At 31.5% G+C, this 72089-nt stretch overlaps 5 protein-coding genes across 9 annotated transcripts; 4 read left to right on the top strand and 1 right to left on the bottom strand.

Annotated features, from left to right (window-relative positions):
- Positions 1-271: 271 nt before the first annotated feature.
- On the top strand, positions 272-964 carry LOC121121112 (ADP-ribosylation factor-like protein 1). The gene has a single exon (XM_040715996.2). It carries the CDS (start codon positions 458-460, stop codon positions 914-916), a length of 459 nt encoding a protein of 152 aa, XP_040571930.2. The 5' UTR covers positions 272-457; the 3' UTR covers positions 917-964.
- Positions 965-1380: 416 nt separating this feature from the next.
- Positions 1381-3749, top strand: LOC121121110 (uncharacterized). Its single transcript, XM_040715991.2, has 2 exons — positions 1381-1797; positions 1861-3749. Exons 1-2 carry the CDS (start codon positions 1752-1754, stop codon positions 3339-3341), a joined length of 1527 nt encoding a protein of 508 aa, XP_040571925.1. The 5' UTR covers positions 1381-1751; the 3' UTR covers positions 3342-3749.
- Positions 3750-21427: 17678 nt separating this feature from the next.
- Rala (Ras-like protein A) lies at positions 21428-24211 on the top strand. The gene is made up of 2 exons (XM_040714236.2): positions 21428-21764; positions 23129-24211. The coding sequence occupies exon 2, from the start codon at positions 23174-23176 to the stop codon at positions 23780-23782; it is 609 nt and encodes a 202-aa protein (XP_040570170.1). The 5' UTR covers positions 21428-21764; positions 23129-23173; the 3' UTR covers positions 23783-24211.
- An 824-nt stretch (positions 24212-25035) lies between these two features.
- zetaCOP (COPI coat complex subunit zeta) lies at positions 25036-28189 on the bottom strand. Of its 2 annotated transcripts, XM_040714237.2 has the most exons (4): positions 26535-28164; positions 26251-26475; positions 25575-25616; positions 25036-25229 (listed from the first exon to the last, which is right to left on the bottom strand). In XM_040714237.2, the coding sequence occupies exons 1-4, from the start codon at positions 26787-26789 to the stop codon at positions 25182-25184; spliced, it is 570 nt and encodes a 189-aa protein (XP_040570171.1). In that variant the 5' UTR covers positions 26790-28164; the 3' UTR covers positions 25036-25181. The 2 variants fall into 2 exon arrangements, with proteins under 2 accessions (XP_040570171.1, XP_040570173.1); XM_040714239.2 differs by lacking the exon at positions 25575-25616 and having other exon boundaries at positions 26535-28189.
- Positions 28190-29206: 1017 nt separating this feature from the next.
- Positions 29207-63451, top strand: aru (arouser). 4 transcript variants are annotated; one of them, XM_071889653.1, is made up of 4 exons: positions 29207-30458; positions 37496-37569; positions 42023-42203; positions 61634-63451. In XM_071889653.1, exons 3-4 carry the CDS (start codon positions 42125-42127, stop codon positions 63259-63261), a joined length of 1707 nt encoding a protein of 568 aa, XP_071745754.1. In that variant the 5' UTR covers positions 29207-30458; positions 37496-37569; positions 42023-42124; the 3' UTR covers positions 63262-63451. The 4 variants fall into 4 exon arrangements, with proteins under 4 accessions (XP_071745754.1, XP_040570216.1, XP_071745755.1 ...); XM_040714282.2 differs by lacking the exon at positions 37496-37569 and having other exon boundaries at positions 29211-30458; XM_071889654.1 differs by lacking the exons at positions 29207-30458; positions 37496-37569 and adding an exon at positions 40700-40940.
- The last annotated feature ends 8638 nt before the right edge of the window (positions 63452-72089 follow it).

The following is a 72089-nucleotide window of genomic DNA, read 5'->3' as shown; positions in this document are numbered from 1 at the left end:
CTGATAATGCATGGAGATACTAAATATATATCGGTATCACCACTCGGATATGGCACATTGTGGCCATCATTTGCAAGAGATGCTGAATAGTAAGTACATAATTCAATGTACAAAGCGGGGCCTCAAAATATCACATTAAGGACCTATTTATTTTGAGAGTTTTTTGTCATGAGTGGGATTGCCCTATAAAGGCATAGGCATTGAAGCCGATTGTTTTAGAGATACGTCATGGCAAAGTCTGTCTACCGATGACGTCATGAGAGACAGGTGTGTGTATGTGTCCGATCACGTCACCATCAAAGTAAAGTGGTGATGATTCGATGCTGAAGGATGATCCATAGAGTCTGACTACTAGTGATAGGTATTATAACATTCATAATAATTGTGGAAAGGATTCTCGGTCTTCTTGAGTCTCACAAGTTCCTCCTGAGCAACTCCACCTCTCTCATCATTGGACATGGGAGGAGCCTTGAGTTATTTCAAGAGTTTTTTTGGTAGTAAAGAGATTCGAATACTTATTCTTGGACTCGACGGAGCTGGAAAAACGACACTTCTCTATCGACTCCAGGTCGGAGAAGTTGTGAGCACAATCCCAACTATTGGGTTCAATGTGGAACAAGTTGTCTATGATAACGTCAAGTTCCAGGTATGGGATTTGGGAGGACAAACGAGTATTCGGCCCTATTGGAGGTGTTATTACTCAAACACGGATGCAATCATTTATGTAGTTGACTCTGCAGACCGGGAACGGATAGGGATTTCCAAAGGGGAACTTATTTCCATGTTGGAGGAGGACGAGCTTCGAAACGCCATCCTTTTAGTCATGGCCAATAAACAGGATATGGAAGGAGCCATGTCATTAGCAGAGGTGACACAACTCTTGTCTTGTTTCTTTTATTCAGGAACAGCAAAATAGGGGGCTTTTGTCCAAGGCATTATTCCAATAAAATAGTAGATTCATCTTTATCTCTTTTACATATTTATTTTTCCCCCAGTCACTTTGCCATCTACTCAATTAGATACTCATATGCTATGTTAATCATTCAATTATTATATCCTTAGGTACACACTGCTTTAGGTCTCTCCTCTCTAAAGGACAGGACATTTCAGCTATTTAAGACGAGTGTTCTTAAAGGAGAAGGACTCGACGAATCCATGAAATGGCTCACCAATATTCTTCAAGAACGCAAATAGTCATTTATTATTTCCTTTTTCTTTTCTTTTCTTGCAACACTTTATTTATTGAATATCTAATATATTTTTATCTGTTTTTAATTTTTGATTAAATTGTGGAATATATGATTATCATAACTGATGTGATAAGATGATAATTTAAATTAGTTTTTAATATATATAAGACTACATCTAATGATTTTTATCATTGCTGGGTTGATAGGAGTTAGAGTTATTCCCACTACTTTACCATTAAGTTGTATATATATATATATATATATATGAGCTTTATTTATTTAGGCCAGCTTAGGTAGGTGTGCATGTAAGGTTGTATTCAATAATATGCTACATAGTGACAAGCATAATCTTAGTCGTAATAGGAAGAGGAAAAGGGAAAAGAGCAGACCCACATACATATTCGATATTATTTTCTTCGCAATTGAAAAATAAACATTATTTTGCTCAATACTATCTCATAAGTCATAGCTAATAAGTGGTAGTGCAGTACTAGTTATTGCTCGTACTGAATAATTCATAATTGTCATAAGTATATACAATTAATTAATTATTAATGTATCATGGAGTCCTCAGTCATTGATGAAGATTATTTACAATCATCTGGATGTATGTTTTTTTTATTATTATTATACTCATCAAATAATATCTAATCAATCCATCCTGTCTTAGTTCCAGATATTCAAAACCTCATTGATCAGCTCAAAAACGGTCTACAAGATAAGAGTTCCAAACTTTTTCATAGTCTTAAAGGAAAAGCTTTCCATCTAGTCAGTGGCAACAATAAAATTTTTCAATACAAAGTCGATCTTGATGGACACATCACTTTAGTTAGAAGATTTAAGAGTCTTAATCGTCATGGAAATGTTGAAAATCTGTTTAAAGATGTGCCAGCAAAGGCACAGCGGCAGTTTCGTGCCGCTGTTACTGGTGATCCAAACAAACGAATCCGTGATCATCTTAAAGAAACTCCTCAAGTTAAAATGTTGGATAAAGTCTCCTTTACTCTTGGTGTTCTCATAATTTGTTTAACACAATGGGTCATTCATCGAATGCCTTCAGTCTTTCCATATTATTTCAGTGGACTTCTTAGCTTCCTTTTTGTATCACGCTACATGTCCTATAAAAAGGAAAAATATCACATGTTTCTATTGGATTTTTGTTATTTTCTGAATATTTCTACGATGATTCAAGCTCTCTTTTTTCCTTTATCTGAGACTTGGTTTAAAATTAATTATGTTCTCTCTCACGGACCAATTCTTATGGCAATTGTGGTTTGGCAAAACTCCCTTGTGTTTCATAGCATTGATAAAGTTACATCATTTTTTCTCCATGCCTTTGCTCCAGTTTATTGCCACTTGACAAGATGGAGTTTAATTAATCCGGATTTTTTACCCTCGAGCCTCAACTTCTGCACAGCTTTTGTTTACCCTCTTCTAACGTATCTCCTTTGGCAGGCACTTTACGTTTTCTTAATTGAAGTATCTCCTTTATCAAGGACTCTCGCCAACGATAGTGAGCTTTTGACAAGCTATCGCTACCTCTCTCGTGACAAAAAGAACTCTTTAAATCAACTTGTTGCATATCTGTGCGCTAAATGGAAGATTGAGCTTCCTACCACGGAGTCTGGAGACATAGATCCAGATGCGTATAGAATGAAAGCTGTTTTCTTTGCTGCACAGTTTGTCTATACTTTTATCACTCTTTTGTATGTTTGGATTGTATATACTTCTTATGTATTGAATTGCACTTATATTTTAATCATTTTCATTTGGGGAACCTGGAATGGAGCCTCTTACTATATCGAGGTCTTTAGTAAGAGATATAATTTAAAATTTGAAGTCAAAGAATATGAAGAGAGTGTCGTTTATGAGTGTGATGATGGGGACAGTGATGAGGAATTTGTTGAAGCTACTGAAATCCTCAATAACGAAATTAGCTCATTATCCGAGTACAAGGATGATGTAAGAATTGTAGATGTTAATTATGATCCTAACCTCTCCTTCAAATTATCAAATAATAAAGACAAATTCCTCTCATTTAATGAATTGCGTTTTGAATATCCACAATTGGCTATAACTTTTCTTATGAGTTTCCCAAAAGAAGGTGACCGCACCATTTTTAAAGAAGATGAGAATAAAAAAGATATTTAAGCTTCTTTCTTGACTTGTTTTTGTTCGAGTGTTTTTATTATTGCTTTAATGTTAATTAACTCAATTCCATCTCGACATAAGTTTGTATTGTTAAATCCTATTTTATTCTCTTTTGCAGCCGACCTATTCTTAGGTTTTCTTGTATTATCTTATTTAACATACACCCTAAGAATAATGTTAAGATATTTCAATAATTTTGGTTATTTTCAAAAACTACTAACTATTTGATAAAAATATAATTTGTCAAATAAAGAGCAAATAGCATAAATATCTATATTTCAAATATATGCTTATTGATTTTCATAAAAATTGTGTAGATGGATGCCTTGACTTCAATCCAAAAATATATATTTATAGTTAGATAAAAAGTGCTATGAAAATAAATAATACATTGTATGACATAACATATATCTGTGAATCATTTTATTTATCTTTCAGATTTAAAATAATCATTTTGAATAATTAATATTTATATAGCTACTTTAATTTAATTAAAAAAAGCAAATCATGCCCAGGTAAATAGGACAGGAGTTCATGGAATATCTTATGTGTCAAAGGCAAAAAAATAGATTATTTTTTGATCTAAGTAATATATTAGGGGCGTCCACAGGGATAGGCTAACGAGGCTGTAGCTCCCCCATCCCAAAAAAAAAATGGAATTTTTGCTTTTTACTAGAAAATTTAATATTTGAACTTTTTTTTTACAAAAAATTCAATTTATTTTTGCCAAAACATTTAATTTTAGAATTTTTTTTCCAAAAATTTAATTTTCTGTAGATAGCTATAGATTTTTGAAATTTTTCTCAAAAAAAAAAAAATATTTGAAAATTTCTTTCAAAAAATGTAATTTATTGCAAACAGCTGTCCTCTTTTGAATTTTTTTCCAAAAAATTCCAAAACCAAGCCCCCTCTTTCCCCCCCCCCCAATTATAATTTTGCAGTCGCCCCTCTATATACATGCTTTCATTTAAAATATACATTATACATACAGTCAAATGATATGATTCATCATGCATTGTGAAGAAAGTCTATAAAATAATTGAGTCATAACTTATTGATACATTGTTAAGTAGACATCATTCGTTTAATATTGTATAACTGATGAAATATATTGAATGGCTAACAATTGTGACAATGACGATGGAATGTTATAATTATTTGAATACTCTAGTGTCGTTAGGTCTATCACTATTCATTAATCGATATATTACATAAGTGAAGGGATACTGTACACGTTTAGTACTACTAAAATCAGATATGGAGTTTAAAAGATTAAGTAAGAAAGTAAAATTTTGCTGCCATTTGTTATTAATAACCCAGATAAATACAGTTGTATAAAATATATTGTATGTATTAACAGAAAACTGATTCAATTACGAAATCTTTTAATCTTAAGCGGATTGATAACTGATATTCTTATTAGTTATTACTATTTTACCAGCAATTTTTTCTTTTTACAGCTATATTAGTCATTAGAGATGTTAAAGTTGTCAAAATCCTCGTGATCATAAATTAAAAAAAGTATATGTTGGTAACATGGAAGATATTAGTGCTTTTATTAATTACTCGAGGTAGTACTCGGATTGGAAATATGCAAAGCATTAGTCCGCTCAAGAAATCCCACTCAGTTATTAATTTGGTAGTGAACTCTCACTCCTGCTTGTTTTTTAAAGCAATGAGATGCGACCATTTTTTTGCTCGAATAGAAGTATTTGAATTTGACAAATCTTTATGATTGCAATTAATTTCCTGAAATTTATATATATTATTTATTCCAAAAAAAGAACAGAAATATGATACAAGAATAAATACAATTTAAAGATCTAAAATCATATAGTAAAATTTAAAAAAATCCATTAAATGATTAATCCAATGTTTTAACTATTAAATATTTTATTCTTTGACAAAAAGGGCACAAAAAGTTTGGGGAACCACGTTCTTAGGGAGAATGTAATTACAAGGTTTGGTGCACTATCATCCAGTTAAACTGGGTAATTAGTTTGAGTTTAAACAGAGGGGTTTCAAGTTTTTGAACTTATGTTTGTGTTATATTTTGAGATTTCATGCCAATTTACAACATAAAAATACAAGAAAATCGTATTTCAGCTGGGAAAATTATTTTTAAAAAATAAACGAAATTATCTAACAAGGTAATCTCCACAAACGAAGGAGATAACGGTGTTTCTAAGGGAACTGATGTATGAGTCTCCTTAGAATGGTCAGCTACATGAGAGGCAAACATGTCAACTGAAGACAGGAGAGCCACAGATACAGCATAGAAAAAAGATTCTAGCTTTTCTTGAAACATAACTTCAAATATATTTATTTCTATCTTTAAAATTATTCTTTAACTCTCAAATTATATGATATGATGCAGAATATGAAAAATTTATGCATATTTATATAATTGAGTGAAAATTGAAGCAATTTTATCGCTCTTCTAAAATGGAGAGCGCGATTTTGCTCGCAATTAGCGTGCTCCACAATTTTGAGCGGCACTCAATTAAACGCCGCTCACTAATGCTTTGGTAATATGATATGCTCATAAGTTGAGTGCCAAAGTAATGGAGGCAGAAAAAAATCCCAGATCTTTTTCATATAGATTTTTTACATGATTAAAATCCGCTGATATTGGGTAGCTTTCTTCCTTTTTATTCATTATTTAATCGGTTGTCGCGGTGTTAACTTCTCTCTCCGATGCATGCATTATTGCCTATCTTTGGTTTAAATTGTTTTAAAAATGTATAATAAAATAAATATATATGAATCTAAATATAATAACAATACTTCCCCTGTACTAATGTTGTTTTAAATATAGAAGGTTCTCCTTTGGTTTTCAACTGTCGATTTTTCTTCTTCTTTTCCTCTTATCAGTGTTCTTGATGTTGATTGGGTGAATTTGAATGAGTTATTATTAAATTGTGCACAATTATAGAATAACAATTCCATATTTGCAAGTTATCCTCAGTACTAACTGAGTTAAGGGATTTTTCTGTTTCTTTTCGTAGGAGAGATGCGAGATACAAGACGTTTAACTAACAACGTATCCAATCTTATTATAACAATAATTCTAATTATAAAAAATAATTAAACTCTAATAGTAATACCGTTGGGTTATTCTTTGTTTCAGAATCAGTAATCAGTTAAAATTTAACAGTAATTGTGCTCCTATTCTATTAAGGTGCAAACTTTAGGTAAAATGCTCATAAAATTCGTGACTGTATAGTTCAAGTTTCGAATCTGAAAGTAGGGTACCGAGTATTCACGTCTAAAGATGCAACCCGGATCCAAGAAAATGTAGATCCGGTGTATATTTAGTCTAGATTTATAAAACGTCCTATTACCTTATTACATGTCCTAGAATTAATTGGAAGACTCTTTTCTGGGCCAGGGATTAAGAAATTTTGATACTGTAAATGGAACGAAAATAAATAATCTAGAAGGGATAAAAGTAGTCAAACCCGTGATTAGGGGATTATCAAAAACTGTAATGGGTCAGTGATGGGCAAGTTTACTTATCTTTTTAATTAGTTAAGTTAAAGTTAATTATTGTTTTATTTTTTTATAACTAGTTGAATTAAAGTTAATTTCGATTTCTATGAAATATAACTAGTTAAGTAAAAGTTAATTTTGAGTTTATTTTTTAATAGCTATGTTTAATTTAATTAACTTTAGAGTAATTAAATTAAGTTAACTCACCCAACTTTGGTTAAGTTGAAATTAATTTTGATATTAAAAAATAAATATTTAAGTTAGTTCATTGAGAGATTTGTCAAGGCTTTATAATATAGATCATTCTGTCGGTCTCACTGGCGGAAACTTTCTCCACTTCTAATCAAACAGTCAAGAAAAATGAATAAAAATTCAAGTTACTACTAAAATGGAAGTCTAATACAGCTAAAATTTTAGATATTTGAGTTTCTATCTAATTTTAAACAATAACTAAAATTATAAAAATATCAGAGATAATATAAAAATGGCATTTTTTACAATACTGAAAAAATATCATTTTTATCAATTTGATGTGGAACGACCCAGTTGAAAAGTTTAATAAAACAGATAGTGTCAAAACAGTATTTAACTAAATTATCGGAGAACTAACGATTACTTAAGGACAGTTTTTAATATTTCAACTCAGAATAACAAAATAAATTTAACTTTAACTAATGAACTCAATCAGGTTAAGTTAAAAGTAAGATAGTGCAGTTTAAAAAAATTAACAAGTTAAGTTGCATTAATTTGCCCAACTCTGGTAATTGTAAGGACTTACTGAAAAACAGAATTGTATTAATCTAAATACAACAGTTAAAGCTTTAATGAAACATAAGAAGCATAAGAATTTCAACGTTGTCATGTTTAATGCCATAGTGTCCACTTGTGCCCCATATGGTCACCCCGAAAATTTTAAAATCACTTGTTTTAATCGAAGGTGCAGAGTCCCCAAAATTTTTATCAAGCTTATTTTTAGTCTCCTGAAGCGTTTTGCTTTTCATAAAGTAATGTTGAATCAAAAGACGAAATTATATTTCATTGATTTTTTATAAATCACTCCACTTTCTCAATTCAAACGAATGGAAAACAGAAAGAAATAGACTGATCTGGCTGAAAGTTGGTGTGTGTTCTTACAAGAGATGCTATTAAGTAAAGGACTCTAGGGAAAGAGCAGATAAGAGAAAATAAACAATTTAATCAAAAGACAAGAAAGACTAAGTTTCTAACACCGACCTATAATATGGTGTTATTGTTGTGACGTAGCCGCCCTGATTCTTCTCTTATCACTAGGTGGGAGACGGCCTGTACAAACTGGGTACGTGTCTGGAGGAGCATGTAGCTGCTTCTAATTTTAAGTTAATCAGAATTGAGAACTACTAAATCCTGCCTTCCTTGCCTTGAGTGTCCACTCTTTGCCTGGAGTCCTTTACTACTAACTAAACATTACCCCGATACGCGTCAGGACTTTGCACGGACTTTTCAAACGACCCTCCTATATATTAATTAGATTAAATAAAATTAGTAATGTATGTTATATTAAAATACCATATATGAATATGAAAATGTAATATGATTTATGTTCATAATTATCTTGATTTTGAGAGTATAATTTCGATTCAAAGTCGTGTTTCGATTCAAAGTCTTATTTCGACGGTAAAGAACTATATAGATGAAAATGAAAGTTAAAATCAAATGAAGGATTGAATTGATGGTTTATTTTGTCATCTTGATTACGATTCCTACAAATTAGGTCCAATCATACAAAAAACAGTAAAATGAAGTATCATTTTAAGAACTACAAAGAAAGATCCCTCTTTGAATGGAGGGTTACTGTGTCGGGCCCTATATATGCTTCTCATCAGGGTTGTAAGCTTTCCATTTTTCGTTCAGTCATTATTTCTGTTCCGTTCCGCGTTCCAATCATAAGATAGTACCATATACACTGTACAACAGCAAATTGCGACTTGCACTTTGATAGTATCAGGGAGGCCTCATTTGAGAAGTGGGTTTCAAAAAATTTTAATACAATAATATTAGCGTTTACATGAGTTACAATTAACTAAAATCGGTTCATCGGCAACAAGACAAGAAAAATTGGGCCATGGTCTAGCCGAGAAACTCCAAGAGAGACCGATACATTGCTTACGCGGTCGATGAGGTTCCGCCGGTCAACCAGAATAAGTTCCCAGACTTCGAGATGATGCTGGGAATCATAGCATCAGACAAGAAGAGAATGCCGCCGTAATTATTCACAAAAGGCCTGAAAATCGGGACAAGGAGTTCCATGGACACTATTTGTTCCAGCAGGACTTCGTCCACGTCAAGGCCCAAGACACCATGCAGCAAAAGCTCGAGGAGAATTTTTCCAAGCATGATTTGTGGCTTCCCTCCTCACCCGCAGTGTTAACTTCGTCAAGCATGACGAGACGAAATCATGTCGTTGACGAAACTTTTTTTCATAACGAAGAGCAGAGGAAGACAAAAATCTAACAAAAATTATGACGAAAACGAAAATCTGACAAAAATCATGAGGAAGACGAGACAAAGATGAAACTGACAAATACAAAACTCTTCCAAAACAAAATTCTGTCGAAGACGAAACTCCGATAAAGACGAAAATATAACTCCGACAAAGACGAAATAAAAGATAACTACGACGAAACAATGACGATGTCTGACGAAGATTATATAATGGCACTGACGAAACTCTGACAAAAACTAATGACTTACGATTTCGAATCCCAAAAAAATCAATGCAATTACTGATGATGATGGTTCGTCCAACATGGCCCATGGTCTTAAAACAAACTCAAAACACAAAACTTTACTTAAAGTGCATTAAATTAAATTAATGAATAAGTGTCAGTGTAATGTGTATGTATGTGTTCCCTACAATGTGCAAAATGCACGTCAAAGTGGGCAATGGGGAAAATTCCCATTATAGTGGGCATTGTACAAAATTCCCAATCAATTTATAAAATTTCCAATGGTCATTTTAACTTCATTTACATTGTCAGGTAAAATGATAGTGGGGTATTTGATTATTAAACAATTAAATGCTAAACAATTTGAGCGTTAAGAATTTGATTATGATACAATTTGATTTCTATCATTTTGATACTCTGGTATATTTTCATTGAAATAGATATAATGTTCACATAATCAAACTATGGTATTATAAGAAATTGTGACGAGTGACTCAACTCTATTTTGCAAAATATACCTCAGCCAACAGGTTGTGCAGGTAGACAGCTAGTCCCTAAGAGGGATCAAAACCTATCTCCATCACTATCCTTAGTATCAAGAACCCCTTCTAATATATTATAATACACCCCATTTGTAGAATTGAAACCACTTGTCCAGAAAGGGGATCATTACACACCATTTCCCTGAGCATCAAGGACCCCTTTTGATATCCTATAATACACCCCACCCATGGGTTGTGCAAAATAATTGCAGGTTCAAAAAGTGGATCATTAACCACCGCCACAACTTTCCTGAGCATTAATAATCTCTTTCAATGTCCTATAATACACCTCGGCCCATGGGTTTTGCAAATAAATACTTTCGTTATACCCTCAAAAATCATAATAAAGCAGGCAACTGATAAATACTGATGTGATTGATTATCAGTGAGAATCACATCAGTATTGGAAACAATGATACCATATGTCTTTCTCCCCCCACCCCCTTCTCCTCGCACACTTTTTTCTCTACAATATTATCAACTATACTCATAAGTGAGATTATTATTTTTATTAATTAAAGGATGCACGTTCCATGGAACGCCGTTCAATTTTGCGTTCCCTTCACTAGCCTACATCTGAAGATGTGAACTATTTTATCATACGGATCCGTTGATAAAATATCATTTAGATGGGGTACTCCTCATTTTGGTTTATGGTATGGAACACTAACGTATGATTCGAACACTACCATAGATATAATTCATCAAAATATATCAAGGAAACATTTCTTTAGCAATACAGAGGGGCCGAACTGGCTATAAAGTCTGGCTATTTGTTATTCTATTTTGACTGTTCATGAATTTCCAAAATACCCTGGTCCTGTATTTATGAAGGGTAAATTAAGTTTTCCACATAAAAGGGGATTTTAAGGATAATTCTACAATTATATGTGGAATTTCTTATGTTTCCTGAAATATTGGAATAAAGAATTCAGAGATCCTTATTGCAGTATATTTATGACTACTAAAAATTTACTGCACAGTTTCAAATCTCGTCTGCCCTTATTTTTTTAATGTTCTATTTAAGGACTGTAGAAAAACATTTAAACCTTGTATACACACTTGCATGGATTGTCCCAATGTTTGAATTTTGAAACAATCTATTGCCATACACATAAGGGGACTGGATAACCTGGAACCAAATTTTACAAAAGCACTGGTTTGGTTTGAAATTTTAAAAAAGGGGATTCCCTCCAACTCTGAAGAAAAGGTGGATAAAATCTATGAGGATACTTAAATTGTTTGAATTTACCTAAAACCTGGAAGAAGAGGATCACGAGTTCCATATCTAAAATCAGGGATAGGAAGTGATTTACTACCCAATTTCAAATATCCTCGGGTTGTCTATTTTTTAATACTCCCTGTAAGGACTCTGGCAAAATGTTCATCACAGGTATGCATGGGTTTCCGAGGTTCCCGGCACTCCAGATTTTGTGAGATTTTATCACACTGAACGTTGCTGGTATTACAGATAAAATTATTACTCCTTTAATTTTATTTGGTCTCTCCTTAAAAATTCAAAGTTTACCAAGAAAAGCAAAAGCTATGGAGTTAGCCTTATCAAGCTTTTAAAGTAGGATTGCAAAGAAGTTGGCAGTAATGGAGCCTATCGGATTCAAAGAAATCAGAGCTATCCTGATATTCTACCATCTCTGCTAGTATTCCAAGGGCGCATCAGTCTTCATAGAGCTATGCTGGGGACATAATATTAACCTACTACCACTAACTGTCAGATAAAAACATAGAATTCTTGCGCTGTTTAATACACAATTATAAAAAATTTAAACGCTATTCCGGATCTTTTGATTGTTTGATCCTTCTATTCAAATATTATGTAACTATCGCTCATTCTTTTTTATGACATTTTTAGCTATTTTGTGACCTTGTTTTTGTTTATTTATTTACTGTCGAATTTTATAGAACGAACTAAAGGACTCTAGGGACTCGAAAGTAGATCAATCCTTTCTCTATTTTTATTTGTCTTTTATAAAAATTTAACCCGTAAAAACGCCCTTGGGTACATATTAGTAATTAATATTTTTTTTTAGGATAATTCGAAAATATTGATAAAGATATCTACTTAATTTTCTCCTGTTTGTATTTTTTTTTTTGTAAATAGCATATTTCTATTTATTTATCAAACCACAGAAGTCCTTTTTTTTAACCGCTATCTATTCTCAGCCAAAACAGGCGAACAATATCATTATCATCAAATAAGTAAATAAGTGCATGTAAATAATAAAATATACATAAACACACTGAAATTACATTAAAATAAAAGGGATTTCACAGATTCATTCATTTTCACTGAAAAGCTTCTAAAGGTGCATAAAATTAAGAAAATTTAAGTTACGAAAATGTTAATTTCGTATATAGGGTTCGGAAGCAAAACATGGACTGAATGACTGATTTAAGAAAAATGTCAATAGTTTTGAAATTTTTTAAACAAAACATTGAGACACGACCTTTGTAAACATATTCACTCAATATGGCCCCCCTAAGCAGCAATCACAGCCTCCATACGGCGGTGGAAAGCCTTGCAGGAGTTGATGATGAAATTCTCGGACAAGTTGTTCCACTCCTTCACAACGACACCCTTCAAGAAGTCCACGTTCAAGTGAGATGTTCGGTTAGTCTCCCTCTCCAAAGTGCCCCACACAGCAAAGTCCAACGGATTCAAATCCGGCGAAGATGATGGATTTATGTCCTTGGGCCAAAATCAGCCATGTTGTCGGGGCAGAACTTCTGGCATTTGGCTGATGTGTGTGAGGGTGCACAATCTTGGGTCCACACATAGTTGTCCTCTGGGTAGGTTTCCTTGAGCCATGGCGGTATGGTACCTTGTAGTAGGCCTCCTGGCCAATTTTCTACCCAGCCTTAAAAAAGAAACGAGGCATTTTCTTGTCGTCGGGCGTCACGATCCCCAGCACCATTGTTTGGGCCGGATGTTTTGTACAGAAAACCCCCTGACCTCCTCTGGTGATCTCCCAAACCAACGGTCGTTCCAACGGTTGTAGACCTGGTCCACGGTGAAAATCTTCTTGCCAGAGAAAATCTGTACTGGTGATCAATTTGCCTTGATCGATGCACGAACTTTCTTGCACCTCTGCAGTCTCCTTTCCTTCAGAGTGTCCGTCAACAGGTGGTGTGGGGTACTTGTGTAAGAGGATAACCCCAAGTGCTCCTTCACTGACCTCCTGATTGTCCCTCCGTCCACGTCAAACTCGTTAGAGAGGTGATTCATAGATTTTGTGGGATATATATATATATACTATATCCTTATCTTTTAAAACTCTTGAAAAAATGGAAAACTCGTCAAGACTTATTATGAAATTAACAAGGAAAGAGGAGACAATTTAAACACAACACCATATGAAGAATTAAAAATTGAGATAACTCAATTTATATATCCACATTAATAAAGTAAAGTTTGTCAATCTGTCTGTATGAAAATAGTCACCCGGTACGCAGTAGAACAGTTATGTATGTATCTAAGGACAATTTGAGAACTTGAACTAAACCATTTGTAACACATTTTTGTAAAGGGGCAAGGTGTAAAAATGTAGGCACGAATTTCTTTGAATTTTCACTAAAGTAATGTATGGATAATCCTAAATACTTAACAACAGATATATCTGTTGATCCGTCGAGCAAAATACTGTACTTCCTATTATAATAAAAAAAATTATTACAACTGTATCCGTAGCCAGGGATAGAGATTACTTCAAATAATATAAAATAAAGGCAAAACAATGAAACATTACTCCTTAAAACCAGTGTTTATAGAATATTCCTAAGATAAGTTGACAAAATTATCGATTTTTTTCACAATAATTGCATATATGATATACAATTGTAAAATGAATTTATTCATTATTGACTCTGGCTATTTTGATGTTCGAGAAAACAGAGTCTCTTGCAAATTTTTCGGTCCCCTCTAGCTACTTTTAAAATTCATGTCATTCTTCTTATTTTATTTTTTATCCGTATATGATCGAATGTAAATGAAAAGTAATCAATGAAAATATCCTTTGTACTGAGTAAGTGCGTAATTAATATTCAAATCGATCACACCCTCGTATCATCTCTATCAAAGTAGTTCCATGAAATAATTTATTATTCTTATTTATACCGTGTTAATTTTCATAATAATGGTTATTTATATGGTATGAATAAAAAATTTTTTTATTACTTTCACAATACGAAAAATGCTTTATATACAAATTGTACTTTTAATAAGACACTTGTGAAAACTCGAAAAAAGGTTTTAATTTGTTTTTGGCTTAAAGATTTGGTTTTTGTAGGTTATTTTATCTAAAATATCATAACCAATAGTTTATTTTGTAAATTATATCTTTATTTAGAACCTAAGTGATATATAAATTCAAATTCGGCACTAATTTTGATAATATAAAATTAATAGATCAACCAAAAAAAATCTGAAAACCCATTCATAACACCATTGTTGTTCCCTCTTATATTTCATAAGTCTAACTATTCTACTCTAAAAAAAAATAACCTCAAGTTGGTCAAAAAAGGGAAGAAAAAAAGACAGCCTGTTCAAACTACCGGCCAGCCTGGACGAATTAAGAACAACTAAATCCTACCTTCCTTGTCTTGAGTGTCCACTCTTTGTCTTGAGTCCTTTAGTTCTACTTATCGAGATACTCTCGATAATTTCTAAACTGAGAAACGCTTTATGATTTAATACTACATACAAATCAACTCTGAGGTCTTCAAAATCAGATTTAATGTAATAGCTATTTCGAAGGACAATATAAGTCGACGCAGAAAAATATATCAAATTAACAGATCTTGGAAACTAAGTATAACAAAGCCCGCTGCTCTACTTTTTAATATATCTTACCATCTTGGACCACACATAGTTGTCCTCTGGATAGGTGCCCTTGAGCCATGGAAGTATGGTGAACCTCAGCACCTTGTAGTAGGCCTCCTACCCAATTTTTTACCCAGCCTTAAAAAAAGAAGGTAATCATCTTCTTGCGGTGGGACGCGTTCTCGTCAGAGAAAGTTTTGGCTGTGGATCCATTTGCCTTGATCCACGGACGAACTTCCTAGCACATCTGTAGTCTCCTTTCCTTCAGAGTGTCCTTCAACAGGTGGCATGGGGTCCTTGTGTAAGAGGGCAACCCCAAGTCCTCCTTCACAGCCCTCCTGATTGTCCCATCGTCCACGTCAAACTTGTTAGAGAGGCGATTCATGGATTTTGTGGGGTCCTCCTTGATCTTCTTCTTCAGGCCCCCCAAAAAGTCAGTATTCCAATTTAAGTTGTGTCCCCCACTTCCTTCTTTCCTTGAGAGGTCTTTTCCATCCTTTTTCATCTAGGCCACCTTCAAAAAGGGACTCCTGGAGCACTTCACAATGTCCATAATATCTGCCACCTCAATTTTTGCATCCAGAAGGTCTGAGATCCTCTGTCTTTTTGCTTCTTGCTCACTTATGATGAAAGATTTGAGAAATATTTATTATTGTTTAGTTATGCAGAAAGAACAGTAGATTCGGAATATGCAGGAAAAAATCAAAAAACTTATCTCTTTTAATTACAAAATAAGCATTTATTAACAAACTACGTTTTGCTTCTGCACCCTGTATATAGCTAGCATACCCAGTATATATCTCAAGAATAAGAGAATAATTATAAGAGTTTTCAAAAAAATAAAATATAATGGAATGACGTATGAGTACTTTTGACATACTAGTGCTCACATTTAATTCAAATCTTAACATAAATATGAAATGCACATGAGTTATGATATACATAAGAGAGACAAGTAACAAAGACATACAGAAACAGTGCTCTTTGTATATAGGCACACTGCTATATTTCATTAATACCAAGGTTAATAGAAATACAAGATTATACCATCATATAAACGGGCTTGCCAGAATTTTTAATCTGATGAACCGTACCAAATTCTGTGCAAGACAGACAGATTTTGACATCCAATAGTATTCTAACAGTAAGAGTAGTGATGAGACGATTAAAAAAAATCCGATGCGATTCTAGCAAATAATCCCGATTCTTTTATACTTTTTAATAAAAGTTAAAAATACCATTTTGCTATAAATTTCTAAGAATTACAATTGATAAAATAAGTCGCCTTCATTTATTTAATGTAAATAATATTTATAGTGATATACCAAGACTTGAATTTTGTTGCAGGAGTATTTTTGAGTTTCTGAAAAAAAACAAAAAAAAACACACTCTATAAATTAGGACTTATTACTCCCTTGAATACTCCTTACTCACCCTAACACTTCTGTTTGTTAAAAAATTCGTGAGAAAAAAAAATCATATTTTTTAAAGAATTATTGAAACTTGTGATTGAAAAATCGTTTTTGTAATTTATTTTCCAAGATTAACTTAACTTATTTAAATCCTAATCATACGCGTAATTGAGTAGTTTTATATAGTCTACACATCAATATTTTACTATAGTCTGGATATAACTTATAACCAATATGTTGTTAGTGTTATGGATACTTATTAATATGAAAATATGTAGAAACATAAAAGTTTTAACTCTACTAATATTTTTTTCATATTCATCCTTAAAGAGGGAAAATTATCAAATACATATTAAAATTTAAAACTGTAAATTCACTTCAAGTTGTAACTACTATGTAAACAAAGAAGATAATGATTATTACTAAGATAATAAAAACTCTTGTACTGAAATGCTGCAATTGCTAGATGAATATGAATTATGTTTATGATAACGTCTCAAAGGATATACCAAATGAATTAGTAGCTAGCATAGTGAAAATCAAATTTGAACGTTCATATTTTTGTTTAATAGCGGCTTCTCTCTCATACACTTGAGAATATTCATTTATTGATTATCATTCATCTAACTTATACAGACAATTCTGTAGTATGTCTATTGGTTTGAGGAGGACTTATGAGTGTTTGCTTAAGTAACTGCCTAATTCCAAGCAATGTCAATTACTCCCACTTTTCCTAAACAGATTAAGAAAGATCACTTTTCAAATGAACAGGAAATAAGATTATACATTGCACAAAAATCAACAAGTTTCAACATAGTGTTGTTGCCTGTGGAAAAACATCAATTCTAAATTTCACAGAGAAACAAAGTCAGTCTTGGAAGATGTACATGTTATAATCGGCTCGAAATACGACTACATTATTATTTCTTATATCAAAAATATCTATACGATTAAATCAGGGTGCACTATTTACAGTGCACCCTATATACACGTTCAATGCTATATGCACACGCCTCCGACATTTCATTAATACAACTATATTCGTATTTCTAAGATCAAAATATGTTTGTGATATAAATCATGGAGACAGAAAGATTAACTTTGCTTTATAAATATAGAAGAAGAAAAAGATATTATGACCCTAAAATATATTAAAAATATATTATTACTTCGTTATACAATCTCGTATTTGTGGATATTGTGGATAAAAATTAACTATTACAATCGAAAGAATGAAATATTTTTCTCCATTGATTCTCATTTTCTCGTCCCTAATCGATAATAAAAAATGTACAAATTTAAACATCTCATAGAGATTTTCAGAACTTATTACTTCAATTCAGGCTTATGAACAGAATTTAAAATTTACAGTGATTTTTTTTTTTTTTTAGTTAAACGCTAAAAATGGGATTTTAGCGTTCCGCTCACTTAATTATCCGAGTATTTACTTTTATTGAAATCTAATGCACGATCTATGTTTCCAAAAAAATTAAAAATAGTGTCTCTCAAAGATACCTTCAGAACTTCTTTTGAAATTTTCTATAAAATTAACCACTGCCAAGAATTCCAGAATTCCATGTCTGTAATCTATACTTCTTTAACATGTTTTTTTTATAAAAATCGGCAAACACACGGAGTCTTGTCGACGTATGGGCAAAATCATATTTTTCTAATCCAAAAAAATTATCAAAATCTAAAAAAAATATATTTGACAGCGGGTTGGGTTGTATTCTAACTTTTTATTATAGGAGGTTGTCAAAAATGGGGCCACGTAATTTTTTCTTAAACCATTTTGCCCCTGGACATTGTGTCTTAAATAATTTCGTATTAAGACATGTTACCTTAGTATATAAATAAATTAGATTTATACGTCATTTTTGTTATTTTTAGTTAAAATTGATGTTTCTTTAGAATTTTTTTATCAAAAGTTGTAATGGTTTGAATAAATACAAGGTTATAATCATACATGTAAATTCGGTGTGTGTTTTATCTGACCTGTTAATTTTTAATTGGTTGTTTAAAGAATGAATTTTATTTTCCTGAACAGTTGTCATTATTATTTAATTCCTGAGTAGTGAACATCCTTTTCTAAATATATTCAAAACCTGATTGAACGTACGTGTGAGCTCATAAAAGACGGAGCGTAACCCTGAGGATTTGTTGCAGAGTTATAATTGTAAGTTCTTGTTGGACTTAGAGTAGAATTGGGAATTAAATCGGAGTAATTCTAGCAAATGTCCTTTTTTATATCTTTTTCTCCTTCCTCTCTTTTGTCACAGCAGATTGTAGCTGATCTAATGAAACGTCATGAGCATTATTCTTTCTCCCTCCAAATCAATCTTCAAATTGTTAGGGTTAACATGTTGATTTTCGGTTTCTTTTTTTAACATGTCCATTCCAACCCGGATTAACACCTTTGGTTATAATACTATAACGCTTTTCCGACTTCCACTACGCTTTTTAATAGTGACGTCAAAGAATAAAATATACTGTTAATCATATAATTCATATTATTATTATATGCTGTTAATAAATCGCTGTTTTACTCTATTACGTCAAACTCTGTCTGGCATGCCTAGCAGTTCGGTTTATATATTACGGCCAAATATTATTCAGCCAAAAGGGCTTTGAGGCAAAACGACCTTAGGCAAAATTACCAAGTACCTTCAAAAATACTAACAACAAATATATATCTCTTAATGAATGGCTTAACATATATCTGATATAATTTAACAGGTATTAGGGGCGTCCATAGGATCATATATATATATACATATATTTCCTTTCCGGGGGGGCAATTCAATTGTTTTGTTTTTATTGAAGTGTTATATTTTAGCATACTTTTAAACTTCTATATTATTTATCTGTTTATTTTTTTAATCAATTAATTTTAATAATCAAGTAAAATTTAAAAAATATCTATTGGTCCTATTTCTTCTCTGGTTTGAAACTTCATTCCTATAGGAAAAATCTGCTGACATCAAATAGTATTCAATGCAAGTGTTAAGATGTCTATTTTTTACTTACAAAGCTATTTGAAGGAGTTTAATCAAGGTCTATTGGAAATTTGTCACTTTGTTCATCTTCTATAGAACATTTTAACTGACGTCATAAATTTCATTATTATGAAGTTGAAATTTTTACTACATAAGATGCACAAATTTCCATAAACCTTGATAACTCCATATGAAGTTTTTGAAGCCACCAAATTTTAATCATATACCAGGTATGTGCCTATGAAATGAGACTTTTAAAAAAAATAAACGTTTATTGCGAAAAAAGGGTTACAAATTTAATTTTCAAAGTATGCACCTTCGCTAGCCACACATTTTCCCCATCTTTCAGGCGGTGGTGTGTTTCATCAAGGAAAATTGTTGTCTGGCTTCATATTTTGGGCGTTTTTGGCGTATAGCATGGTTCAAATCAGTTTTCCAACAGTCAACACGCAATTGTTTTTCGAGCTGTTCTTGCGTGTGGCCATCATCTTCATCGAGCACTACTTACAATTCGGTGTCTCCAAACTTTTTCGGCGTCCGGCCGCGCTCTTCATTTAGATTTAGATTTTTGGACCGGTTTATAATGTCTAACTGGTAACGCCTAGAGATCAATAGCCGAAAGTATCATTTCATAAGCACATACCTAGTATATAAACAGGGGCGTCTGCAGGATGATATTTTTATTAGGGGGGGATTTTTTTTTAAAAATCCAAACATTAAAATTTTTGAAAAATTATAATATTAAATTTCAAATAAAATTTTTTTGGCATTCAATGTCAAAAATTGAATTTGTAAATATTATTTTTTTTATAAGAAAATTTCAAAAATCCATCGCTATTCTCAAAATATTAATTTTTTTTTGATAATTCATTCCGTTGCTATTTCCAAATAGGGTATTCCGGTTGTATAATTTTAAAGTTTTTTTTTTTTTTTGTGGTCTTCAGTCCGAAGACCGATGCAGCACCGAGTCACGTAACTAAGCTTCTATTATATGTTTTTTTGTTTTGTTTTTTGACCGACTGAGTGAGTCGATCATGGATAGACTGATAATGGACCGACCCAATACTTATCACGACGTCCTATTAAATAATGAACAAAAAGATGATAGAGTACACGCAATAGCCGATTTTTCTTTTTCTAATTTTTAAACTTAGTTTTTGCTTACAAAAATTTCAACTCTTATAATACTGAAAGTATTATACGTTCTAGCTATATTTCATTAGTTTTTTCATTCTATTCTTTAAAAAAAGGGATTATATTTCACCCATCTTGGAACGTGGAAAAAGGCGTATGTCTTCTATGAGTTCAGAATATTGTGGCATTTTGTTGTGGTAAATTTTGGTGTGTGTTTCAACCAGCTCAGATTATAATTCAGCCAAAAGATGAAGGTGTTGAAGATGTTCCATGTATCTTCTAATAAATATATGTATATAGATTGTACATAATTGAGTTTGCAAATAATTAGATAAATACAACATCTCCATCGATTTATTGTTCATTCATATATTACAAACTGTAAGGGGTCCACATGTTTATATTGGGGGGGGGGGCTTAGTTTTGGGAAGTTTTTTCAAAACAAATTGAAAAATTCAGAGCTGTTTACAAAAAATTAATTTTCTTGGAAAAAATTTCTAATAATTTCATAAAATCCATAGTTATTCTCAAGAAATTAAATTTTTGGAAAACAATTTCAAAAATCCAGAGGTGTTCGGAAAAAAAGTGATATTTTTTGCAAAAATATTCTAAAATTAAATTTCGTAAAAAAAATTCAAATAATCAATTTTGTAAAAAAAAAATTCAAATAATAAATTTCGAAAAAAAAACAAATAATCAATTTTCTAGTAAGAATCAATAATTCCTTAATTTAAGGGAGGGGACTACAGCCCCTCCAGCCCTCCCCCTGCGGATGCCCTTGAACTGTTTAATCAATCATTAATCTTTTATCCCTATTAGTATTAATCATCAAAGTAAAATGCAACATGCTGTTGGCTGCTGAAGAAGATTCCAGCTATATTAGAAAAAATATTTTTCACGAAGGTGATTGAATTGAATGAAAAAGATTTCCACATGGTGACGTCATATATTGGCCCTTTCATTTTTTTAATCAGGAAAATAAAAGAAGAAGGAAAGAGAGAGAGAGAGAGAGAGTAAAAGAAGAAAAATAGGATAGAGAGCTAGAAGAAGAAACAAATAGCCTTTTTGTCACATACTTTAGTTTATACTCACTACTACTTGCTAGTTACTTACTGCCTGTAGCAGGCTGAATTCTTTTTTATATTTCTCATTGAATTCCGAGAATCTGGACTTCACACTCAGCTAGACACATTATTGTTCTACTACTAATATCCAGCACTCAATTATGCATTTGAATTGAATCCACTTTTTGAGAAGAGAACAAATCATCATTCCACGTCGAATACATTCTTTGACTAACATTAGGTAAATCACTTCTATAAAAACTTTGTTATTGAAGGCGTTTCCTGTCCTAGGAATAATAATGGGTCGATAAAGTCACTCACTTGTTAGTTATTGCATATGTATCATGAGGGATAGCCCATTGGGGCAGTTATTGGAGGGGGGATTCAGGATTCTTCTCATCCATTTCCCTTTTCAAACCCCTTGGAGAATAAATCTTTAATTCTCTCTCGTTGGATTCAATTCATCAAGTCCTTTCCAAGGAGTTATTTTCTTACTGTGTCCGTTAGCATTGTTTATATTGGTCAAGTTTTATGAGAATGAAATCACCTTTCTTATTAATATTAAGGAAAATAGTCAACCATTGGATGTCAAAATGGGACAAACGAAACAAAGGACTTAAACCTTTATACTCCATTCAAAATATATCCCTCTTATGGCTAGTTTTATTATATATCTCACCCTAAAATGTATTAAAATATTTTATTTCTTATTTTACATATTGTAGATACAAATTAACTTTAACTAAGGAAAGGATAATATTTTTTCTTTAACTATCTTACTTTACACGTACCTCATCGTTTAAAAAAAAACATTGTACTAATTTAGACGGTTTATAGGGATTTCCCGTAGATATTACTTTGATTATATTCAAATATCACTATTTATCATTGGTATCAAGTGGTATTCAATGCAAGCAGTATGTATTTTTATTCTTAAAACCATTTGATGTTCAAGTTTCATCAATAATTTTTGGGGGTTTGATCACACGTTTCCTTCAATTGCGATGTCAATGAAACGTTCTATTATATAAGTCCTGCTGTATTAGGTTGATTTCCTTGCCACTTCATTCTTTCATGAGATGGTTCCTTCGTGCGTTACTATTGTTGCTTAATTATTATGTATATTATTAATAATAAGTTGATTCGTGTGAAATTTTATACAATATTATTTGAATAATATTTTACAGACGAGAAGACATGGAAAGTGTTTCTAATTATTTGTTATCATGCCTTTATTATATATGTTAAAAAGTTTTATTTTGTAATAATATTTTATCTAGTCAAGGGCTCCTTTTCACTCCTTCTAGACGCCCTCCATGAGTTACTACTGTAATTGTGGAAAATCTCATAGGCTTATAATTATAGCTCTTTTCCTTATCATATCAGTAATATTATTTTTCTCCTTTCAATAAAGATTTAATGTGTAATAATTATTTTTAAATAATTTAATTTTTGACTCAATAATATGTGTATCATATTTGCTGAACGTTCTAAAAGAGAAACATTCTTTATATTAGGAAGATTTATATAAGATTTGTTTATCAACTGAGTCATAATGGCACACGATTATTAATCCCATTAATATTTCCTTCCTTTATATTTCAGCTGATTAATAGAAGGACGTGAATCAATCTATTGCTACTACTAACCATGGCATCCAAAAAAGGTTCGTCCTCGTCGTCTCTTCATAAAGTCATCATGGTGGGCTCAGGAGGTGTCGGCAAATCCGCACTCACACTTCAATTCATGTATGATGAGTTTGTGGAAGACTACGAACCCACAAAGGCGGATTCCTATAGGAAAAAAGTCGTTCTTGATGGAGAAGATGTACAAATCGACATTTTAGATACTGCTGGTCAAGAAGATTATGCTGCTATACGTGACAATTATTTCCGATCGGGTGAAGGGTTTCTCTGCGTTTTCTCTATTACAGAAGATGATTCCTTCCAAGCTACTCAAGAATTCCGTGAACAAATACTTCGAGTCAAAGGGGATGATCCTGTGCCACCCTTTATTCTTGTAGGAAATAAGTGCGATTTAACGGATAAGAGGCAGGTTTCAGTTGCAACGGCTAAAGAACGCGCCAATAGTTGGAATGTTCCTTATGTGGAGACGTCTGCTAAGGATCGTGTTAATGTAGATAAGGTTTTCTTCGATTTGATGAGGAAAATTCAAGCTAGAAAAATGGATGAAGACGGTAATCCTGTAGGGTCAAAGCCCAAAAAGCCAGGGCGAAAGTTCCCTTGTAAACTATTTTAATTTTTTTTTTTACAAGTACACGTTTTTTTTTTTTTAAATGAAATAAAAAAGTATCAAAAATCATTCATTTTCTGTCATACTATGTATTTATATGTGATTTTATAACCATATTATTATATTTGTTTTGCTTTATCTTTACTCTTTTTTTTTTTTTCGTGATACCCATTAAAAACCATATTTAATTTCATAATTAGTAATTATATCTTTTTACCTTTTTGGTGTCTCCAAACTCACTCATTTATGTAAAAGAAAAAAAAATAAAGAGTTAATTGTATGTTGATTGCTTGCAGTTTTTTAGAGGACATTCCTTGAGATTACAAATTACAGAAGCGCAGAATTTATTTATAAATTAGTATTTAGACCTATTCGTCGCTTTAATTTTTTTTTAAATTTTATGATAAATAAAATGTCGTAGACTACTGAATATAATGTCTTGTTTTTAGTAGTACATATTTAATTTGATAAAGATTTTAATGGATTACATTGAACATGCATAATACTAAATGAAGTCACTTGGCAAATATTTTTAGTTACTCAGTTAAATGCAAGAGATAATTATTAATTATCTGTATATTTTCAGAATATTTGTTCGGTTATAGCAGTTTATTATTATTAAAGATGACCTAATGCTATTCATTCTTCAATATCATAATCAAGCATTACCTCGAACAGTACGATTTATTGACTTTGTAGATGTATAAGAGTTTTATTACTATGAACTAGAAGAATAGTCATGACATGGAGAATCGTCCTTTAGCGAAACATAAATTAAGCAAAGTATATTTTTATCCTTCTAAATATGACCAGTTCATAGTAAATTTAGGAGAAGAGTGGTTTTTATATCAGGGTCGTAATGGCTAGGATCCCCAATAATTTTTTTCAGTGGTAGAATTTATCAATCTAGTAATAGTGAGTCATTTCTATGAAACCAACCAACACCGTGGTTAGGGCACTGTAAGAAAATGAATTTAAATACCATTCTCAGGGAGCTATGAGTTAAACATGTCTAGCCGCCTTAACTGACGAACGTCATCATATTACTAAGTAAATGAAAACATGCTCCATTGAGTATTCATTATAATTATACTACGCTACTCTGTAGAAAATATACTTGTTACCAGTTCTTAGGGGAATTTATATAGTTTTATTACGTAAATATAGTAAATGAACTATTAAGTTACTAATGTTGGAATGAAGTACAACAGAAGCATCTTAGCCTAATTAATTTTATAATGAAGAAAGTAGAAATGATATAGATTTGTATATACATATATATATAAAGATTTTATTATTTTTAGAATTTTTTTACAAATAAAATTAAGATTAAATGAAATGCAATATTATCAAATAGAATAACGATATACAAAAATTAACTTGTCTTTAAAACTGGAAAGAATGATTACTTCAACAATGACCATTTAAACTGATCCTTAGCAGACTGAAATACCTGAAATTATAATGAGATAAAACAATATTTAAAATAAATTATTTGTGAAAAATATGGCTACATAAATCCTTTCTTCCACCTTAACACAAATATTTATTAATCATTGACCCCCACTCCCCCCTTTAAAAAAATGTCTAACACCAAATCATCCAGCTTCTTTCAGCTCACCTTGAAGTGCAAATAAGAATAATCAACTCCCTTCTCTAATTAATAATATTATTAACACAAAAAACACGCAAAAAACATTCCTATTTCTTTTGTTTTTTTACAAGTGAGTGATTATAAACATTTATAGAGATATATACATAGAAAATCAGAGACAATGAAAAGTATTCTTCAACTTACAGCTGTTGTTGCAGCCACTTTGGCTCCAATTTTTGCTTGAACCTATGATCCGTGGACGTATAACAGAAAATAGTATAAGTCCCTATTGTCTTTTTATATGAAATTCAATTGCATGCAAAACTAGTAATATTGTGGTACTACGACATAAAACTAACTTGTGGAAAAAGTAACATAGACAGACAAATCCAAAATAATTGAAAGCAACGATGAAAAATATTCTTTACACCGTGGTAAAGCTTTTTCATAATAACTGAATTCATTTTTCATAACAACTAATTAAGCAAGATGGATTAATTCATTTTCGCAAAATTTTAGCTCCAAAGTCAATATGTATAGTTAATATATATTGCTTGCTTTAGCTATGAAAACCAATAGTCAAATTTGCATTTTTGATTGCGTATTTGTAACAGTATGAATTTCAATTTTTATACTTCCTATGTCAGTTTTATCTTGACGTACCAGATATACGTATATTATTTGGACATGATTTTAAGCCTCTAACAAGTGGAATCGGACTTTTTCTTTGTAATTATTATGAACAGCTACAACTTTGAGTTAGAAGAGGCATTTTATCATAATGTCTGTTTTTTTTTTTAATTATTAGAGAGAAAAGATGTAACATACTGAATCTTATAATTGATATTTGATGTATGTTTGCTCCTAAAACGATTATTACCTGTGCCACAGTTTGTTCTCCAATGGGAATGTCGTCAGATCTGAGAGATACTCTGCTTACAACAGCATTTGGATCCGACTCAAGAATAATACCTCCATCCACAATTTCATCTAACGCCAGCATAATGACATCCAGATTCTCATAAACACTTTTCTTCTCAACGTTTTTTCGGAGTATTTGACTCACCGAGTCGTAGAGGCAATTCAAGACGGACATTAATAGTAACTAAAGATTAAAAGAATGGATTAGTATTAAGCAATTAATATAAATTGCTTTTAATTTACTTCGTTTTCGTGACAAGAGCCCATGACATAGAAAAGGAGATCAACACTGGATTTATAGAGAATGGTCATTCCATCCAACATGAGGATTTCAGAGTTGGACTTGGCTGTTTTGGAAAAAAGGCTCTTTTCGAATGTTTTTTGTTCCTTGATGGTGGATCCGTCGTAGTATTTGGCAAGGACGCGGTGGCCGTCGTTATCTAGGATAGCTACGCCCTTCACGGAGTAGAGTGTTGGAGGTAAAAGCTGTCCGTCCATGATGATGATTAGGAAAATTTAATTATGGTGATGTCTATAAACTATAATAATTAATATAATAAATCGTCCTTCGTACTATGAACACTACGTGGAGTTCCCTATTTAGGCTGTTGTGTACAATGTTAATAGGTTGTGTATATCATAAAAAAAAAAAGGAGAAGGAAAAAGAGGTTGGGTGAGGATTTGCAGGAACATTCTTTAATATTGCGGAGACCTTAGTGATGATGATAATATCATATAAATAATATGACGTAATATGTATTATTTAAATGTCTGTTTGTTTAAAAAAACAAAACATTTCTGTAGCTAGCTCTGCCGAATGATCCATTTTGGGGGAGTGGGAATTCCGTAGAGTTTGAGAGAAATTCACTTGATGAAACTACTGTTACCAAAAATATGTTAACTTTCTAGTAAGAATAACAAATTCCTTATTTTATTTTTTTTGGGGGGGGCTACATCCAATCCAGCCCTCCCCCTGCAAACTCCCAGATTAATATTATATTAACTGACATTATATAGTAATTTACTTCTATATTATCTATATATCCATTTTTACATATTAGTTCATCAATGTACTAATAAGACCATCTGAAAAGTAGCTATATTCAAAGGAATATGTATTATGTATATGGTCTACCTAAATAGTAAAATATTTTTATTTCTTGATTATAAAAAGTAATCCCGTTGGATGTTTATTCTCCCCCTCTGGTCTAGGTTAATTTACTACAACTGACAAGATCTTCTTGGCACCTACAGGTCAAATATTTTATGATTTTAACATACTGGATAATAATATGTATATATGTCATGAAGTGTCATCCAGGTTCTAGCATATAATTTCAATATAAGTATCACGGAAAAAATCAGAAATAGTAATTATTGAGCCTACAATCCTAATGACTAGCTATGTTTATTCCTATTGATATAAGAATTATTCTATAAATAAAGACAATCTAAAATGCTTCTACGGATCTGGTAGTGACATCTAACGTGAAACTTTTTACTCAGTTTAGTACAAGTTAGAATTTTGTACAAGTTGTAACTTGTATGATCAAACTGTGCAAGTTTCTACCTTAAACTGAGATGCAGACGTTTGAATGAATAATTTAGAATACTTTTCTAATACTAGAATACATTTCATGTACGGATAATATATTAATGATGTAATTACTGACTTTTTTGGATGAAAATCACTAATTGGTATAAATTCTGTGTCTCATTATTTTATAAAGTTCAAATATCCACACTAATAATGTTACTCTTAACTAGTTTTGTGTCAGGCCTTATTTATTTGGTCTAATCCAGTATTAGGACCACCACAATTAGTCCATGGGACCGCTTAATAACCGTAGGTCCTTCGGACTCTCAGTATACTAGAGTCTATAAAAAAAAGAAGATATAAGGTTCAGTGACGTCATCAAGGACTGGACTTTATAAGATTTAGCTATGACTGAACTGGACCGGACCGATACTGGAGTTTTCAGTCCTAAATAAGGATCGACGCAATATTACTTTTAACTACATAATAAAGGAGTAATATTAATAGATCAAAATGAAATGGTAGCATCGATGGTGATTAAAATGACTGATGATAAAATTTAAAAAAACGTAGAGAGAAGTAAAAATTGTACCTTGTACAATCGTCTTGTACAAGTTGCAACTTGTACACAACACGTATTTCTTCTTCTATATAAAAGTATAGCTATACAAGAAATTATCTTTTGATGATGATAAAGTTTTGAATATACTCTGGTAATAGAGATTATTACAAATTTGCTTGTCATATATTATGGTAACTCCTAAGCTGTGGCGTGGCCTACATTTAAGTTACATTTTTTATGAAGAAAATTTATTGTATAACGAATAAAAAATGGCTTTTAAAATTCATTTCGACAGCAGTAATAAGCAGGTTCTCAGAACATTGTCAGAGGTCGTCGGGACAGCAAGAAGAAGAAAAGTGAAATTTGTGTATTATGTTAAAAAAGACGAATCATTTTAAAAGGTTTGTATCTTAGACGGATATCTAAACAGGGGGAGAGGCCTCAAGCTGAAGTGCGATGATGAGTAGCCAAGGTCCGGGAGAGAGGGGCCGGATATATGAATAATGTATATTTAATGATGCCGTACATATTAAAGGTATAACGTGATTTTTTAGCATAATCAAGCTAAGTATATTATTTAATTTCATGTCAAATAAATATTTATTATTTTGCTCATAATAATTAATACGTTTTATAGAAAATGAGAAATCTTATTCCTAGTGGAGTAAATATGAACTAAAGAAGGATTGTCGATCGATATTTTCTTCTCTTTTTAATATATTTATTATATTATGTAGCCAATGATCCTTCTCTGTCTAGTTGTATTATACAGTCAAAGAAGGGATTGCAATTATATAGTAATTATACTCATTATATTTGCAATAGGATAATATCGACATCCCATTTCTAAATATATAATATAATATAGCAAGAGAGAGTTTAATTACAAAAAATGGTAATACATATTTATAGAATGAACAACGTCATTGTAAGCGCGCGATAAATGTTCTTTTAAAGTTTTGACATCCTGTTACCCATGTATAAATTTTGTTTCGGCCCGATTTTTCCAGCGTGAAAAAAGAAGGTGCAGAAGACGTTTGTTGTGTTGCTACTTGTAATTTATCGTAACTCGTAGTAGTACAGAGTAACATAAATAGGTAACTATATATTCCGTAGTTATTATGAGCTTCAATATGATATTACTAGTAGGTACGTCACTCAGTCATACATACTGCACACAGTTAATAATAGGCTAGCTGTGCTGTAGTTGTCAAAAAATATAATCATACAAATATGTACAATTTACCTGTTGAAGGAGGAGGAGTACTACAGATAGACGAATCATTCCTGTCTTCATACCTGCTGGTGCTGCTAAAGTTAATCCCCCTCCACAAACGCCTACAGCCAAACTTGCGTAGCGTCGGATCATATCGAAATGATGATGATGATATCTACCACGCAAAAATACCGAGTGTCCGCATTCTGACAGATATTTCGTCATCATCCACAGACCCTCGCACGCGCCATCCCTCCACAACTGCGGCTGTCAGGCTTTCATACTACTGAACGCAGGGTATAAAGAAAAATACAAAAACCAAATGATGAATCTCTCCTATACAGACTACAACTACAAGTTACAACCATTGGTATAGCATGTCAGTCTTTAATCTTTTGCCATTGAGGTGAGAACGAAGTACACAAGCGGACAGAGAGTTAATAAAACATTTATGTAATATATTTGTATAATTTCTCTCCTATCAAAATTGACATAAAAAAAAAACTGAATAGTGCGTGTTTGGTTGTTTATAAAGAACTTTTTTTCAGTATGATCTCTTCAAGAGCTCCCTCTGCCACGACAATTTCCCCATTATTCTTCATGACTTTCTTCTCTACTCAATAGTGACCCATCGCCGCACCTCCACTAACCTTGACCGAAATATTAGGTGTACATCATAGAGTACTTGTATTGTTACTGTTTTCTCTCTTCATAACCTTAGATTCTAATATATAAATATACGTACGTACATACTGATAGTAACATAACATATTCTTCAAGACCCATCCCCTAAGGAGAAATAGATAAAGAAAGAAAAATAGATTCAATCACACCATCGTAGCTGCTAAGGAGGTAAGAAAACCACGTGTGCAATTATTCCTTGTATTTTTCTTTCTTCAAAATATAAATTATTATTTGGGAATAAAGACTGAATAAGGATAGCCAAAAGAAATCGAAAAAGTAGATGTGCCCATGTACATAATATCGTGTTTTCATTCCAAAAGGACCTGACGCTTTCATTTAAAGAATTTTGGGGTAACAGGTAAATCCGGTATTAGAGTCTTTATTTCAATGGTCCATGTGAATACTTTGTTAGTACTATTATTTACCTAATAATGGTCATTTTGAGAATTTGAAAGGGAAAAGAAACTCACTCATTGGGCATTCAAATCAGGTGCGGCCCTATGGACATATACCAAAAATAATTAGGCCTGCAAAAGTTTTCCTTTATTTAATTAAAAGTATATTTTTCTTTATGCATTTAAAAATAAAATAAAAAGATGTACTAGAGTAATAATCAACTGTTTTCTTTCAATAAATAAATTGCCGGGTTATTCTAAGATAAATTTAAAATTTTAAAATTGACCTATTTATTTGTCAAATTAAAAATAAAAGAAGAGCAAAACCATTTTTTGAGTTTCATTAAAAAAATAATAATATTAATAAGCCATAATCAAAATTTATTGATATTTATGAATATATTTGAAAGATTTGATTTGGAAATCAAAATATGGGGGTGAGCATATTCTATACCCTTGATATTAAATTAATTATAAGTACCCGGTCATTTATGAGGGTAAAAAATGAAATTTATTCATCGTATTACTGTTTTTAAGGGCGGTTGTAAGTACCTGTATACCTAAAAAACAACCTTAAAGCTATCACTGATTCAAACATCTATTTATTTATTTTTTCAAAAGATATCTCAGATACCTACATGTCTTAGAAGGTATGGATAGCTTTTGTCATGTCATAGTCGTCCTTAGATCCTTTCCTAGAATATCTTGTGGAATGAACTAGTCAATTACCTATCTTCATAGTATTAAATCCTCAATGTCATTTGTAACTTTTAAAATTACAACTAAATAATTTAATATATAGTTGTTTTTGGAGGATTTTGAGTGTCCTGAAAATCATTCAGTCACGCCAATTAATTTTCAAGTTATTGATCTATATGTAAGGCTGTAATCACCGGGGAAGGGGAGAGGCCTGAATTCCCAATAATGTATTCAGTTTCATGTAAGTTTAATGATAACGCCTATAAATAGGACGGATCTTGGAGCCAGATCCGAAATACTTGGGTAAACTGTTATTACCTGGAAAGATCTGAGATCCGAACCGACTTAGGGTACTCCAACTTTAATAGATATAAAAAAGATTCGAAGGATTTTCTGGATCTTAAACAGCATATAGTATTGCTTAATACTTAATCCTAGTATGAAAAAAAAAAGAAGAAGGATATTATCTATTATCAAACGGAGCATCTCTATTTATCTTGATAAGTACTTTGAGCCAGATCTACATAAACAGTTGCATCGTGTGGGTATTCTAAGCGGTGTTATCTCATACTAAGATGCTGTATTTGGTGTCAGCTGTCGACATGTTTTCTTCTTTTTCTCTAATCAGTGTAATTAAAATTGATTGTTTGGATACGAATGAGCTATTCTTAAGATCTGAACAATTATAAAATAATACTGAATTATAATATCCGTGTTGAAAGAATTACCTAACCACTAACTGGTTTTAGGCATTTTCCGCATCAATAATGAGTAAAAATGTAACCCTAATCCGGATCCTATTTTATAAAGGTATAAACTTTGGGTAAAATGCTCATAAAATTTGAGACAAGTATTTTGGTCTCGGATCTAAGAGTTCGTGTAGCAACATTTACTCGTATATTTACGTCTGATCTGAGAATATGTGGATCCGATCCAGATGTAGTTAGGGGACTGATTTGTAAGCTTTTATTGCTCTAATGAATGATTTACATGCGTTTATTGGTATTGATGGCCCATTAAGAATATAAAATCTTCAAATCATTTTTTTTATAGCATTATCTTATAAATTTTAACGACTTTAAAGGAACAATTTTTATTCACTTTCATCACTTTATCATTAAGAAATGTGTCTACTTGCATTTAAAAGTCCATCAGTAAGTCTAATTGGATTTAATAGTGTTGGATTCGAGTAAAATTTTTGAAGTTCGGCCAAGATCGAGTTTTTGAGAATTTGGTTTCTCATTTTTAATAGTTTAAAAAGGGAGAGCATGTACCTTTGTAGTTTTTACCGTTCTTTTGAGTCATACCAATTTAAATTTGTTTCAATTTGGTAGGATCATTGGAGGTAAAAAAAGTCAACTTTTACAAAAAATATTTTTGGTGAGTTTAAGTAATTTTCAAAAAGCTGTTAGCTTGAGTAAAGTCGAGTATTTTTTTATCGAGTTGTTGAAGTAGTACTCGAGGCCAGTACTTAAAATTCCTTAAGATTTAATTAAATATTAAAATAATCTACCAAATCTCAGACGTATAGGTATAAATTTTGAATTATTATTAGGATGGGATATCCAATAATTAAATCGATAAAAATGCGTGAATCCACTAATAAAAGGAAGTGGTTAAAATAAAGCATAAATAATAATATTTTGCTTATTAATCAGACCAAAAGTAAATTGTTAAATCGAGTAAGAAAAAAAAAAAAAAAAAAAATACTAGTACGTGCCATTAATATACAGAGCTTTTACAGTATCTCAGTGTTGTTGATGTTGGTCATTTTGAGAGCATGAACAAACAAATCTTATAAGAGTTAAAACCCCCTTTTCACTAAAATAAAGGGAAAAGGCCGTGTATTTGAATGTCAAAATAGGATTAGCAAATAAAAGGACTTAAACCTTTAATCGAGGGCATTCGCAGTAACTTTTCTGTACCCCAAAATTTTTGAAAATGACTTCAAATCTTATTAAAATAGATTTTGTTTCTAAAACTTTTTAGTATGATCCTAAAAAGTCATTTATAATTTTTGCATTTTTTTGTTATGAAAATGTATTTTCTTGAAAATATTCCTAAATTTTGCTATTTTTAGTCTAGTGAATTTGATTAATCTATTTACTTTTAAAACGTACACTTTCTTTTCATATTTCCTTTTTTTTAAATTTAAATTATATGAGTTGCTACTAATTTAATATAGATGAATCTGTTAAACTCTATATCACACTCAACTTCATCAAAATTAATGAGTAAATTTTCAATATTGATAATTCCTTCAAAAATAATTATTAGTTAAATCAATATAACAAAAATTTAACTATGATAAGCACAAATTTAATTTTGTTATTAAAATTAATTTTTAAAAATATAAGTTTTTGAGCATTTTAATTGAGACGTACGAGTTTGTTAAATATTTGTGGTCACTTTTTACCCCAGTTTATTAACTACGAAAAAATAGGATGTTCAATAACCGAGGTTTACGGAAAAAATCAAGGACCAACAGTTGAACAGATCGCTTCTAAGGACAAATAGGACCGACCCTAAAACTAAACTGGACCCAAAAATTTGGAATATTTACAACACTGGTGAAAACGCTCTATACTCTTTTTCTTGCATTTTTGAATATCACTTTACCTTGATGCCATCTATTGAGTTTAACGACATATATAATTATTTAAATAATAATAAGTTTTTGCAGTTGTTATCCTTAGAAGAGAAGTGATTGAAATGTCACGTTTTAGCCATGATATTTTATATGTGAAAGTTTTTATTTTTATCCTTATAAGTAGTTGTGAGCATATTGATGAGGATTATCTACGTGTAAGGAGGTACCTAATTTTGTTTTATATGGTATTATTACCATTGGCAGTGCCGTAATCAGTTTTGGTATTGGGAAGGCTCTGCATAATTGTAAGATATGATTATTTTTTTTGGAGACAATTTAAATTAATTCAAATATTAATAGCTAATTCAATACAAATTTTGAACTAAAAAGAATTGAAATTTAATAACTTTTCAACAAAGACATTTATTTCATGAACTTTTTTAAAAGGACATTTTTTTATTGATAACATTTTCTTTCTTCACGTTTATTTTATTTTTAATTTGAATACATTAGTTTTATTTTTGGGCTTTCAAAAATAATAAAAACACTTTAATTCCCTGAATATTGTTTGGTTTCCCTGAAGTGGTTGGGCAATTGCTTATCTCTAGGACTATAACTATTACTCAGAGGTAGGAAAAAGTTTTTATACTCCAAGCTCAATTTGAGTCTTTGCTCACAAGTCCAAGTCCTTCAAGATATTCATCGATTACAATTCCAGTCCTCAGATTTCTTTTGAGTTAATTTCAAATCCGTAATTACAATATAGATACCATAGTGTGAAGGTTTTTTTCCATTTCAGTATAAACTAGATTCCAAGAACAAGTCAAGGCTTTGATCTTGGGATTAAGTCGATTGTCAGCCTTATTAAATATGGACTCAAGTCCAAGTTGAGTTGCAAGTCTCGAGAGACCACCTCTACTATTACTACAATTGTTAAGGTTTTCATTTGACGACATCATCAATATCTTTTTTTTAAGGCTTCTTTAATTGGTCAGATGGAGTTGCACTGATTAAGTATCATTAAACATTATAGTATTAAGTTTACTCCATCTGACCTAGGAATCTTCTTTAAAGTCCATATATATGTTATAATATATATTTCATTCTCTAAGAACGTTGTGCATTGAAATAAGTCGTTCCATATCAAAATGATATAAATGCGGTCAGTTTTTTTCTTTTCCTTAGCAGTGTTCATTATTATTTAATGACTGAGTAGTGAAAATCCTTTCCTAAATAGATGCAATTATATATTCAAAACCTGTTTGAACCTTTGTGTGTGCTCATAAAAGACGGAGCATAACTCTAACGATTTGTTGCTGAGTTATAATTGTAAGTCCTTGTTAGACTCAGAGTAGAATTGGGGATCGATATCGGAGTAATTCTAGCAAATGTCCTTGTTTTTATCCTTTGTCCTTCCTCACTTGTCATAGCTGATCTAATGAAACGTCATGACAATTATTCTTTCTCTCTTCCAAAACAATTTCTAATTTTTAGGGTTACCATGTTGATTTTTTTTTTAAACATACACAATCCACACTGGATTTTCACCTTTGTATATTAATATCCTTACCTATCGAACCAGGGCCTGTTTTAGGAGAGGAATATTTTCTTCAAAACTGCTCTTTATTTTGGCCCCAAGTTGTAATTAAAAAAAAAAATTATCAGGCCTGTGACTACTATAGTGTGTGTTGGTTTACTATACCCTTGATGATAAATTTCTCAAAAATATAAGCTTTTGTGTCAGTTATTTTTGGTTGTCACAATTTTGATATTAACAATTTTAGTTTTATTATCAAACAATGTTGAAACGGATTTACCTTTAAAGAAAAAGATCAAATATTATTTCCTAAAAATAACGTCATTCCATGAGACATGCATAATTTATATATTTTCTTAGAGAAAATGTTTTAAAATTAGTTAAATTATTTAACATAAAAGAAAATTATATATTTCTTATTATTATATATAAAAAAATAATGAAGGGAAGAAAAGGTCCCCGCACATTAATATTTTGTGATGTAAACGTGTGAAGTTGTCATTATTATTTAATTCCTGTGTAGTGAAAATCCTTTCCTAAATAGATTCAATTATATTCAATACCTGTTTGAACCTTCGTGTGTGCTCATAAAAGACCCTGAGGATTTGTTGCGGAGGTATAATTATAAGTCCTTTTTGGACTCAGTAGAATTGGGGATCGACATCGGAGTAATTCTAGCAAATGTCCTTGTTTATATCCTTTTCTCCATCCTCTCTTGTCACAGCTGATTTTATTTGATCTAATGAAACGTCATCAGCATTATTATTTCTCCCCTTCAAAACATTCTTCAAATTGTCAGGGTTACCATGTTGATTTTCGGTTAATTTTTTTTAGAGACTCATTATCCACACGATTTCATCTCTATTCATATTTACTCCACACTCCACTCACCCTAAAACAAGCCCCTAATTCCAACCAGTTAAATAATTTTAAATCCGTTTTTTCAGCTAAATTTATATATATAATAACAAATAATAATTAAATAATAGGATAGGTCGTTTGTGACGTAATATCGTTTATATTTTTATATTACTCATTAAGTTATATTACTGGTGTTGTGGTCGATGATCGTTCCGGCTTCGGATTTCCTTTACTTAATAATAATATATTGTAGTACCTATTTATGTATAATAATGAGTAGGTAATGAATTCATTATATATTTTTTTAGGTATTTATATAAGGGCTATAATAATGACTTATGTTAATGAATTGAAGGGTAAAATATTTCTTAAAGTGAGGAGTTCCTCTATACAAAAGTTATGTATTTAAATAATAAAAGAATAATTCTTTTTAAGTCACAATATGATGTGACTTTTGGAACTTTTTGGTGGTAGGTAGAGGGGATTCTATTTAATTGTTCTTTCTCATTCAATTATGGAAAAGGAGAACTCATTAGCTGAGGGATTTCCTAGTTAGAGACTACATTTTGCCATTCAGGGGCATCCGCATACGGTGGCCTGGAGGGACTGTTTCTGAACTTTTCTCTGGCCCAAAGTAGTATTTTCTTATCCAGAAGTTCCATGTAAGCATCTGTATTGAGCTGCTCCTTCCTCTCCACAAAAAATGGGAGGGCAGAATACACCTGTTTTGACCACTGGATTTTTTGTTCTGAAGACATGTCTCACTGAAACTGAGACATTGTCTGGATGTTTGGTTGTGATATAGCAGCTGTTCTGCTTATTCATAATGGCATCATCTGTGAATTTTTTTTTCATCAGAAAAGAGCAAAACTTTGTCGAAGTTTTGTTGGCCTTTAGAAAATTAAGAATCTTCTTTGCTCTTTCTCAGCTTGCTCTGCTCAGTGATAAGATGCCTTGTCCTCCTCCTCTGTGATTTTGCAGCAATGTCATTCCAGATTGAAAATATTAAAATGTGTACCACTAGATATGTTCAACCCTGTATGTAATTGATTTTCAATGTCAAGTACAGTATTATATTATGTCTAAGTTCCTTTCCTGTATTCTTCTTCCCTCTTTTTTGTAGTTGTAGAAGAAGGAGTATGTACGTAGGAGAATCAAGGATGAGTAGAAGAAGAATCGTCATCATCTTACACTTATGTATGTACTTCTCCCTTCTCGGCCTTTACATGGTTAATATTATTTTAATAATGTTTACACAAGTTTTTCAAATATTATCCTTTTAGTGGTAGTAGTCCCCTACTTACAGGCATTATTTGTGACAATCATTCTTTGCTATTACACATTAAATTATTTCCTGATTACTTTGATCATCACAAACTGTATGAAATACTTATCCATTCATCTAATAGCTTCTCAAGAACTACATACAAATAATGTGTACAATAGTTGTATAGAGATGTAATCATTAAAACATTCATTATTATACCTACTACATAGATAATAATCCCTTGCCTAGGTTGATTCCTCGCTTGGTACGTATGTACAAGAAAAGAGTTAAAATTGAATATCACCCCAATTTGGTTGGTAATTCCTTTTGAAAGGAAATACGTCGTTCAATTATTGGTTCATGGGTATTTAGTGTTGGTGTTGTAAATTCTAAGCCTTTTGGACATGTAACCCACCTCCCCATCTGAAAATCAACGTGGCAACCCTGAAAATTTAAAGAATTTTTTATAAGAGTTTGCTGTCATGACGTTTAATTAGATTACTTAATTTCTGCTATGAACGGAGGGATATAAACTCCGTATCAAGTAAGGACATATGAGGGTGAACTGAAAAGTTTCCAACCTCAACGTGAAGATGGCAGCACTCGTAAATAAAAGCTAGTCACATCTATCTGGCATTTGTTGAATGTGACTCAAAAAGTTTTAGCCATTATGGACTCACAGTTGTAATGTAACAGTTGTTTGAGTGAGTTGATATCAATGTTTTAGCTGAAAAAAATTCTCATTTTATTTTATTTGTCAACATAGGCTCCTTCTAACTCTCCACACTTCTCCCAGGGATGCTACCCTCTCTGTAGCCTATCCTGTCTGTAACTTTGCTGGGAGAAGTGTGTAGAGTTACAATGAGACTATGCTGAAAAAAAAATCACTCAAACGACAGTTGCATAACAATTGCACGTCCAAAAAGGCTGAAACTTTTGCTAGATAGATGTGACTAGCTTTTATTTACCTGTACTGCCCTCCTCACGTTGAGTTTGGAAACTTTTCGGACCACCTCCGTAGGCATAAATTAAAAACCCCGAGGAATATTTCATTAATTAATCACTTGTTGTCTCGGACAAGAAGGAAAAGAAGACGCGGCATTTGTCCTTTGAATAGTTAAGTAGGACATTATTCATATGCATGTACAAAATGCTAGAGTCTAGACATGCTCCTGAAATATCGATGCTAAAATTAGATCTATTTATATATATCTTTGATCCCTAATTGGGCAGATGATTGCACAATTATGTGTTAAAATGGATTCGTGTCCGAATCAAGTCTCAGTCCTCGTGGTACAGAGTCCAAGTCTATAAAGAAAATACTCGAGTATTATAGCTCTGATGCAAGACCATCTTACACCAAGGAAAGATCTATAATTTGGGAGATCGATACCAAGAACAAAAATACTTTTGAGGGTCGAGACCAAGATAAGACCAGATTGTTGAGCAATCAATTTAGTCTCATTAATTATGCACATGACACATCCTTGTCGCATCCTAGCTGTTAGCCATCTCAAATACGAATATTATGATATCAGTCCTTGAAAAGCTTCTTGAATGTTAAAGGTCCTTTTAGAAAGTGTAAAACTTTAAGTATATTTATCATGTGATTTAGCCCTAATTAAATTAGATATAATTTATTGTTCTTATAAAAATTGGTGAAGATTGATTTATAAAAACGTCATTCAGAGGGCTTTTGTGTACAGTTCATACAGATCCTTACGATTTAGGACGTTTTGATTTTTTATGGAATCCCCACTTCACAGATTTCGTGGTCGATCTCCAGTTCCATTATTTCGCATTATGAATTCCATCGAGGAATAAGGAAATAGAAGTCACACTCCATTATCCTTGTGATACCATGCGCGCATAAGGATGCAAATACTCTTGCAATTTTACGTAGTTTTAATTGAAATATATCCTCCCTGATGCTACATATTATATTTCGAGTCTAGAAAAGAAATAAAATTGTTTTTTCCTCATCATTAAAATAGCAACAACACAGTAGAGTAGAGCATGCGGAGGTCGTGACTTATGAAAATGTATGAAAATTTATGCAATTCATTTCAAGGTTACTTATGAAAATAACATAATATATGCAATGTTTAGCTATACTTATACATATTTTCAAGATCAAAATACTACATATTTCATGGGTTTATTATTTGAACAACGTCGGGTTGACTCCTTTGCATGCACATTAATACTACAGAATACCAAAGTGTTGAGTTGTGTCTCTTAGTCCGGTTTGAGAACTTCATAATCTAATTATATGTACATAGGCTTGTTTCTGTTAAAGATTGGCAAATCCTTTTCTGATAAAGTAATGTTTTTTTTTGTTTTTTGTTCTTTTTTTGTCAGATTCAGGTTTTTCACATATTCTTCGGGATCATGCATTTTAGATGGTGGTTCTATAGGATAGGGGTTACTAAAGTGGGTTAAACGAAAAACCAAGGTTCCCTCTGCTCCCCTAGATGAATTATATGAACATATATGTAATTATATCTTATATATAGCGTTGGATTGGATTGGTTAGCGTTGGAACTCTGTTCCTAATCCGTCTTTTTTCTAATTCTTCAGTCTTAAGTATCGATAAGTCAATCCTACGGTCCTAGACTTTGTTGAGATTTCTTCACGGTAGAGGCAGTACCTATACATGTGTAAATGCTTCATCGAATAATCATTTATGTATACAACATAATTCATGGTGTAAAAGTCGGTGAATGTTCAGATAAAAGAACTCATGTCAAAGACTAGATAACGTTACGTTATTATCTTATTTATGTTATAATGAAGGCGTTTTCCGAGCTACACACAAGGAAAAGAAGATTTTCCGTGTTTCTTTTCATGCTTTTGTCAACCGCCATATTACAACAAACCAAACTGATAAATAAACAATAATCATCAAGGATTTGAAAGCATGATTTCATTTATTTATTATTTATTCTTGAGACTTGCAATAAAACAATAATACATACTATAAAAATGAATGAAAAAAATCACTTATCATTATTTGATTATGACATCCATCATTCTATATCCATTTGTTAAACATGTTTAATCATGAATCTGTCTCTTTATGTATCTACACTCTTGTAAAAGATAAGACGATAGGATAAAGAAGAATTCCTAGGAGAAAGTTAATGTCTCTCTTTTTCATTTTCTTTTTCCTATGATTATATTTATAAGTTTTTACATGTACATTTCTTATGTATATATTTATTTTGTACGTTCATCTTTGAGAAATAGGGGAGACAGTTACAAGGCAGAACGGTTGCAACAGACCACTTCTTCTCAAAAAGTTAGTCACAAAATTTACAATAAAATACTATAATATCAATAATTCTTGATTATTTTCAAATAATTTGATTTGACTTATTAAAATTCAAAACTTACTCAGTAATGATGAATTATAGATATTGTAGAAGTAATACAATTTTACACGTATTGTTCATTATTCTATATTATTTTATATAATTACACTTCATAGTCAAAACCTTCTGGTCAGAGCAAGCTCCTAAAAAAGTTTTTTATATTGAATTTCTCCGATTAGTAATATTAATATGATTAAATCTTAATATACTCTAATGAAATTTTTTGGATAAAATTTCAAAAAAATTCACAGCTATTCACAACAAAAATTAAATTTTTTTGCAAAAAGAATCAAAAATCCACATCATTTCTCAAAAAATTATATTTCAAATATAAAAATTTTTGAGAAAAATTTCTAAAATTCATAATTATTTTCAGAAAATTAAATTTTTTGGAAAAAATTGTAAAAATTAAATTTTTGGTTAATATTTTTTGAAAAATCATATTAAATTTCAAAGAAGACATTTTCTAGTAAAAAGCAAAAATTTCATATATATGTATATATTTTTTCTTTTTTGCGGGGTCTACATCCTCTCCAGTAAACCCCCTACGGACGCTGCTCCTGATGACTCGCTATTAATATGCCGATAATTTTTACTGCTAGAAAAGATTAATGTCGTCTAGCCCCTCCTTCCTCTCTGGAGATTACGGCCTTGCAAAACATAATATATTATGTTTAATATGAGAACAAATGATGGAGCAACAGTTTTAATTAAATGTTCTATAATGTAACTGTTTAAATACTTAATGATCATGTTTATAACAGGAATATACATATTAGTACCTACTATTTGTAGTTGATAAATAGCCAACCAGGAAGCAAAGTCTCTGCACCTACCTATCTATGTATCATTATTTCATCTGCAGAAGTACTCTTGACCACAAAATATGTGAAATGTGTGAGAGAATAACATTGCATGGATATATTATTTATAATTTATTTTTAACGACTTTTACATCTAAATTATTATTTTTGTATTACAATTCACTTATTTCATCCCTTCATTTCAGAAAGAAAATCCCCTCCGTGAAATCGAGTTGAATGGCTATGAATCTTCAACAAATCTTCGATTAAAATAAGAAAAAAAAATATTTAAAAAGATAGAAGTTAGAATGATGCCATCTCGATCCAGAGACTCTCGATCAGGTTCCAGCAATTCAGACAGAAACAGTATGGCTTCCAACGAACCAGGTAAAAATCATATTTATTGTTTAACTCATGTATAGATTTTTAAGACTTGAAAGGTTTTTTTGGCCGGGGGTGGGGGCGGAAAATAATTTTATCAAGTAATAAATGTTTCATATTAATTACTAATAAATAATTATCTACTTAGTGTGTTTTATGATTCAAAATTATACTAAAATCTACTCACACATACCAACAGAATTGTTTCAGATGTAAAAAAAGTTTTAGTTAAAAAATTATATATAGAAGGTTTTTTTTTTTTTGGTATGTTGATTATGTGTCACAAAATGTATTTAAGGGTTAAAAATGTAGATATTTTTTTTAACCTTTATTTAGACAGAAAATAATTTATAAAAAATTAAAATTATAGGGTGAATATGCATTTAAAAAAAATATCATTAGAGATTATAGTTTAAATTTTCTTCACCAGATTAAGGCCTTCAAACATTAAATATTCATATATCTAAATTAAAAATATTAGCATCTAAAATCAATAAAATACAAACATAAAATATTAATAGCAAATTTGCTTTCAATCCAACAACTAGTTCGTTTTTTTTTTGCTCCTTCTAAAAAGTTTGAGTATCTTCTGCAAAGTCCGAAAATGTCTTGATGCGTTTCATGAATTATATCTAATGATATCAGGGGCCCAGTCCCAAGTACCCTCGATCGTCCTAGTTATCTTCAACTCGAACACTCCATATCTTGCCACCGCCGAAATTAAAACAGTTATATTCTTAGCTGGGTAACTCTTTACATTTAATGAAGCATTTCCTATCGACCTAGCTTTAGGAGTACTTTCTTTTGTTTTTGATGACATGCCGAACAGAATTATCGCCGTTATTATATTAACCTTATTGTCCTCCAGACCCTTCAGGCTTAAACAAATAAATGATCTCAGAATATGTAATCGTGGACATTCCGAAAAAGTGTGTCTAATTGTATTGAATAGTTAACCACAATCTTTACATGGAGTGTTGAAAAACAAAATTCCTATGGCTATCTGAAATTGAGCTGTGAATTTTCTTCCATCAGCAATTCGGGAAGTCGAAGACATAATCCTATGTATCCAATTACGAGATAAATTTAGTTCCCTAATCCATCCATCACAATTTGACGACACAGAGATCTCTTTTGAATTAGAAAATTTTATTTTCAAATGCCAAGGAACGGGGACATTGTGTAGCTTGGCATGTTTAATGAGAGGAAATTTAAACTTCCCGGTAAAAAAAACCAGAGTGAACACCAATATCATGTACTATTACCTGATTTTTTGTAAGTTGTTCACATTCCAAAGACATAGGGTCACGTAAATTCTTAAAAAGATTCTTATGAATTATATGCAAAGTCGTTCCACAATCGTAAGTGGGAGTCGCTTTCCAAAGAACCCTTTGTGTTGTAGCAAGTATAGGGGAAAAGTCGTCTACATATCCATTTATAAGATTAGTTCCAAGTATAACATATTCATAGTATGGACTTGATGTTATCACATATCTCCACTCCATGTTGGGATTCTTCGTTATATACACAAAAACTTCCGAATAAATTTTTGTGATTATGTCCACAAAAGATTTCCCCCACGCAATCGATTTCTTGGTCTCTTTAAAGCAAAATGTAATTCTGATGAAAAAGATTCTCTAACCATTATTTTCCCTCCAATATGGCATCCCTCGCCAATAATGCACCAGTCTTTGATAAAATTATTGAATCTCGTTTTTAGTTCCAGCCAATTTAATTCTGAGGGACCAAAACCCACCCATTGAATGCCTAAAACAGTTATCATTTCTTTGGTAGAACAATTTGAAATTTTCAAACCTTTTCCCGGATGCCATAAGCCAACCGGGAGAATTGCAGTCTTTGATTTATTGATTTTCAATCCCTACTTTTTTCGAACGTTGTAAAATAAGATAAGATAATTTCTATTCTTCTTTGCAATTGAACTTCCGAGTTCGCTTCTATCATCACGGTAATATCCTCGGCATAAAGATCTATAAGATATTTAATATTTCCAAAATTTACACCGAATCCTCGATATATTTTTGTCATGGCAGTTTTTAGCTCTTCTATTACAGCAACAAAGAGCAGGGGGCTGAAGGACAACCCTGCCGACAACTTTTACTCAAGTAAATCGGTCTGCTTTTTTTTACCTCCAACAGTAACTGTCGATGATCCCATAGCTAGCAATGTCCTGACAGGGTTAAAAAATACGGCTTGGTAGTAGTTTTTTCACCGATCTCAAAATGTGAGAATGAGAAAGGGAATCGAAGGCTTTTGAAAAATCTATCGCAATAATAGCTCCAAAACGCTTGTTCCTATCCTCTGCTTCAATTGCTGTCTGAATATTCCGGGAAATGTCAGATATTTTTTTTCCTTTTAGAAACCCTTTTTGCTCTGGGCCTATCTTTTTATTTAAAATATGTTCAATCTGACTTGCTCTAACTCCTGAAAGTATTCATTATGTTTCGTTTAGTATAGTGATTGGACTCCAATTGTCAAGGTTGAAGCCATCTCCCTTTTTGGGGATTAAAGCAATTCGTCTTACAGTTATAGATTCCGGCAGATACCTCTTTTTTTCCATAAAGTTTCCCATTTTATATAAATACGGGACGATCTCTTCTCTGCATGTCGTAAATATCTGTCCTCCAATCCCATCTGGACCAGAAGCCTTATTATCATTAAAGTTTTTCCTAATATACTCAGATAATAACTCGTTAGAGAATATAGAGGTTCTTTTACTTTTCGGGAAATTACTTCTGAACCCACAACTAACTTCTGGAAGGTTTTACGAAGTGCCTTTGCAATGTTATTTTGCTTATCTAAAGTTTTTCTTCCGTACTCGATTATCTTTATTACTAAGGCTGAGTGTTTGTATTCAGCTTAGTGACGTACATATTTCAAAATACTGGGTTAATTTCCTAATTATTTATCTCTAAAATGATTAATATAATAATTATTAAATATTTGATAATTTGGAGCCCCCTAATGCTTAGTCCAATAAGTATAATGTTAATGAGGAGTCAGAATTTTCGGATTTTTTGAAATTAGAATCATTATTATTATTATTTATTTTTTTTGAAAATAGGATCCAAATTTTTTAATATTTTTTCATTGAAATTTTGGAGCTCTTGCTGATGTTATAAATACACAAAAAAAGGATTTTACTCATATGATAACATCTTTAAAGTAGAATTTGCAATTTCTAAAAAAACAAAACATTATTCGAGCAATAATTTAATGACCTAATAAATTTGCAATATTAAAAGGTTACACGTCGTCAGATATCCCCCCCATTTAATTATCCATTGACTAATTACATTACTATTTATCATTAATTCTATCCATGAAGTTTTTTAATCCTAAAAGTCGTCAAATTGCTCAAATCGCGCATTCAACAAAACCATTGTGAAATATGATATGGTTGGCCAGTGGTAGGGGGGACATAGCCCTCCAGTGGATAATATTTTATAGGGCAATGAATGGGGGGTGAGTTAAAAAAAAACAGAAGTAAATAAAATTTCCAAAAAAAGGACAAATTATTTTTACAAAAACAAAAATGAAAATCTGACACCTGGGTGTGACAAAAAATATACTGAAAAGGCATGTAATTGAAAGAAAATTTGATGTACCCTTAAGGAGTAGCTAATATTTCTTATTAAAAATAGACATTTGTATATTTATGGTGACGTTAAAATATACAAATGATCTCTCTCCCCTGTGAAAGTCGTGCCCCTCCGCCGCTGTGTATGCTGTCATAAGGTTAGCGCAATCAATTTAATGTACCCCTTGCTAATGATCCCTGATATCACAGATATATTTACAAATGATTCCTACTAACATCTCTTCGTGGTGTGTCATTCATATGACGAATCTATGTATATGGATATCTAATATTATGTAGTGTAGTTTGATATGAGGGGTTTTCATTTCTCTACTACATAAATAAATGGTATAGTATATTATTCTAGACATACTACATATGCATGTACAAGACATTGAGGGAATTACATAATAAATTGATTCCCATAGTATCTTGTGACATGACATTTAAATAATACATTGTCGAATATATTAATTCAAATATATACAGTCTATCTACCTATGCTTCATGTCAATCAAAAATAATACTTATATATTGTATTATATGTAGGTAACTTATTGTGAGTCATTAGTTTTTCTATGTGGTCTCTACGCTTAAGAGATCGAATATAATTAGAATGTAGAATATGGAACAAAATTAGCATTTTAACTATGAGTTTTTGAGTGCTCGATTTGAGCAATTTGACGACTTTTAAGATGCATTTAAAAATATATCATAATGTAATTAATCAATGGATCATTAAATGTGAATAACTGGCATGTAACCTTTTACTATTGCAAACGTATTACATCATCGAACAATTGCTCAAATCACGTTGTTTTTTTTTCCCCAAGAAATCGCAAAATTTAACTTTAGAGGTGTTATTATATGAAGAAAATCATTCTTTTCAAATATTTATAGTATCAGCAAAAACAGTCAGTCACTTAGTTTGAATATTAAAACAAATTTCAATTAAAAAATATAAAAAATGTTCGAGCTACTTTTCAAATTGCATCATAATTGAAGATGACGTCATTTTAAGGACTCATAGTTGACCTTTTTAAGAGCATGAAATCAACGCACTTCCAAAAAATATTGATGATTCTTCATCAAATGATTTTAAGCATAAAAAAAATAAAGACTTAATACTTGCATTGAATATTTCTTGATGCCCATGATATACAGAGATATTTGAATAAAATAGATAGATAATCCTTATGAACTGTCCAAATTTGTACAATTTTTATTTTTTGATCGATTAAGGGCAAGAAACTATATTCTTCTAACTAATAAAAAAATAATTAGTTTATTGGCTAGACAATATGATTTATATCTCCTGTAATAGAATTATACATAGTAGTATGATGGTAGGCCCCTTCATAAAAAAACATAGGTTAGGGTATTTATTTCAAAGACGGAGACAGATACAGACTAGTAATAATTGTTCAGAATTCTATGTTACGTAACTAGGGCTATGTTTCATTCTGATCAGATCGGATTCCAGGGCTTCGGAGGTCAAGTTTTTTTTTTCACTGATAAGTTGATTTTTTTCATAAACAAGATCGATTCCCCGTGTCTCATATATATATTTTTTTTAATCTATGGGTTATCTTTTCGAATATGCACAAAAAAAAATCCAAAAAATGAATTATTGTACTAATAGAAAAAGGGAGAACGTATATTGAATACGAATTAAAAAAGGGGGGAAAGAGGATTAGCGAGTGAGTCTTATTATCGTTGAGGGATTTTTCTAATTATAATTGCCAAAGAGATCGAAGAACTTCTAATGTTGTCTATCGACAAGTTGTACTAAATTCTGGAGTTATTTAAAGCATTAATAAAATAATTCGAAATAAAATATGTAATACAGGTACGTCCTAGTAAAATATAATAGCATACATTAGCATTTCAGCGTATGATATATGTATGATTAATAGATCTACACGTTGGAGAGATTTTTGATAGACAGTAAAGATTTAAGTACTTATATTTGTTAGTACCAGTTTGATATCCACCCTTCTCCTTAATCGGCATATAAAACTTGATTGATAGGCTCCAAAGATGGCCGACATTAACAATGCTCATATCACCTGAAAAGCAGTATTAGGATTCGTAGAGTACTTAATTTTGAAGCGGGGGAAATATTATAACCGATTTTACGTTTGTTCCTCATATATAAAATATGGGCTTGAGTTTTAAACCTTTCCTATTATGTACATACAGGGACGTTCGCAGGATTATATATATATATAGATACTTTTTTTTGGAAGGGGGGCTGGGTTTTTGAAATTAAAAAAAAAAATCTCTAAAGTCCATCTTTTATTTTTGTTACAAAAATGCCACATCGAAATTTGCGAATAAAATGGGGAAAAAAATTTCTAACTAATTTTGCAGAAAAAAAAATATTGCCATTGTAAAGGAGAGCACAAAACTACCATGATTTTTTTCGTACTTCCATAACCAAAAAAGTTATGGAGAATAATGTCGTCGAAAAAATAAAACTGGATATCTGGTTCATTTTTGCAAATATTGCAAAAATTATGTCATAAAATGTTCTGAAAATTAAAAATACTATTGTATTGAAACTTTTCAGTTTATGGCCAAAATCCATCGATTTGTGCTATTTCTTCTTAAAAATCGAAAATTTACGTTTGATGAAAAAAAGGGAATAAATGAAGAAAAATGAAAAATTAATCAGAAAATGACAGATATTTCAGTTAAACATCAATTGTTGTGTATCGCATTTATATGGAAGCGAATTTCCAGACAAACTTCTACAAACTTTATATTATCAACAAATCCAATAATCCATCGTCCTTTTGCAATTTTTTTTGCACATCAAAAAAACAACAGAAAATGTTATTTTCGCCAATTTCTCGTTCCCTCTCTCCCGAGAAATCTGCATTGCCGACTACCAAGGTCAAAAGTGGCACCCATGCAAAGTTTCAGCCTCCTAGGCCCAACAGTGTGACACCCATAAAAGACACACACAAACTGTATTATGCATAGAAAGATTCTACTTTTCCTTCCTCCCCTAAATACATACATTTTCCATTTTAATGCCTTCCCAAATAAACATAATTCTATATGTAGACATGCAAAAGAGTAAAGAAGAAGGAAAAGAAACAAGGTTTCTCTCTACCATTAACTCACTACTTCCTAGACATTACATACCTACGTACGCACATACATAACATGTAAAGTCACGTAACTGCGTCATTTTCTGACATTTATAAAGAAGAATTATTATTTGTCAAATTAAGAAGAAAAAAAATACTTTTCCTGGTTTGACCTATGACATTTTATATTCTACATACATATTAAGTCAAAATACATATAGAGGGTGGTTCAGATAAATTGAAAAAATATTTAAAGGCTTATAATGAACGAACTAGAAGGGTTAGAACCACATTTTGTTTTTTACATGCTTTACCCTCCCCCCAAGATAGAAATCCCATGGGTTCAGGTCCAAAAATCTGGGCTCCAAAAGTGAGAAGATTTTGTAGCCCAGACATCCGGCACTTTTTTGGACGTGTGGGTCGGTGCACCACTCTCTTGCTGAAAGCTGTAATTTCTTCCTTGGGCTACTCCATCCATCCAGAGAATTTAAATTCAAAGTGCAAAAGCAGTATAACTATTTTTTCGATTTATATAGTTTATTTCTCTTGATAAAGTTGTTCATAATTAGGATTACTTTTTGAACATGGCAACGTGTATGGAGGATAAATTACCTGGAAGAAAAAAAATCGAACATCGTAAATTTTTGGCATAACTTTTCTTTAGGAAATTAAAAGCGCGTATAAATCACTTTCGCTTAGAAAAATGCATATATTAATTATTTAAAAATTCATTTATTCGAAAAATTAAATTCTATATACGGGGATCGAATAACATAAAGTTAAAAAGATAACTATTTTTTATTTGATTAACATCTTTACCAAACAACTGCCTCAATGTAATGTCTGTGATCATTTGAACTTAATATATTGTGTCACAGATTACGTATTAATTAGTTTTTTAACATCAAAATGTCAAATAGATTAAATAATCTTCCTTGAAAATGCTTAATTTCATTTTTTTTATTGCGACTTGTACAAGTTACAACTTGTACACAACTCATTTAAAAAGGTTCTTGAAGCAATAATTCCTTTCTTGATGAATGTATTTAATATTTATGCATAAACATATTCATATTTCCTCCGTATATTTGGAAATACATGTAAAGAAGAATTATAAAGTTATAAACAAAGTAATATGGTACTCGCTCGAGTGATCAACAACCCTTTTCCGGAAGCCTTTACATATTATTATGTACATAGATATACATATATCAGTATTGGGGTTCGGTCCGAAAATCAGGGAGCGGTCCAAGACCCTTATAATTTTTAGTGGATCCCCCACCACAAATAAAATTTAAAAAAAAAACCGTACCCAATTTACTAGCCAAATAATTTATCATATCTGATATAAATTTTAGTGAAGGGTCGATTCCAATAAAAATTAAGATACCATTCCAAGTCCTTAATGCTAAGAGTAATAGTAAAAAAAATATAATTTTGCTATCAGGTGCAGGAAGGATTATATATACAATTGGTTTTACAAGTTTTTTGAAAAAAAAAAATGGAAAAAATTAAATTTCAAATATTGAATTCTTTGAAAATAAATTTAAAATACACAATTCGATATTAAATATTTTTTCAAAAATCCACAACTATTCACTAAAAAAGGAAAAATTAGAAAAAAACACCTGCTCACAAAAAATTTAAATTTTTGGAATTTTTTTTTCCAAAATCGACAGATATTCACCAAAAACAATTTTTTTTGGAAAAAAATTTCAAACATTCCTAGTTATTCTAGAAAAAAAAATTGACAAAAATAAATACTTGCTCACAGAAAATTTAATTTTTTGGGAAAAAATTTGAAAAATTACATTAAATTTCAAATATTAAATTTTCTATTAAAAAAATATCCCTCAATATTTTTTTTGTGGTGGGGGGGGGACAATTTTTTTTACATGTGTTACAAAAGTAATAAATAGCTAAACACCAGTAATAAATAACGCTATGCCAGTTCCGAGTCCGATTATTCGTCCAAAGGATTATATATATTTTTTTTTTTTTTTTTTGGGGAGAGGGATTTGGTTTTTGGAATTTGTTTGAATATAAATCCAAAAATAAATTTTTATGAAAAAAATTCAAAAATCCACAGCTATAAATTAAACAAATAAAATTTTTTTGGAAATTTTTTCAATAATCTTTAGCTGTTAAGAAAAAATTAAATTATTTCGAAAAAATCTCAATTTTTTTTTTTTCAAATATTAAATTTAAAAATCTACAGCTATAATAAAATAATTTCAAAAATTTAATTTTTTATATTAATTTTTTGTAGAAAAAATTTCAATAATCTACAACTGTTCAGAAAAAGTGAAATTTTTGAAAAAAAAATTCAAAAATTTGATTTCACATAAGAAATTATTTCAAAAAAAAATTCAAAAATCCACAGCTCTTGAGAAATATTAAATTAAAAAAAAAATCAAAAATTAAATTTCAAATATTAGATTTTTAGGGAAAAAAATTTAAAAAATTAAATCTCAAAAATTAAAATAAAATGATTTTTTTTTTAAAGAAAAAATTCCTTAATTTTTGGTGGAATGTGGGCTTCAGCACACTCCAACGGACGCCCCTGATATCTGTGAATAAAAATTACTTGAGAGAAATTATTATTAGAGGGAACCACATAAATTAATCGGTTTCGGACCGATTTTCAAGCTTCAACACCAATATACATATACCTATGTGGTATATATGACAGAGGAATGAGAAAGTGCTGGAAGAGGAATCCTATTTACATCTTTACTTCAAAATGAATTTTTCTTTTTTGAAAAAAAAGAAGAAGAAGTTATTACTTCATATAGTTATGTACAAGTATTATTTATATATATGTATTATGTATAATAAATTAAAATTAGAGTCCGGCTTATTTTGCAATCCCAGTATTTATCAATGTACATATTTGATAAAAATATAATAGTGCTTTGGATTGAGGCTAAAACCACATATTATGTACACACACTTGCTTGTTACATTCTAGAATGTATATCCTAATTTTTCTAGGTACATACCTACATTGATATTAAATACATACATAGTCTTCCATAGTGGCACTAATTGATTTTATATATTATTTATCATTTTTGAAAAAATGATTTACTACAGGACAAATTATTATTTTCTATAATACCATACATATTATTATGAACTGTTGTTACCTGTAGAATGTACACACATGTAAGATATCACCTTACATACTGCCTTAGAGGGTGTGAGAAATTGTCTGTGTAGGGTCATACATTATCAGACGTACCTATTTTTATGTACATCTTTGAGGATCTTGATATGTCAGAGTGAAAGACTTACCCTAGGATAAAATATACAACCAGGAGGAGTAAAGGGCATTGCTCAGAGTCAACCAAAACGCAAACTTTCCATCCATAATAAAGAAGATAGTACCCAAAGACATCCTGAGTGTTATTCTCCATTTTTCATGAGCACGCTCATGTGTAATTACTCAATACTTATGTCTATTCATATGGCGTGTTCTGTCCTCAAGAATGATTAAACATTAATAAACAATTATACAAGTCCAGTGTAGAATGGACATGTTAAAAAAACAAAAACCCCGAAAATCAACATGTTAACCCTAACAACTCAATGAGTGTTTTGGAGGAGAGAAAGAATAATGTTCATGACGTTTCATTAGATCAAATATAATCTGCTGTGACAAGAGAGTAAGGAGAAAAGGATATAAAAAAGGACATCCGCTGTTTTTTTAACTGTCCTGAGTAGTGAACATCCTTTACTTAATAGATTCAATTATACTCAAAACCTGTTTGAACCTTTGTGTGTGCTCATAAAAGACGGAGCGTAACCCTGGCGATTTGTTGCGGAGGTATAATTGTAAGTCCTCTTTGGACTCAGAGTAGAATTGGGGATCGACATTGGAGTAATTCTAGCAAATGCCCTTGTTTTTTTATCCTTTTTTCATTCCTCTCTTGTCACAGCTGATTGAAGCTGATCTAATGAAACGTCATGAGCATTATTCTTTCTCTCTTCTCTCCTTCAAAACATACTTCAAATTGTTAGGGTTCCTTGATGATTTTTGATTTCTTTTTTTGAGATGCCCATTCCACACTGGATTTTCGCCTTTGCTCAGAGTCATCTAGCCCACCCCTTCCGGACGCCCTTGCTCTTATTAAAAGTTTATCATACCACATTTCGAACATTTCCACATTTTCTCTTTTCGAAAATGTAAATAATATGGTCACTCTTACTTTATTGTATGTATGTTTATTGTGAGTAATTAATTCTAATTATAGTTGTTATCATATGCTCTAATATAATCATCATTAAATTTATATAAATAATAATATATTAGTAACATAATTAAATTAAAGTAATCAAAATGAACATCCACTTATGTTCATAACCTGCACCCACTTAGAATATTCATTGAATGTTCATTAATGTTTATACAATTAATTAATTAACTTAACTGTGGTGTATTTAGTAAATTATTTAGCCCAGTTAATACTTACTAGTGTTGGGATTTGGTCTGAACATAGTTCATTAATAGTCTATATAAGTACATTTTTTGTTGATAATTCTTTGGAAATAAACATATTTAACGATATTCGTGTAAATTAATGTATTTTTTTATGTAAACTTTACAAATTAAATATTTTGTCAAAAAGTTATAAAGATTAAAATGTCTGATATAAAAATATGTGAGGCAAAACACTCTTTGTTGATATTTAAAGATATATATATATTTTAAAAAAAATAACGCTTTTATCAAAGATTTCTAGAGTTCCATGACCAATCTAACACTAATAATTAATTAATTAGTTGAAGAATACTTTAATATAATCCATACTCAATTTCGGTAAAAATCATTCATCATTCTTTAATGTTGACGGTCAGCATATAAATTATGTATTTGTTTGAATAATAGAGAATAAATTATTAGTATGTAGCATATTTAAGTAGAACCGTTCAAAAATAATGGTCCTTGATTCTTTCACTTTTCAATAGCATATTATTAATTATATACACTTAATAACAAAGTGATGTATGACGTAATATGTATTTAAAGAATACGTCAAAAAATCCAACAAATGGAATTTCGAAATCACAAAAATATCTTCCTTAATATATTAATTATATTTGAAATATTGTTAAAAGGAATCTTTGTACTTAAAACAAAATATATCATATTATTAATATCCTAATTATGTAGGTATGGTGCAATTCATTCTCTCCTGTAACATACCTGGGTACATAGTTGATAGAATAAATAAATATATGTGAATGTTTTAAATACCTACCTAGATGCTAGGGGCGTTGTGTGCCTGAAAAAGGGTTTTTTTTACTTTTAAAAAACATGTATTTCTATGAAGGTATTAGTTATAAATATTTTGCAAGGTAAATTGTTATTATACCTTCTTTTTTTTTTTTTTTTGCTTCTTCAAAAAAAATTAACCTTGGATTATAATATTTAGGATATCATTATAACAAAATAACTGATGTTCGATCATTGTATTTTGTAGTACATACAGTAATCCTTAATTTTTTTAATATTTATATTACCTATGGAATCTGTATAGTCCACTTTCATAAAGGTAAATACTTTCCTTTGTTGTCCTTGTAATAATTCTTTTATTTTGAAACTACGTACATTCATATTTTATGACCAACATTTTATAAGGATGATCAATAAATACTTTGAAACATTTTATCCTTTAAAAATAACGATCTTTTGTGAAATTTGTTTAAAAAATAAAATGAAAAGTTTCCAAGCTTTTTTACTTCTGTTATCACGATGTAATCTTTATTAGGAACATTTCTCAACCTTTCCCCAAGAAAGAGTAGCTATGAAAAAGCTCTAATTTTTTTTATTGTTAGCTAATGGCTTCATTCACCCCAGCGTGTTTTCAACTGAGGGGATCATGCAAAAGGTTTTTAAGTAGTTTTACTGCGAACATTTTCTCATCTTGGAAGTTTTGCCACATGATATATTCTCGGCCTTACTATGTTTTTATATCATTGGTTCGAATTTTTGCTTTGATCTTTACTGTTGAAACAATTCTTTCTTCTTTCTATGTGAAGTTTTGCATATTTCTTCAAGTATCAACTAAGGTCATGACTATAAATAAGGTGCCACTAGTCAATTAGCAAGGTTGTGTCCGGCTCAGGTTCAACGGTCTGGGATTTACATAATTTTATGTAGATGGAATATTAAAAGTTTATAAATATACCAAAAAATACAACAAACGAAAATAAGCACACAAGAACAACCGAGACCGATAAGTAATATATTGCAGTTTTGGATTTAAATTTGTCGGTTCTGCTTATATAACTAGAACCGCTTCTCCGATAATGGTAAAATCTTGTTAAATAGTCATTTTGAAATGGACTAATGCTCCCGGATCTTTAACTCCTTCGTCCTTATTGACAATATTCATTCTTTCTTTCTTTTAATATATTTTTTTATATTTTCTTCTTCAAATTTGTACAATTCACTCTTATTCTTAGAGAGCTTCTTATGTTTTTCTAAGGGATTTGGAAAATCAGTTACTACAAAGCTCTTTTTTTCCTAGAATAGTTCAAATACCATTACAACAATTATTATGTCAAACCAAGTTAAAAATCCATTTGAAGAGGGAAAGTGAATCTATCAATCTACCCCTTCTATGTACATAATTCATTACACATTTGTTGTCCATTTGATTTATAAGTAACTTACTTCCTTCCGTATATTTAATGCCATATAAACCGAGGTATTTAACAAAATATACCCAACAATAAATCCCTCACAAGTAGAACGGGACTGTTAATTATTGATCCTTCCCGCATTCCTGTACATGTATGTAATACTTGTAGTAGTAGGAGTGTTATTTGCTAAGATCCTTATTCCTCAGATCCTACTCATCATGACTCATTCCACCTTTCCAATTAATGGCAAGATTATTTTAAGTAGGCATGTTGTGCATTATTCCTGCATGATTGTTAAATAATAATAACTGTGTTTATTAGCAATAACGTCAGTTCGATTAGAACAATTATCTCATTCGATTCGACTCAACCAGTGCGTCACTCTTTAAAATTTGCGAGTAGTCCGTTTTTGATTTTATCATTAAGCATCATCAAATGTTTTAAGGGTAGTGGCGATGCTGTCTCTACGAGATGATTTTCAAATCAATCATAATTTCTAATGAACTTCTACTAATCTCTGGTAAGACAGACTCCATAGAGATATATCCAGGCCTCGACAGCCACGCTTTCCAGTGACTAGTAAAACCCCAGTCGGGCTAATGTAGAGTTGTCTGTATCTAGCACTATTTGAAAGTAAAAAATATATCTTTCTTTTCGTAATACCATAACATATCTTATTTTAAAATAAAAGAACCTCTATACTAGTGTAAAATTGATCCATTATTTGAGATATCTTGGGCGAATTAATTTTTCCCAGGGTAGTGAAGAATATATTTATTAGCCCTGTTGACTAGTGGCTAATTTTAACGACTGTCCAGTCCTATATATACAATTTCATGATTGGAATCCACTTTGGAATCCGTGTGCGCACTGAAAGTAATTTCATAAATTATTAAATGCAAGCACTATATTTTTTCTCTTTTTATTTTGTCTGTTCTAATATCGACATGAGTCAACTCGACTCAAATGATTCAAGTCAACACAGCACTTGTTAGCAATGAGTTGAAATTACGTAACTTTGTTGTCTTATTACGTAATTATTAAGTGACTCGTATTTGTTTTGTACGTGGTCGCGGAGAAATTCATTTTGCATTACTTGAGGCCATCATTATCATGCCTTCACACAAAACCATTTGACCCTGAATTAAATGGTAGTGTTTAAAATATTTTTATTTATGTATAAATGTGCATGTACGCAGATAGTATGCTGTGTAAAACCACTTTGGTGTTCTCGTTCATGCTTCACAAACTCTCATGATTGCCTGTATCAAATTTACACATAAATTATAACAATGTAAAGTCAAGGCTGTACTTTTTGTTTTACAAAATTCTATAAGGTTCATTAATCCATGGTAAATGAATGCTATTACCAATATACTAGTAATAATTAGTAAGGATGCAGGATTATATATATATAATTATTTTATTTGAAAAAAAAATCAAAAATCAATAGCTATTCAAGAATGAAATTTCAAATTTATTGAGGTTTGAAGATTATAATATACGAAAGCTTTGGAAATAAATTACGTATGAACGCCTGATAGATGTAGAAACCCACTTTAGGTGAAACAGAAAGCCGGCTTCGTGTGGAGGAAAGAAGAAAAAGGATATATATTTTGCTTATGCCCTTAATTACAGATATTATGATTTCATAATTAGTGATGAGACGATTCCGATTCTTTAATATTTTAAATAATTTTCTATAAATTCATAAGAATTACAATTGATAAAATAAATCGCTTTCCTTTATTAAATGTAAATAATATTTACATTCAAAATAGCAATAACTGAAATTCTAAATATATAATAGGTAAATTTCTACCCTAAAATCTCCTTCTATACATCATTTTTTATTGAAGATAATAATAATAATGAAGATACATACTAATACTAACTTGCTAATCCTCTTCATCCTTTCTTCCCCTGTTTAATTCGTAAATAATATACGTTCTCCCTTTTTCTGCTTGTACAATAATTCTTTTTAATGGATTTTTAATTTTTTTTGGTGAATTTTCGAATCTACAACCCATACCTTAAAAAGAACTTGGAGATACGGGGAATAGATCTTTTTTTTATGAAAAACATCAACTTATGAATGAGAAGTCAAGTTTTACCTCTAGAGTCCCGGAATCTGGTCTGATCAGAATGAAACAAAACTTTACGCCCGTAACTCAAAATTATGAAAAACTTTTATTCTTGTCTAAAGTCTGTATTTGTTTTAGTTTTTGAAATAAATTATTTTAATACTATGTAGTATAAAGGAAGTTGATTCATCTGCCGGCAAGCTTTTTTCGAAGCAAATCTGTCCAGCGCAAGTAATCTCACGACAAACTTTCCATATGCAAATTTTTCAAAGAAGAGCTTTACTAACAAAACCCTTTACAAAACTAATTTACTTAAATAACAATATCTGCACCGACCGCATATGATAACACCACTTTGGTGCATGTTAAATTTGTGTCTTCTTAGTTTTGGAGCATTTTTTATCATAAATTATTTTACAAAAATATGTTTAAGACTCAAGTAACAAATTCACATATTTGTTTTTTATATCTTGACAGATATATTTTTCTTCATAATTTAGAAATGTAATAAAAAGTTAAATACTTGTAATAAATAGTAATACATAAGAATTAGTGTTGAGACTCTGTCCATCACTGATTTTTTTTTTCGGTTTAAACAATTTTTTCTAGACGGATTTTCCGGTCCAGACCGCGGTCTCAGATTTTTTTTGGGTCTCACTTTGTAGACCAATTTTGATTCGGTCTCACTTTATGGACCGATTTTTTTCATGCTCATATATTATGAGAGTCCATTTTTTTTTTCTAGATCAACTGTCATTCATTTTTTTCAAAAAAAAAAAAAAGTTATTACTACTCACTAAGTTCTAGCAAAACTACTATATACATATAAGAGACTAGGGGGATCAAACTTAATCCGAACCCTCTCTCTTTAAACTTTGTATAACGTTCTTGTACTTGAAAAAACATATGATGTCATGTTAATAACAATTTATTTGTAAAATCGGTCTAGACCGAAGTTTTGGGACTAAACCTAATTTTTCCTTAGGACCGATCAGGACCATACCTTTCCTTTGGACCGATCTAGACCGAATTTTTAAATGAGACCAGTTAGGACCGACAGAATTAGTTCGGTCGAACAAAAATATAACAGTATTAGACCGGTCTAGGATTTCCAGACCGAAACCCATCACTAATAAGAATCACAAATTAAACATTATTTACCAATGCATAATGCTGATTTTTAGAAAAAAACAACTGATTCTCCGATTCCGTTTAATCGTCCCTCACTAGTAATCATGCAGTTTTTGTCTTTATATATAAACAAAGTATTTCTTCTTTATTATTATTTGTTGCACCTACTTATGAATGTCTGCATTTTACGGTCATTTGTACATGTCCTCAAATAACACGATAAAGAAATATACTATATAATTTCTTATGCCTCATTAAACATTTATTTATATGTCATAGTTTGTCCGTTAAAGCATTTTAATGACACTAATATTTTCACCTAGAGCTAAATAAAGGTATTCATAAACAAATGCTATTAATGAACCTTCATAATTTATTATGCTGGTATGTAGTGTAGTTAGAAAATCAGAGGAGACTTGATTTAAATGGTGATGTGATGATGAACTTTCAAATCACTATGTGTAAATTGCACAGAGATATATATTTAATGTTTATTTTTATCCCTTTTGCAATGTATTACCATCTTGAAGGATAATGTGTAAAAAATATGATTATATATCCATATTATGTATGTACTTTGCATTTTAAACGAATTACATATAATATATTTTTTTGTACAATGGATTCAGTCATGTCTCCTTGTCAATCTTTCTATTATACTAGTTATGTTTGTCTAAGTTCCTAAGTACAGCCCTAAGTTATTGTCACACACGACATTTGTGGTACTTTTAAAATCCTCACTATCTACATAAATATTTAATTGCTCTTGAAAACTAATACACAAACTTCCTTATTGAAGATCCTGGAATAAATATGAAAATATTTATATTCACTCAAGCCAAAACTATAAACCAAGTGGCGGAACGTAGACCATTGGATCAATATTTATCCAAATTGACTTGACTACGCTACAACTTGCTACCGTTAAGGATATAATGAATATCATTCTATCGCTAACTACGCAATATCTACGAGTTTATCCTCTTAAAGGGGCATGAGGGTTGTTTACTTATTAGTAGGGGCGTCCGTAGGATTATATTTTAGGGGGTATTGGTTTTTTTTTCAAAAAAATTCAAAAACTAAATGTCAAATATAACATTTTTGAATTTTTTTTTCAAAAATCTATAGCATTTCGCAGAAAATTAAATTTTTCCAAAACTATATACCTTAATTTAGGTTGTTGATCATACAGACGAAATAGAGTCATCATCTACAAGTATTGAAATAGAACCACTACTTATGTATTATAATATATATGTGTTATTATTTACAAATCCATTTTGGATAGCACATGTTATTATATCTACCTATGTGGATGTACAATACCATGATGTTACATTTTTTTTTGTGGAGGACAAACTGCCATTATAGCCAACTCGAAGGTTTTCCTATATTTACAGAATAACGTATTTTACTTAATTATTTATTGTAATGTTAGAAAATCATTGTATTTTTTTAACCAACAAACTCCATTCATGGGCTTCATTGTACTTATAATGCATATAGTATGAGCCCACAATCACATCAATTTGCTGTTGCTATTTATTTGTTTCGAATATTATCAACAGACAACAACACCTACTCAATTTTAGAGCTCATAATTTATTTTTCTAATTAAAATGTTTTACTAGTAGTAACATAGGATATTCGATGAACATCTGTGTAGATTCATGTAGAACGAATTATAATTGATGAATTGTTCTATGTGATACTGTGAGGAACAATAAAGAATCCTTATTTAACCGATAGTCTTTACATTTTTTTGGCGATTTTTTTCGATTAACCTATTGGAAGCAATAATCATTAGAGTTGTTAATAGTTATGGGATGATTCCAAAGAAAAAACTCGATTCGAATGCGATTCTAGTAAAAATTCCTGATGCCTCTTCTGATTCTTTAATATTTCAAATAATAGTTAATATTTCTTGGAAAAAAATTTGAAAAGTTAAATTTTTTGGGAAAATAATTTCAAAAATCTCCAAAAAAAAAAAAAAAAATGTAGAAATTTTCGCTTTTACTAGAGAAAAGTTAATATTTGAATTTTTTTCCGCAAAATGTAATATTTGATTTTTTTTTAAATTTAGTATTTGATTTTTTTTTTGTGAACAGCCTGTGGATTTTTGATTTAAAATTTTTTTCTAAAACATTTAAATTTTTTTCGAAAACATTCTAAAAACCTAGCAGGTAAAAAAGTATTCTCTAGAAATTGGATTTAATAGAGATTTTGAAATGCTGTATTTCAATATTTATAATTGTTTTTTAGTTAGAAAAAAAAAGACTGATTTTTTTGTTGAATCTTAGTTCCTCACATTTATATTTTATTTGAGTAATAAAGATTATACGAAAACAAAGAATGCACTTACTTACATAATTAATTATGCAGAGTCGTCTATGCATAGAAATTCATGGCGTGTGGAATCCTTTTCGCAGCAAAGTCATGTTATTAAGTCATAATAATAAAAGTAATAAAGTATTTGCTTGTTGATTAGAAGGGATTATATGTACTTCATTACGAGCAGTGAGTTATATTTATAAGTATATATGTGCATAATATGTAAGGTATAATTAATTAAAAGATACGTCATGACTTCACCAAATGCTGTGTTGTCGATCATGTCTGCTTAGTGAGAGACTAATTAAATTGAATCTTAAACCATATCGAATACCACATAAAGAAATATAAGTAGATATAATATTGTAAAATATATTGTAATGTTATTTCTTATTAGTAATTACAACAGGAAATGAATTATATAATACCAATGTAAATTATTTATAATTTAGTCTTCCTCATTAGCAATATCCCATTTGATTATGTTTCTTGCAATTCCTTCTTATTGAAAGGTTGTATTTAATTAATTGTCTCTCTTTCTAGGTTATCCCATGTCCTCAAACGCACCCACATATATTTTGGAACATTTGGCCACCTTCTCAGTGGATGAGGATAATGATTTACTTTACCCCGCAGACGGGATGCGCCGACTCCTTGCCATGGAAAAAAACAATGGAATATGGACACAAAAAATGTTGATGCGTCTTGAGAGGCGTATGATTCACATCATGGATCATGAAAACGGGGATGTGGTGGAGTGTTTTCCAGCAGATATTGTGCGTGAGCCCACGGCCTTCACATCCAATGACCCTGCTGAGATATATAATAATATACTCATTTATATTGTCGGGAATGGAATGTCCTCTTCGGAGATGCACATATTTCAATGTGTCAATGTACGCGCGAGGGATGTGGTTGAGGATTTAAAGGCCTTTATGAATGATTATCCCGTTCAAAATCGTTTTAAATCCAATCACTCTCCCCATCACCCTCGTCATGGACGACGACAACATGAAATCGAAGACGACGAAGATGAAATTAAAATATCAGATTTGAGTCCTTTTCAGGAAAGCTCCTCGAAGATTCGGAGTGCAGCCGCGGCAGCAACTGTTGAGTCTTCTAGCAATAGGTTTTCAGAGACTTCTTCGACCTCATCAGACAAATATGAAAAGGATGTTGCAATTTTAAATCGGTGTTTTGATGACATTGAGAAGTTCATTGCTCGTCTACAAAATGCTGCCGCTGCAAGCCGAGAGTTGGATAAAAGACAAAAGTCACGTAAATCCAAAAGAAGGGACCTCGGAGATGGAATGCTTTCCGTAAGAGCCAAGGCTCCTCCTGAGAGGGAGTTTATTGACATATTTCAAAAGTTTAAACTTTCCTTTAATCTTCTTGCTAAATTAAAGGCACATATCCATGATCCAAATGCCCCTGAGTTGGTGCATTTCTTGTTTACTCCTCTTGCTCTAATTGTAGATGCCTCGCATGAGTCTCATTATGGGCCTAATCTTCCTGGTAAAGTTGTTTCACCACTTCTGAGCCCAGGTGCTGTGGATTTGCTATTGAACTGCCTCACATCAAAGGAAAATGAATTATGGCATAGCTTAGGGGAAGCTTGGTTCATCCCCTCCGACGCATGGAAAGACTATGTATCTCCTTATAAGCCTGTATTTATGGATGGATACACCACAACTATATCAAATGATTTAGGAGGAGGTCGTCGAAGTGGATCAAATGGGAAAAGACGATCCCACAGAGAGGAAGAAGAAGGTGGAAGTCCACCGGAAGAAGAGGAATACCACCCCCCTCCATCTCCAAATTATCGACTTATTGAAGAAGAGTTTCAAAGTCAACAGAATCTCTTTGCCAAGGATTTAATGGCCCGTGGTGCCAAGATGGTTCAAGTGACATATCCCAGATCAGCAAATAATGAAAAAGAATTAACTGTGGTACGAGGAGAGTTTTTGGAAGTTGTTGATGATACCAAGAAATGGTGGAAAACACGAAATATCACAGGGCAACTCGGACATGTTCCTAATACAATCATAACACCTAAATCATTTAGAGATACTCCAGAGCCTCCAAATGTACCTCCACAAACCAATACTATGAAAGCAGATTGGATTCAAAAGGAGAGAAGGGGTCGCAATGGGGCTTTTAGATACTTTTAAAAATATCATGAGAAAGACTCTTTGTGTTTGGGTTTCTCAGTAGGAACGACCGTACTTACTTTGCCCAACGCTAGGTATGATCCAAGGATCAAGATATACAATATATTAATTTATACTTGTCTTCAACGAATATTATGATATACATACATATATTATAATTTGTTATTAAATAAAGATTGCTCTCTATGAACCTCTTTGACCAAGATTTCAATACTACTCCGTCCATTTTTGCTACATATATACATACCTCACTTTCTGCGCAAGTCCGTCCCTCCGAACTAAATGCATAATATAATTGATCGTGGGTGGAGAAAGTATTAAATATTTTAGGGTTCATTTAAACTACAAAATCATCTATTCAAAATCTAAAAAAGGTAGACATGTACACTAGAGCAGTTTAATTTTCAACTTTTTCCCAATTTTGATTACAGGTAGTGTGGAAAAGTTGTCATATCTTGTTGAAAATTACCTATTTAAATTTACACTGTTCTACGAGGTCATCTTTAGGTCGCACATCTCGATCAAATGATGAAAAGAGGCAAAACCTTTTCACTTACTTAATATAATTACTAAGAAGACATTTTTAGTATTTTGCATAAAATAATTGTCATAGACATTTTTTAACCTATAAAATGTGTTTTTAAAGTTTTATTCTAAAAAAATTTCTATGTTATAAAAAAAAAGGAAAATTAGATGATCCGCGTATAGCGTGCATCATTATTTTACATTTTCAGAAAGAAAAAATCAACATTTTAATATGTTAATCTTCCTTTTTGGATCCCTACGGTAGCTTAGAAAAAACTTTAAAAATTATTTTTATAGGTTAGAATAATATTTATCATAATGAATTAATGCAAAATAATGATTAATGCTGTATTTTAATCCTTATTGACGAAATGAATAACTTTTGTCTCCTTACAGCAATAAAATTTCCAAAAAGCATATTTTCTTACCATATCACAACTTTTCTGAACTAGCCATAATCGAAATTTGAGAAAAGTTTAAATACAAACCGCCCTAAAGTCTAAGTCTGCAGTACATACATATATAAGTTATATATATATGTATGTATATAATATAAATTATATTGGAAAAACAGTTAAAAGAAACATTTATGACATACTATTTATGTATTTTTTAGCTCTGTGACTCGACAATTTTTTAAAAGGAAATTACATATAATAATTATTATTTTATTTTTAGTTCAATTTTTAATTTTTTTTTCCCCGACTGTGTTGATTTCATTATTAAATGTATTTTAACAGTTATATAGAACTATTTTTTGTGCTTTTTTAGTCCTCCCCCCTCTTAAATGTGTATATGTTGAAATCCTTCATTGTTCTTTAAATATACCCTACTACTACTAATATATAAGCAATGGCATCAAGGAACGCAACACTAATTTATAATTTTAATTTATTTGTAATTTTGTCCAATTTCTCAATCTATTTTCATTTATATTATCTTTATATATTTTGTATTTTTATTTTTTATAATCAAATCCTTTACTTCTAAGGTTTTTAGAAGGCATGACAAATAAAAAAGAAATTATATATAGGTATAAATATATAATATATGTTAAAAAAAAGTCTTGTCATTGGACCATGAAGTTATATTGCTCACTATTGGTTGATACGTACGAATATATGGTAATTCTTTTCCAAGATGTGAGGAAATTAAACATTTCAATCAAACAAGTTATTTTTTAAATACATTAAGGTATGTACAAGGGAATCCTTAATTTGGGGGGGGCTACAGCCCCTATCCCCTGAAGTCGAAACGAAAGTATCGAGTCCAAGATATATATACAGTATTACTGATTTAAGACCCTTGTTAATATCAGCTGCCTGTTAATTGATTTTGGGGGAGAAAATTAATAACTGCCATGAAAAGGATATACATTTAAAATTGCTGTAAACATTTCTTAATTATATTTCAATTCATTTATATTTATTTTATTATTCATTTTTATTACAATTTACAGCAAAGATAGGTGATAATTTTTTTTTCAGAGAGAGATATGTCTTTGGGTCTACTACATGCAAAAGTTAGTTGACTAGAGGAGTCAAATATGAAATGAGATTGGTTATGAACCGGTTGATAAAAAGAAATGCCGGCAAGGTATAGGTAATGCACTTGTAACAATATGGAAAGGAGCAAATCAGGTTGATCTAAAAAAATAGATACTGAGGTTGTGTTGGTCCTTAATATAGGACATAAAATCGGTCGAGTACCACTTCCAATCCAGTGTCGTTTGTGTTATTGTTCCTGAAAAACGTCCATTATTGTAAAGCAACCTCTACAAAGGAATCTCAGTTTACCATTTGAATGGGATATGAGCGTTGTTACTTGTATCATTTTGTAAAAAAAAAAGAACTACAGACAGTGGTAAAATAATACAACTCCCTAAATGGTATTATTATTTAATACAAAATATAAGTATGTTAGTCACATAGAGAGTGGTGTGCAAATTAATTTAATTAAAAATTAAGAAGGAATAACCTTTTTGATGACATCACGGGTAGATATCGATGATGGTGTTATCCATCAAAGATTGTTCTAGAGACGGCTTTTGCGTGTTAATCAGACTCGTCCTTAAAATTTGGCACGGGGCGTAAAATTTTTGGAAGCGATACATCTATACTAGTTAAAATATCTTAACTAGTTTTTCTTTTCCTATAAGTATGGATCTTTGGTCCTTCTCCATACACAAAAGTGCTATAAATGTAAAGTTCCCAATCATTCGAATTATCCCTATAAATAGTCATAGATAGACTTATGCCCAAAAACTCCCTTAAATAGAAAGTAGTCCTTCTTATTATTTCATTACTTTTTCAAATGTTAGTCCAATATATAAACATAATTATAAATATATATGTTGCCCAACGACCTATCTCATTAATCTGTTTCCAGCATATTTATAGATATAAATCTACTTCTATTGGAATTGAAGGATACGCAGGTAAAGACTGAATATAAATAAATATTTGGCCCCCTTGCAGTTCTTGAATGATCGGTATCTATAAGATATTGATTAAAATCAATGCTAAGATCCTTAGTAATAATTGAGAGGGTGGACATAGAAAAAAATGGAAGTGTCCCTGTTATTTATAAAGATCATAAAAAATGCATATATCAATCCTCAAAAGTTAAAATTTATTCAGGATACTCTAGATATCTTGAGCTTTGGGCTTAGCTCAATGTATTTTTGGATACATCGTCATACTTTCCCTTTCTTTTTCGAAGTTGGATACAACGGCAGTGGATAGTCTAAAATCAACTATTGCCGCCTTTTAATAATAATGAAATAACTATGAAGCGAACTATATATTATTGGAGTAGGAATAATTACTCGAATAAGATTCCACATAGGATTAGAGAATCATTAGATTTTGTACTATTTATTTATGTTTATATTAATTTCTGTTACAGGAGTTATTGGATTTGATGACATAGAAGTTCCTCTTCATGATACCAATTACATTCATCCCGTAATTATAATGCAATGGTTCCTGGTAGATACAAGGAAAAGTTGCAGCACTTTAATTAATTAGATGTGATCTCCTGTGGCCTATTCCCTCGGTCCACGGATGATTTCCTCCACATAATGTGATCTTCTATTTGTTTTCATGATCCCCCAAAGTGCTAACTGTTCGAATATCTCGAAAAATATAACTCAATATAAGGCATGTCATTACTTGAAGGGGATCAGAGTATTTTCCACTAATCATAGCCTGGAACACCATATGTTGTATTATCGTTGAGATTAATGTTGAGCACATTCGGAATGGCTAGGAGATATTTGAAATGATTTATTGAGTTGTTTTTATAACAGATGTGCCTCGCTTTGACTCATTTCTATAGACTGAAATGCATTTATCATGTTTTGATATTGTATGTACTTAATATGTATATACATAGAGGATACCATGAACTGAGTAATTGATCCACACCACCCACTGTATCCATTCCAATATAGAAAAGAGTTGATGATCTAGTAATCAGGATCATAACCTGCACAACATCAATATAAAATACTGCTCCTAATCCACCACATGTTAAATTAAAGTAATCTTTTTATATCAGGTACATAAGTATATTGAATTGTGCATTGATACATTCTATTTCAAGATAATGTAATTTCTAATTATATTTACAGTATTCAAACGTATAACATTCTAGAAAAATCATCAATAAACATACGTTATTGTATCTCACAACCTCTTCTCCGAAAAGAAAAAAGGCCAAAATCATTTGGGGTTAGCTATTTTTCCCAACTATAGAATTTTTTATATTCAATAATTGTTGGATATTGCTCACAGATTAGCATCAGCTAATTGTAATTTGACCAATCAACGTACAGTACACTAATATGGGGAAAAGAAGAAGAAGCATCAACAGTTGACAACTATTGTAAATTTATGTTTATTCAAAGTAACGCAGGGTCATATTATCTATTGATCATATCGTTACCTTTATTGTATCACACCATCTTTTCTCTAAAAAGAAACAGAAAAAGAAGGTCCAGCATCATTGGAGCATGTGCGTTTGTAATTAAAGAACCGAGAGTGACGCCGTCTTGTTGCAAAATAATACAACTTCCTAAATGATAATATTATAGAATATAAAATATTCTGTGCCACAAAATATATTTTTTTTCTAATGCATTTTTCTCTCCAACCAGTTATAAGATTAAAAAAATGAAACCAAATTCTGAAATATTAATGGATTCTGATTTACTTTATTTAATCAAATCGCCTCTACCCTCAATTACAGTCTTTATATGAAGGCGAAAGTGCAAGCAGATTTTCGCCACTTGTTTATTTGGCTAATCCTGTAATTCCGTCTGGGCCCGAATGATAGTTCGTCTTTGTTGTTGCAGGAGGTCTGGTTGGTTTGCCGTTCTATCGCGCTCCACAAAAAATTAAAATCAATCGGATTCAGATTCGGCAAGTTTGGAGGCCAAAGTCCGTCGAGATAAAGATATTAAAATGGTCTTGGATCCATTTGAGACTTTTTTTCGAGGTCTCAGAGGGAGCCGAGTCCTGATGCCGCATGTAAGTTCTTCCATTGGAAAACATTTCGATCCAGGGTTTCAACTTGGTCTCTAGCAAGTCTAGGAAGGCATCGGTGGTTACCCCAATCATCTGTAATAAATAGTAACGAAGGTTTTTGTGAATGCAGAGCCGGATCAGCGACTTTGACCACCCAACTTTCTTAGCAATTGCCCTGATGGACTTCCCTGGGTCCTCATTGACGATGTCCTGGATACTGGCCATGAATTCAAATGGGCCAGACACAGCCACTTCGACTTTTGACCCCAATCCGCATTACTGTTGTTTCAAAATCACCTTTAAAGGCCTCAAATTCTCTCCTAACCTATGACACAACCGGCTCACTGAGTCCCAGAGTTCGATCAATTGTTATATTGTCGCTCCAGGTGGGGATTCTACAGAGGACTCGGTGTCTTTTCCAAATATTTGGGACGACTAGTTCGTCAATTGATCCTATTTTTTTCCCCAATGCTGCAAATTTGAAAAAGCTATCTAACAACCAAAAAATCAGCTCCTTAAGTGCCTGGGTTTACCTTATTAGAGACGCCAAAGTGACATCATAGGTAGCTTGTGCACCCAGTATGTTACTCACATGTAGAGAGTGCTTTGAATTTTCAATAATATTTTTAATTTGTTTATGTTGCACACCCAAGCTACAGACTGTAACACCACCTTTTTTTATATTTTTCTTATGCCCTATTGGTAGTTAGTCTATCCTTCCAATCTACGCAATTAATAGCTAATGATGTAAATATCTTGGGTTTTTTACTTGGCCGTTAATTTGTAATTGGTAGTATAGAGTAGGAATTTTCTTTTCCTCAGCAGTTGTCATTATTATTTAATTCCTTAGTAGTGAACATTCTTTTCAAAATAGATTCAACTATATTCAAACCCTGTTGGAACGTTCGGCTGTTTTCATAAAAGACGGAACGTTACTCTGAGGATTTGTTGCGGAGTTGTAATTGTAAGTCCTTTTTGGGGATCGACATCGGAGCAATTCTAGCAAATGTCATTGTTTATATACTTTTTTCCTTTCTCCCTTGCCACAGCTCTTCATTGTAGCTGATCTAATTAAACGTCATAAGTATTATTCTTTCTCTTCTCCTAAACATTTTCCAAATTGTCAGGGTTACCATGTTGATTATCGTGTTTTTTATCAAGCCTATTCTACACTGGATTTTCATCATTGTCAATAGCTATCATTAGGAATTTTTCACAGCTAAAAAATAATTAAGTCTAATTCAAACAATCAGCGTTCAGAACACTGATTAGAGGAAAAGAAGCAGAAACATCTACAGTTGACAGCTAAATACATAGGATATTTTTGTATCAATGAAGTAAGGCTGATTGATAAGTAGGCACTTGTAACGAATGTTTTTGTTTTTTTATTGAATACGAATACATATCGTATCAAATGTATGAAATTTGATCTCTGAACTGTCTGTCTGTAAATATGACTAAAAAAAAGATATGCCTACCTATATATGTTCAAGGTGTATTGGTCCATACTATCCCTATACCTTTTGTGATTTAACCACATACTGTCACATAGTATACATATAGAGTTCATAGTTATAAGATTAATGTCATTCTAAAAGTTTATAATATGGTATAAAAAGGAGTATCGAATCCTCTCAGTCTTTTTAAGGAGTAAAGTGATTGTATTGACATAGAGAAAGAATAAAAAGAGTATAAAATATGTACCGGGCCGTAAAGAATTATTTACCGATTTTTGTTCAGAACATATCGCGGACAATAATGACATTTCGAATGACTTGAGAAACAATTTATTCATACATTTTTAGAATAATAAAATAGTTTGTGATCAAATTTAATCAATGTAGCCACCATTTGACTCAATGACACTGGTCAGGCGACGTCTGAAGCTGCCACAGACTTGCTGGATGTAATCGGCGTCCATGGAGGCCCAGGCCTTGTTGACAGCAGCCTTTAAGGCATTTATGTTCTATTGTCGTTTTTTGCAGGCCTTGGTCTCCACGTGCGCCTAGATAGAGAAGTCTAGTGGGTTCAGATCTGGGCTCTGAGGGGGCCAGTAGTCCTTGGGCCAAAAGTGCATGTTGTCCTTGAGCCACTCCTGGGCTTTCTTGGAAGCGTGGGCGGGTGCTCCATCTTGTTGAAAACCCCAAGGAGAGTTGCCAACTATGGATTTGATCCACAGAAGGACCTTGGACGCCAGAATCTTCACATAATCCTCCGCTGTTAATCTGTAGCCAGTGGGGAACCATACCGACTTCATAGCCTTCCCGTTGGAGGCCACGAGACCCAACATCATCACGGAAGCAGGGTGCTTTGTTGTTGCCACATAGCGGTGCTTATCTTGCACATCTCCAAAGCTCACAACACGGTCATTTTGCCTGTTGAAAACAGGATCGACCGTAAAAGTTTTATCATCTGAAAAAATGATGATGCGTCCAGATGAGCTCTTGATATCATTCAAGATTTTCTTGGCACGCTCAAGTCTGACTTCTCGCTGACGTTCAGTTAGCAGAGGACGTTCAGTACGCCTCAGGGACTTTCCTCCAGCCCTTTTCAATGCCCTTGAAACAGTTGATCTCGACGTTCCCATCTTTCTGGCCATGTCGGCAATGGACCTGTTGGGAGTCCTCTTGAACACTGCCTTTACTTGCCTTGTTGAGACAGTGGGCTTCCTCCCAGCCCTAGGGGAATGCTTGAGATCACCCCCAGCCTCCAAGTGCTTGGAAACGTTGTAAATTGTCTTCAACGAGGCCCCAAACTGTTCCTTAATGTTGTTATGAGGCACTCCCACTCGGAGAAGGGCTGCAATTTCGATCCTCTTTGTTTCCTGATTGGATATGGTCTCACGTGTGGAAGTTGTTACGCTCTCACATGAAGGATTTTTGTTTATTTTAACAGTAAAAATACGAAACAATCAGATTGGTTGCCACAAAACCTCTTAAAAAGTATATTTACATCATCGGTAAATAATTTTGTACGCCCTGGTATGTTAACATCTGTGTTTCCTTGAAGTGATCCTCTCGTTCCCATTATCTGCCAATGTATCTTTTGGATCTTGGTTTTCGGTACCCATTTTCCCCATAGAATTTGCTTGGTGGTGTACACGAAGTTTCCCTTATAGGATACATACAAAGATGACCCTTTATCAGAGATAAACTTTAAAAACTGTATTGAGCTGTACCAATTTCTGATTTAGCCCTATCCATTTATCCACTTCTAGAGAGGCCTTAACAAAATCTTCCATGAAGGATTTAAAGATGGAGCCTTGAAGTTTAAAGCCTAATGAAAAAAGGTTTCCTTCTTCATAAAACTCAGGATCTCTTCTCGCAAAGTACCCACCTGTTCTTTGGCCCCAATAGAGGGCATTGTTTCTTAGAAGGAGAGCGCCAAGTACCCGTACTTATTTTTGGCCGTACAAAAACGAGTCCTAAAGGAAAAGAGACTAACTTCTTTCCTCAATTTGATTGTCTAAGCTCTACTCAAGGACGTCCTGGTTAATTTTAGAAGGAAACTTGTCTAGATCATGGAAACATTTACTCTAATTGAATGGCAACAGACCATTCTAGAAAGGCTTTGATACATTAATCTTATCACTAGGCATAATTTATCACTCCAGTAACTCAATTCTAGCTATATATTTAGTAATAAACGAATATATTATAGTTTATAGCTAGTAGCTACAGTTGTTATTCTCTTGAAGGTCGAAATAAAAACTAAATAATTCTTCTGAAACGGAAAAAAAGAAAGTTTTGACCAATACATTTTTGACGTGAGTCC

Source organism: Lepeophtheirus salmonis, chromosome 6 (assembly GCF_016086655.4).
Source record: "Lepeophtheirus salmonis chromosome 6, UVic_Lsal_1.4, whole genome shotgun sequence".
NCBI classification, from domain to species: domain Eukaryota; kingdom Metazoa; phylum Arthropoda; class Copepoda; order Siphonostomatoida; family Caligidae; genus Lepeophtheirus; species Lepeophtheirus salmonis.
The sequence above is the reverse complement of the archived record's forward strand: the minus strand, read 5'-3'. Positions and strand labels throughout refer to the sequence as shown.

Excerpts from the sequence above, each read along its gene's own strand:
- LOC121121112 (XM_040715996.2), top strand. The coding sequence starts at position 458 with ATGGGAGGAGCCTTGAGTTATTTCAAGAGTTTTTTTGGTAGTAAAGAG.
- LOC121121110 (XM_040715991.2), top strand. The coding sequence starts at position 1,752 with ATGGAGTCCTCAGTCATTGATGAAGATTATTTACAATCATCTGGAT. Across the intron at positions 1,798-1,860 it reads TTATTTACAATCATCTGGAT|TTCCAGATATTCAAAACCTC; the intron begins GTATGTTTTTTT and ends ATCCTGTCTTAG.
- Rala (XM_040714236.2), top strand. The coding sequence starts at position 23,174 with ATGGCATCCAAAAAAGGTTCGTCCTCGTCGTCTCTTCATAAAGTCATC.
- zetaCOP (XM_040714237.2), bottom strand. The coding sequence starts at position 26,789 with ATGGACGGACAGCTTTTACCTCCAACACTCTACTCCGTGAAGGGCGTA. Across the intron at positions 25,617-26,250 it reads GAGAACAAACTGTGGCACAG|GTTCAAGCAAAAATTGGAGC; the intron begins GTAATAATCGTT and ends CACGGATCATAG. Across the intron at positions 25,230-25,574 it reads AAGTGGCTGCAACAACAGCT|GTATTTCAGTCTGCTAAGGA; the intron begins GTAAGTTGAAGA and ends TTATAATTTCAG.
- aru (XM_071889653.1), top strand. The coding sequence starts at position 42,125 with ATGATGCCATCTCGATCCAGAGACTCTCGATCAGGTTCCAGCAATTCA. Across the intron at positions 42,204-61,633 it reads TATGGCTTCCAACGAACCAG|GTTATCCCATGTCCTCAAAC; the intron begins GTAAAAATCATA and ends CTCTCTTTCTAG.